The following is a 63,051-nucleotide window of genomic DNA, read 5'->3' on the forward strand; positions in this document are numbered from 1 at the left end:
ATTAATCTAAAATTGATTAAATTGTTTTTTTTATTTCTCACCGATCTACGCATACCTCATAATGACAAAGCAAAAACTATTATTTTTTTTTTGCTAATTTATTATAATCACTTAAATTTTTATTTGATTTTTTTATAATCACTTACATTTGCTTCCATCATAGTATTTTTGTCAGGCATCTTTGCTGAAGAAAGTCTCCAGCCTTGGGTCGCATAGTGTCAAATTCGGCATGGAAACCACTCGATATCATTAGTCATCGCCCAGCGGTCGCCACTGGTGATTTGCATAAAAGTTGGGGAAAGTTAATATTTTTCACCGCTTCCCACACCACCTTCACGCCTCCCGAAGGTCCCCCGCCCTCTCCTCTTCTCACCGCCTTCATTCCATTGAAAATGAATAGGATGCGGTGTTTCAGCACACGGGGCAAACACTGCGAGCTCCTGCTAGATGTGACTTCATCAGTCACTCATAAAGGGACAGGCTTTCTTACGTGTGACTAAAACTCAAATTAATGTAGAACTGTTTTGTAATTAATGTTGTTGTATTGTACTGGGACTAATGACAACAAATTATAATTTAATGGGTTCAATGAAAAAAATAGTTATAATAGGATTCTGATTGGGGTGACAAAATCCTACCTATAGGATTGCAAAAATCTCTACAAACAATGTCAATGTTCTGGCTGCAAGTTCTGGCCTGGTTTAGATCTTATCTGTTGGAAAGATATCAGTTTGTCTCTGTGGATGGTTTGTCCTCTGACAAATCAACTGTAAATTTCGGTGTTCCTCCAGGCTCCGTTTTAGGACCTCTATTGTTTTCACTATATATTTTACCTCTTGGTGATGTCATTCGGAAACATAATGTTAACTTTCACTGCTATGCTGATGACACACAGCTGTACATTTCGATGAAACATGGTGAAGCCCCAAAATTTCCCTCCCTGGAAGCCTGTGTTTCAGACATAAGGAAGTGGTTGGCGGCAAATCTTCTACTTTGAAACTTGGACAAAACAGAGATGCTAGTTCTAGGTCCCAAGAAACAAAGAGATCTTCTGTTCAATCTGACAATTAATCTTGATGGCTGTACAGTCGTCTCAAATAAAACTGTGAAGGACCTCAGCGTTTCTCTGGAACCTGATCTCTCTTTTGACGAACAAATCAAGATTGTTTCAAGGACAGCTTTTTTTCATCTACGTAACATTGCAAAATTCAGAAACTTTCTGTCCAAAAATGATGCAGAAAAATGTATCCATGCTTTTGTCACTTCTAGGTTAGACTACTGCAATGCTCTACTTTCTGGTTTCCAGGATAAAGCACTAAATAAACTTCAGTTAGTGCTAAACACGGCTGCTAGAATCTTGACGAGAACCAAAAAATGTGATCATATTTCTCCAGTGCTAGCCTCTCTACACTGGCTTCCTGTTAAGGCTATGGCTGATTTCAAGGTTTTACTGCTAACCTACAAAGCATTACATGTGCTTGCTCCTACCTATCTTTCCGATTTGGTCCTGCTGTACGTACCTACACGTACGCTACGGTCACAAGACGCAGGCCTCCTTACTGTCCCAATAATTTCTAAGCAAACAGCTGGAGGCAGGGCTTTCTCCTATAGAGCTCCATTTTTATGGAATGGTCTGCCTATCCATGTGAGTGACGCAGACTCGGTCTCGACCGTTAAGACTTTATTGAAGACTCATCTCTTCAGTAGGTCCTATGATTGAGTGTAGTCTGGCCGAGGAGTGTGAAGGTGAACGGATAGGCACTGGAGCAACGAACTGCCCTTGCTGTCTCTGCCTGGCCGGTTCCCCTCTCTCCACTGGGATTCTCTGCCTCTAACCCTATTACAGGGGCTGAGTCACTGGCTTACTGGTGCTCTTCCATGCCGTCCCTAGGAGGGGTGCGTCACTTGAGTGGGTTGAGTCACTGTCATGATCTTCCTGTCCGGGTTGGCACCCCCCTTGGGCTGTGCCGTGGGGGAGATCTTTATGGGCTATACTCGGCCTTGTCTCAGGATGGTAAGTTGGTGGTTGAAGATATCCCTCTAGTGGTGTGGGGGCTTGCTCTTTGGCAAAGTGGGTGGGTTTATATCCTGCCTGTTTTGCCCTGTCTGGGGGTATCGTCAGACGGGGCCACAGTGTCTCCCGACCCCTCCTGTCTCAGCCTCCGGTATTTATTCTGCAATAGTTTGTGTCAGGGGCTAGGGACAGTCTGTTATATCTGGAGTATTTATCCTGTCTATCCGGTGAATTTACAAATGCTTTCTTTCTTTCAGAGGACCTGAACCCTAGGACCATGCCTCAGGACAACCTGGCCTGATGACTCCTCACTGTCCCCAGTCCACCTGGTCGTGCTGCTGCTCCAGTTTCAACTGTTCTGCCTGCGGCTATGGAACCCGGACGTCCTACCTGTCCCAGACCTGCTGTTTTCAACTCTCTAGAGACATCAGGAGCGGTAGAGATACCGTGAATAATCGGCTATGAAAAGCCAACTGACATTTACTCCTGAGGTGCTGACCTGTTGCATGCTCTACAACCACTGTGATTATTATTATTTCACCCTGCTGGTCATCTATGAAGATTTGAACATCTTGGCCATGTTCTGTTATAATCTCCCCCTGGCACAGCCAGAAGAGGACTGGCCACCCCTCATAGCCTGGTTCCGCTCTAGGTTTCTTCCTAGGTTCCTGCCTTTCTAGGGAGTTTTTCCTAGCCACCGTGCTTCTACACCTGCATTGCTTGCTGTTTGGGGTTTTAGGCAGGATCAGCTGATGTAAGAAGGGCTTTATAAATACATTTGATTGAAATTTGATTGAATGTGCGGGGGCATGGGTGTCAAGGTAATTGAGGTAATATGTACATGTAGGTAGAGTTATTAAAGTGACTATGCTAGATAATAACAGAGAGTAGCAGCAACGTCCCAATCTATAACTAGGGTGGCTGGAATATTTGACCCTTTTTAAGGCCTTCCTCTGACACCGCCTGGTATAGAGGTCCTGGATGGCAGGAAGCTTGGCCCCAGTGGTGTACTGGGCCGTACACAGGGGCGTTGCCATGAAAAAAACACTCCTGGGCCCCTAACATAGAAATCAGAATGGTTCCGATTAAAATAACATACTGAACAATGTGTTATTAAATGTACTAACTATAAGCTTCTGCTGCTCTATACTACAATTGTGCAGAGTCTAGTTTCCACCTTCATTCTTTGCCTATATTAAGTCTTGAAAACATTTTTGGTTCCTAATGTTAACAAAAGCTGTCTATGTCATGAGATTTTCATTATGCTTTATTATAAATAACTACACAATTGTTGACTTGTTTTTTAATTGTAGTCAGTTTTAATGAAGAATTTACCAATGAGCCATGTTTCAGATTAAATAATTTATTACCAATTCTTATAAACAAGGCTAACCCTTTTCTGCCTTATGCATAATTCCTAAATATATGCCTACATACCCAAAATAAAATAAACAATTATTTAAGCTTTGACCAATCCTCGAGGTTTGTAAGACCCTGGGTTTAATAATAATTAGGCAAAGACTCAGCTTATGCAAAATGTTGGTTCTTTATTCACGAGAACGTTCTAAAAATCATATATAAAAGGCTGTGCGCATTATAACTCCTACAAGCGCCTACAAGTCTACAAGCGCATCTGTTCCTCCCTGGGTGGAGGAACTTTATCTCCTGTCCTTGGTCTCACAGTACCAAAACATGTCTGTTGTCAGTTCCTCTTTATCACACACAAACACAATGTTCCCACTGTCTCACAATATTCTAGTATGATGTCTAAACACATTGTCTAAGCTTCTGTAACTATTAGGGTGAAATACTTTAGTCATTACTCTTAATGTCATTCAGATTCTCTTATCATGAATTTAAACATGTAAATTCCCTTATCAGGGCATTCCTGAGTAAATTCAACAGGAGATAAACCATAGCAGGAAATACTCTGAAACAGTATTTTGCCCATCCCTGGGCAGGCTTGGGTAGAACAGGTTAAGGCATTTGTCCTTGTGTTTGTTCCCTGTAAACAAAACTCAGAGGTTACACTTGTCACGTCCTGACCAGTAAAGAGGTTATTTGTTATTGTAGTTTGGTCAGGATGTGGCAGGGGGTGTTTGTTTAATGTGTTTCGGGGTTTGTTGGGCAATGTTCTATGTTAGTCTATTTCTATGTCTGTGTCTAGTTTATCTATTTCTATGCTTAGTTTATTGGTTTGACCTTCAATTGGAGGCAGCTGTTACTCGTTGCCTCTAATTGAAGGTCTTATTTAGTAGGGGTGTTTTTTCATGGGTTTTTGTGGGTAGTTGTTCCTGGTATAGTGTTGTACCTTACAGGACTGTTAGCGTCTTCGTCATTGTTTGTTATTTTGTTTTTCTGTGTTCACGTATTCTTCACAATAAATAAGAAGATGAGTTTACACATTCCCGCTGCGCCTTGGTCCCATCTTTACGATGAACGTGACAGAACTACCCACCACCAATGGACCAAGCAGCGGAGGAAGGAGCAGCAGAGGGATTTGGAGTCGTGGACATGGGAGGACATTTTGGACGGGGCAGGACCATGGCACCAGGCTGGGGAATACCGACGCCCTAAGGAGGAGCTGGAGGCTGCCAAGGTGGAGCGGCGCCGTTACGAGGCATTATACGCGCCGATTGGCAAACCCGAGAGGCACCCCCAATATATTTTTTTTGGGGGGGTGGGCACACGGGGAGTGTGGCTAGGTCAGGCAATAGACCTGAGCCAACTCCCCGTGCTTATTATGGGGAGCAGCGGATCAGAAGAGCGCCGGTCTATGCGGAAGTGCGCACGATCTCGCCCATGCGCACACACAGTCCGGTGTGAGCGATTCCAGCCCCTCGCAAGTGCCGTGCTAGAGTGGGCGTACAGCCAGGTAGGAGTATGCCTGTGCAGTACATCTGGCCACCAGTACGTCTCCTAGGCCCAGGTTACCCTACGCCTGCTCTACGCACGGCAGCCATCAGGCCTCTGCACAGCCCAGTTCGCCCTGTGCCAGCACTCCGCCTGTACAGGGCTACTGTTACCACCCAGCCAGGACGGGTTGTGCAGGCTGTGCACTCCAGACCTCCAGTACTTATTCATGGCCCTGTGTATCCAGTTCCTGCTCCTCGCACTAGCCCTGAGGTGCGTGTCTCTAGTCTGGCATCTCCAAAGCCAGCACCACGCACCAGGCCTCCAGTGCGTCAGCCCAGTCCAGTTCGTCCTGCTCCTGCTCCTCGCACTGGCCTTGAGGTGCGTGTTACCAGTCTGGCGCCTCCAAAGCCAGCCCCACGCACTAGGCCTGTAGTGCGCCTCTCCAGTCCAGCGCCGCCAGATTCGCCCTCCAGTCCGAGGTCTCCAGCGACGCGCATCAGCCCGAGGTCTCCAGCGACGCGCCTGAGCCCTGAGCCTTCAGCGGGGGTGGACCGGTTAGGTTGGGGACTAAGGCCAGAGCCTGAGCCACCTCCATAGTAGGAGGATGGGGGAGGGGGGGTGTAGCACAAGAACCGTCGGTGATGGTGGCCACCCTCCCTTCCCTCCCTTTAGTTTGGGATTATTTTTGTTTTGGGGTTTATTTTTGTGTTTATTTTTGTGTTTTGTTTGAGGTGCATCCGGGGTCTGCACCTTTGGGGGGGTACTGTCACGTCCTGACCAGTAAAGAGGTTATTTGTTATTGTAGTTTAGGCAGGACGTGGCAGCGGGTGTTTGTTTAATGTGTTTCGGGGTTTGTTGGGCAATGTTCTATGTTAGTCTATTTCTATGTCTGTGTCTAGTTTATCTATTTCTATGCTTAGTTTATTGGTTTGACCTTCAATTGGAGGCAGCTGTTTCTCGTTGCCTCTAATTGAAGGTCCTATTTAGTAGGGGTGTTTTTTCATGGGTTTTTGTGGGTAGTTGTTCCTGGTATAGTGTTTTACCTTACAGGACTGTTAGCGTCTTCGTCATTGTTTGTTATTTTGTTTTTCTGTGTTCACGTTTTCTTCACAATAAATAAGATGAGTTTACACATTCCCGCTGCGCCTTGGTCCCATCTTTACGACGAACGTGACAACACTGCACCAAGAGCCCAGTGCCGAGCCTTCTTGTTTATAATGTCTTTAAAGTAACATTTTCTAGCTAACTGGTTTTCATTTGAAAGGATGGCAAGGCTGTTCAACCTGTCTTAGCACATTGTGGATCTTAGATAGTTCTTTATAAGTTTCAGCTTACTGAAGGCAGGTTGACCTCCAGCAACTGTTACAGGCATTGTACAGAAGATTCGCAGTGCAATGCACACCTCTCCAAAAATGCTCTGTAGCTGCATCTTGTGGATGGCATTTAGGAGCTCTACATGAGAAAAAACATCTGCCTTGTGAAAGTATTCACCCCCCTTGGCATCTTTCCTATTTTGTTGCCTTACAACCTGGAATGAAAATACATTTTTTGGGGGTTTGTATCATTTGATTTACACAACATTCCTACCACTTTGAAGATACAAAATATTTTTGATTGTGAAACAAACAAGAAATAAGACAAAAACTGAAAACTTGAGCGTGCATAACTAACTATTCACCCCCCCAAAGTAAATTCTTTGTAGAGCCACCTTTTTCAGCAATTACAGCTGCAAGTCTCTTGGGGCATGTCTCTATAAGCTTGGCACATCTAGCCACTGGGGTTTTTGCCCATTCTTCAAAGTAAAACTGCTCCAGCTCCTTCAAGTTGGATGGGTTCCTGCTGGTGTACAGCAATATTTAAGTCATACCACAGATTCTCAATTGGATTGAGGTCTGGGCTTTGACTAGGCCATTCCAAGACATTTAAATGTTTCCCTTTAAACCACTCGAGTGTTGCATTAGCAGTATGCTTAGGGTCATTGTCCTGCTAGAGGGGGACCTCCGTCCCAGTCTCAAATCTCTGAAAGTCTGAAACAGGTTTCCCTCAAGAATTTCCCTGTATTTAACGCCATCCATCATTCCTTCAATTCTGACCAGTTTCAATGTCCCTGCCGATGAAAAACATCCCCACAGCATGATGCTGCCACCACCATGCTTCACTGTGGGGGTGGTGTTCTCGGGGTGATGAGAGGTGTTGGGTTTCTGCCAGACATAGTGTTTACCTTGATGGCCAAAAAGCTCAATTTTAGTCTCATCTGACCAGAGTACCTTCTTCCATATGTTTGGGGCATCTCCCACATGCCTTTTGGCAAACACCAAATGTGTTTGCTTATTTTTTTCTTAAGCAACGTTTTTTTCAAGCCACTCTTCCGTAAAGCCCAGCTCTGTGGAATGTACGACTTAAAGTGGTCCTATGGACAGATACTCCAATCTCTGCTGTAGAGCTTTGCATCTCCTTCAGGGTTATCTTTGGTTTCTTTGTTGCCTCTCTGATTAATGCCCTCCTTGCCTGGTCCGTGAGTTTTGGTGGGCAGCCCTCTCTTGGGAGGTTTGTTGTGGTGCCCTATTCTTTACATTTTTTAATAATGGATTTAATGGTGCTCCGTGGGATGTTCAAAGTTTCTGATATTTTTTTAGAACCCAACCCTGATCTGTACTTCTCCACAACTTGGTCTTCATGGTCTTCATGGTTCTGCTTGCTTGGTGGTGCCCCTTGCTTAGTGGTTTTGCAGACTCTGTGGCCTTTCAGAACAGGTGTATATATACTGAGATCATGTGACACTTAGATTGCACACAGGTGGACATTATTTAATTAATTATGTGACTTCTGAAGGTAATTGGTTGCACCAGATCTTATTTAGGGGCTTCATAGCAAAAATCATAGCAAAATACATATGCACGCACCACTTTTCCATTTGTTATTATTTTTTGAAACAAGTTCTTTTTTTCATTTCGCTTCACCATTTTGGACTATTTTGTGTATGTCAATTGCATGAAATTCAAAAAAAAATCTATTTAAATGACATGTTGTATTGCAACAAAATAAGAAAAACACCAAGGGAGGGTTGAGTACTTTTGCAAGGCACTGTATATCGTCTTTAAATCTCGCACTTCATTTTCAAATCCATCTGTGAGATCTTTGGAGTACTTGTTTCTCAATTTGTGGCAAGATACACACATTTAGTTTTCAATCATTTCCATAAATATAAGTATTGGTGAAAACTCATCGTATATAGCTGCAATCGTGTGGAACCGATTGTCCAAATTACTGATTATACTATCCAGAGCCACATAAAACACTGTGTTGAGAAATCCTGTGTCTGACTTCTGTTCATTTGCTATGCCATCTTCAGTCTCATCAGGGAAACGTTTTCTTTTTTTCTGGCGGTTCCTTTGTTCACTGTGAAACTGAGTAGTTCCACCAATTTCATTTGCCACCATGGAGGCTTCTGCCGGAAGAGCGTCCCATTGATTACACAGAGCCTGCATTTCTTCCTGTAGTGTCTTTTAATGAGCTGCTTCAGTGTCCAGAGAAATATTTCCTGACTGAAGAATTAGGCTTCTATTCTCAATACACTGCAAAACCTTTACCCAGGAAGTGAGCAGGAAGATTGCCTTGAAAGACATGAAGTAGCTTTTCAGACCTTTTGCCTCAGATTTGGCTTCGTTTGTCAGGCTGCAGCTAGCAAAAAGCATGATGACTTAATGATGGGATTGGAGTTGTTCCTGACCATGCAGTCATGAGTGAACAGGGTGTACAGGAGAGAATATGTTGTTACCTACACTTACCACCTGGGGCGGCCTGTCAGGAAGTCCAGGATCCAGTTGCAGAGCTTTGAGGGCACTATGGTGTTGAATGCTGAGCTGTAGTCAATGAATAGGATTCTTACATAGGTGTTCCTTTTGTCCAGGTGGGAAAGGGCAATGTGGAGTGCAATAGAGATTGCGTCATCTGTGGATCTGTTGGGGGCGGTATTCAAATTGGAATGGGTATAGGGTTTCTGGGATAATGGTGTTGATGTGAGCCATGACCAGCCTTTCAAAGCACTTCAGGGATTCAGGCGTGAGTGCTACGGGTCGGTAGTCATTTAGGCAGGGTACCTTAGTGTTCTTGGGCACAGGGACTATGGTGGTTTGCTTGAAACATGTTGGTATTACAGACTCAGACAAGGAGAGGTTGAAAATGTCAGTGAAGACACATGCCAGTTGGTCAGCGCATGCTCGGAGCCTGGCCCTGGGCCGGGCCCTGCAACCTTGTGAATGTTGACCTGTTTAAAGGTCTTACTCACATTGGCTACGGAGAGCGTGATCACACAGTCGTCCGGAACAGCTGATGCTCTCATGCATGTTTCAGTGTTACTTGCTTCAAATCGAGCATAGAAGTAATTTAGCTCGTTTGGTAGGCTCGTGCCACTTGGTAGCTCTCGGCTGTGCTTCCCTTTGTAGTCTGTAATAGTTTGCAAAGCCCTGCCACATCCGATGAGCATCGGACTCGGTGTAGTATGATTCAATCTTAGTCTTGTATCGACGCTTTGCCTGTTTGATGGTTCGTTGGAGAGCATAGCGGTATTTCTTATAAGCTTCCGGGTTAGAGTCCTGCTCCTTGAAAGCGGCAGCTCTACCCTTTAGCTCAGTGTGGATGTTGCCTGTTATCCATGGCTTCTTATTGGGGTATGTACGTACAGTCACTGTGGGGACGACGTCATCGATGCACTTATTGATGAAGCCAGAGATTGATGTGGTGTACTCCTCAATGCCATCGAAATAATCCCGGAACATATCCCAGTCTGTGCTAGCAAAACAGTCCTGTAGCTTAGCATCTGCTTCACCTGACCACTTTTTTTATTGACCGAGTCACTGGTGCTTCCTGCTTTAGTTTTTGCTTGTAAGCAGGAATCAGGAGGATAGAATTGTGGTCAGATTTGCGAAATGAAGGGCGAGGGAGAGCTTTGTATGCATCTCTGTGATTGGAGAAAAGATGGGCTAGAGTTTTTTCCCCTCTGGTTGCACATTTAACATGCTGGTAGAAATTAGGTAAAACGGATTTAAGTTTCCCTGCATTAAAGTCCCCGGCCACTTGGAGTACCGCCTCTGGATGCGCGTTTTCCTGTTTGCTTATGAGTGTATACAGTTCATTGAGTGCGGTCTTAGTGCCAGCATCGGTTTGTGGTGGTAAATAGACATCTAAGCAGAATATAGTTGAAAACTCTCTTGGTAGATAGTGTGGTATACAGCTTATCATGAGAGACTCCACCTCAAGCGAGCAAAACCTCGAGACTTCCTTAGATATCGTGCACCAGCTGTTGTTTACAAATATACATAGACCGCCACCATTTGTCTCACCAGAGGCTGCTGTTCTATCCTGCCGATATAGTGTGTAACCCGCCAGCTGTATGTTATTCATGTCATTGTTCAGCCACGACTCGGTGAAACATAAGATTTTACAGTTTTTAATGTCCCGTCGGGAAGGATATACATGCTTGTAGTTTGTTCACATTATTATCCAGTGATTGTGTTGGCCAATAGTACCGATTGCAAAGGCAGATTTGCCTTTCGTCGCCGGATCCTTACAAGGCACCCCGATCCCCTTCCGCGATATCTGTCCTTTTGTCCTGCGAATGATGGGGATGAGGGCCTCGTCAGGTGTCTGGAGTAAATCCCTCTCATCCAACTCATTATAGAAAAATGGTTTGTCTAGTTCAAGGTGAGTAATCGTGTTCTGATGTCCAGAAGCTCTTTTTGGTTGTAAGAGCTGGTGGCAGAAACATTATGTACAAAATAAGATACAAACAATGTGAAAAAAACGAACAAAATAGCTTGGTTAGTTAAGAGCCCATGAAATGGCAGCCATCCCCTCCGGCGCCATTATCACATCTTCATAGTGGAGATCAAATGTATAAATTCTGGCTGGGCTGATGAGACAGTGGATTGCACAGTCAGATGGAACAGAGTAAAAAGGCATTTTTACGTCATAGATTTAGCCGGTGGTAATTTGTGGAATAGACACCGGGTGGAATGCGGTTTTAACCAATCAGCATTCAGGATTAGAACCACCAATTGCATAAAATCCTATAAACTCAGCAAAAAAAAGAAACGTCCTCTCACTGTCATCTGCGTTTATTTTCAGCCAACTTAACATGTGTAAATATTTGTATGAACATAACAAGATTCAACAACTGAGACATAAACTGAACAAGTTCAACAGACATGTGACTAACAGAAATTGAATTGAATAATGTGTCCCTGAACAAAGGGGGGGGTCAAAATCAAAAGTAACAGTCAGAATCTGGTGTGGCCACCAGCTGCATTAAGTACTGCAGTGCATCTCCTCATGGACTGCACCAGATTTGCCAGTTATTGCTGTGAGATGTTACCCCACTCTTCCACCAAGGCACCTGCAAGTTCCAGGACATTTCTGGGGGGGAATGGCCCTAGCCCTCACCCTCCGATCCAACAGGTCCCAGACATGCTCAATGGGATTGAGATCTGGGCTCTTCGCTGGCCATGGCAGAACACTGACATTCCTGTCTTGCAGGAAATCACGCACAGAACGAGCAGTATGGCTGGTGGCATTGTCATGCTTGAGGGTCATGTCAGGATGAGCCTGCAGGAAGGGTACCACATGAGGCATGCTGCAATGATGAGGGAGGAGGATGTCTTCCCTGTAACGCACAGTGTTGAGATTGCCTGCAATGACAACAAGCTCAGTTCGATGATGCTGTGACACACCGCCCCAGACCATGACGGACCCTCCACCTCCAAATCGATCCCGGTCCAGAGTGCAGGCCTCGGTGTAACGCTCATTCCTTCGATGATAAACACAAATCCGACCATCACTCCTGGTGAGACAAAACCGTGACTCGTCAGTGAAGAGCACTTTTTGCCAGTCCTGTCTGGTCCAGCGACGGTGGATTTGTGCCCACAGGCGTCATTGTTGCCGGTGATGTCTGGTGAGGACCTGCCTTACAACAGGCCTACAAGTCCAGCCTCTCTCAGCCTATTGCGGACAGTCTGAGCATTGATGGAGGGATTGTGCATTCCTGGTGTAACTCGGGCAGTTGTTGTTGCCATCTTGTACCTGTCTCGCAGGTGTGATGTTCGGATGTACCGATCCTGTGCAGGTGTTGTTACGTGTGGTCTGCCACTGCGAGGACGATCAGCTGTCCGTCCTGTCTCCCTGTAGCGCTTTCTTAGTCGTCTCACAGTACGAACATTGCAATTTATTGCCCTGGCCACATCTGCAGTCCTAATGCCTCCTTGCAGCATGCCTAAGGCACGTTCACGCAGATGAGCAGGGACCCTCGGCACCTTTCTTTTAGTGTTTTTCAGAGTCCCTCCATCAATGTTTTTCACAAGCCCTCCATCAATGCTCTTTAGTGTCCTAAGTTTTCATAAGTGTGACCTAAACTGTTAGTGTCTTAAAGACCGTTCCCCAGGTGCATGTTTATTAATTGTTTATGGTTCATTGAACAATCATGGGAAACAGTGTTTAAACCCTTTTCAATGAAGATCTGTGAAGTTATTTTGGATTTTTAAGAATTATCTTTGAATGATAGGGTCCTGTAATTGACGTTTCTTTTTTGCTGAGTTTACCTATAGGATAGTGAGAATCCGATACAAATCCCTAATCCTATAGAATCTTTTGACTAGGGATATGAGCAATTCCATTTTTTTGTTGACCAAATTCGACACTCTTGACATTACTTCGTGGATTTATTTTCGTGGACAGATTTTGGGCGGAGTAAACCATCTTGCTTCGCCTCTTACTCTCTGGTTGAGTTTATGTTTGGTTTACCTTGTCTCGCAGGTACTGCTACTGCTGTAGCAAGAATTTGGGAAACGAAACTATACCGCGTGTGTTTTGTAGGCAATTTAATTTAAGAAGAAAAGTAGAATACAAATGCTCTTGTTTTTTGAGGAATATAACTTTACGGAAGAAAACTCGGTGGAAAGACCGGCGATCACTCTTCCCATGCCGTGAGTAAAACGTAGCTTAAACACAAACGGAAACGCGTACTGCAAATTAATAAACCCAGGTGTAACTTTAGCAATACACTACAGATGGAACAAAATACGATACTTGATTGGATATGTATTTTGGAAATGTTACCTTGACAATTATTGTAACTTATTTTGACCTAAGGCTGTAGATCGACTGACAACGTCGTCGTCCAGTTCAACAATCTGTTTTGCTGCGTGTCTGCAAATGAGTAACCTTTTATTATATATAGTAGGCCCGGCCGGTTTTTCAAACCGGGGGATTGTTTTAATTAATATCAACTCCCTGTAAAGCCTTTTTTTTTTATTGACATTCACTTTATGACACATTTGTTTACATGTTGGCCTACTTCAGCAGCCTACATTGAATGGACTGTCACCGTCCTCATGCTGGCTTCCATAATGCCATTATTAATGGCGTGTTGTTTACTTTCTGTGAAAGAAGGTTTTGAACGTATAGGCCAGGGCGTTCTGGAGACCCAGGGCGCCATTTTCTGCCATATCACAGTAATTACACACCTGAATCAAGTTCTCATCTTATCACCAAGCCCTTGGATTTAGATGAATCAAGTGTGTTAATGTTGGGCTAGAACACAAACGGGCAGGGGTCATTGTAGTGTAGGCCAAACGCCAATAAGGCTGAAATTGAACCAAGTTGAAGTTTGTGTATTTAATTTTGTTGTTTCATTGCTTTTAAAACAACTAATTTGAGCCCTACATCCTGTGGGCTACATCCACACAACATCCACAGAATAGATTGGGTAGCTTGGCACTAAGGGATATGTGATGATTGATATAGTTTCTTGGTTTGGCAGGGGTTGCAGCCACATGTGACTTATGTTTAAAGTTTGGTTTGCCATGGAAAGGCCCTGCAGCATACATTTGACTTGTTATATAGCCAGGCATTGACCTAATGTCCATGTAGTATTGTTGTTGTCTATTGATTCAAGCCCACTTTACTTTGTCTGAAGCCGCTGATTATTATGACATGGCTAAGCAATGTTCTTTATAAATGTAACATACATATTTCATACTCCCTTTCCTTTTTCCCCCCCCCAGGCCCTGGCTCTAGTTAACCACCATGCCCAGCAGCAGCACAGGGAGCCCCAGACCCTGGTTCGAGCCAGGGGGTCAGGAAGGCCTCGTCCCTTTGGGACCCAAACATCACCTCTCCCGGGGCCACAGCACCAGCCTGGAGTCCTGCTATGAGGAGCGATGTGTGGACCCGGTGGAGGAGAGGCACCAGGGGCCAAAGGTGACATACCACAAGGCCAACCGCAGGGACGCGCAGAGCAGGGAGGCAGAGGAGACCATCAGCTTCATCCCCGGATCTGGAGACTCTCCTTCAGGGGGTCAGGGGTGTGGTCCCTGTGCCCACTCCTCCCCAGGCAGCTGTAAGAGCTGGGTGTGCAGTGTGCTGACCTGTGGACTCTACAGGGTGTGTCGGAGCACCATCCTGGCCCCTAGTCCCAGACAGAGCTCCCCAGATGACGATCGGGAGAAGGTCAGCCGGGGTCTCCAGGGCCACCTTGGGACCAACGACCCCCAAACCAGTAAGGAGAGTGGTGGTGACTCTGATTGGTCAGAGGACGTCTACATCAGAGGGGTCAAAGTGCACATTTCCACAATGGAGAAGGAGCCGGTGGTCGTTACCAGGCCTCCGTTACACAATGGAAGAGGTGGAGGGAGACGGTACAGCCCTCTCTCCTACTCCTGGAACGAGGGGGATATGGGTGATCTGAGTGTGGGTGATGTGGACTCTCTGATCACCCAAAAGCTTCTGGAGCTGTACTCTGAGTACCAGATCGAGGAGCTGGCCCACTGCACCTCAGACTCAGTGTTCCTGAAGAAGACCAGTGAAATCAGCCAGCTTATCAGTGATCTGGCCGAAGAGCATCAGCTTGATGAGCAGGATGCAGAGTGTCGACTGGTCAAGGGCATCATCAGGTAGCTACCATTCACTGGTAGGGATTAACTGCCTTGATCAAGGGCACAACGTGTTTGTGTGTGTGCACGCGCAGAAGCAGTTGTGTATCGCAACAGCGAATTAATACATTTACTTTGTAAAATGGACAGTAAAGTTGATTTACCATTTTCATCTATTCTATTTTATCAGGATCAGCACTAGGAAGAGCAAGAAGAGACCTCAGTGCAAAAAGTCACAGAGGAGAACCTCCGACAGCGGTAACGAAACCATGAGCAACTATCAAGCATCAACCATCAGCAATAACAGTAAGCAACACCTCTACAGATAAACATTTCCAACAGCTTTTCCCTTATTTTGCATACTTATTGAAGTGATACTTCATTTGTTATTCATTTGTAATTACACTGTTAGTTGACTGTCACTCGTTGTTTGTTGTTTTTTACGTTGAAGATGATTATTGTATCCAGATATCCAAGGAGACAGATTCTGATATGAATGCTAGGAACATGAGGATCAACAGTGGAGCAGGTAAGAGACTTGACGTGTGTGCTGTGCAGTGTTATTGTAGTCATCATTAAGTGCTTGTTACAAACTCCCTCACGACGCCAGGACAGCGGAGTCAATCACCACCTTCCGGAGACACCTAAAACCCCATCTCTTTAACGAATACCTGGGATAGGATAAAGTAATCCTTCTACCCCCCCCCCCCCCCAAAAAAAAAAGATATAGATGTACTATTGTAAAGTGGTTGTTCCACTGGATATCATAAGGTGAATGCACCAATTTGTAAGTCGCTCTGGATAAGAGCGTCTGCTAAATGACGTTAATGTAATGTAAATGTTATGATGGGGTTAGAGTCCTTCAAGACACTTTTACCGAAACCGCAGTATTTCCCTTGTATTCATTTAGCAGCAGAGTATTGCCGCTGATAAATTGTTGCCACCCACCCCGGAAAATTTGAGGGGATGGGAAAATGCTTTCAGTGTAAACTTAAATGACTAAAACCAGACAAAGTTTATAGAAAAGATAATTGATGTATATATTTTTAAAGATGCAGTAAGTCTTGTCAGAAGCTAGCAGAATCATTACTTACCAACAGCAGCTGTAAATTCCAATATAACTACATTACTTTTTCAAGTTCAATATCCTTGCTTTGTGGGTCAGAGTGCAGTATTTATTTAGTTTCATAGCACAAACGTTTGTTAGCACGTTTCTCATACTGGCTTAATGCTTCCAACACACCGACAGCGTCATTGCACAAAATGGTTACGCAGCATCATCTGGATATGTGTGCAACTAAAGTTCAACAATCACCTTCTGCTACTATTTCTGTCAAGCCGTCTACACATACAGTTTGACGCATACCTTTCATAAATCAACGTATGCACCAAATCAAATCAAATCAAATCAAATTTATTTTTATATAGCCCTTCGTACATCAGCTGATATTCTCAAAGTGCTGTACAGAAACCCAGCCTAAAACCCCAAACAGCAAGCAAAGCATGTGAAAGAAGCACGGTGGCTAGGAAAAACTCCCTAGGAAAAACTCCCTAGAAAGGCCAAAAACCTAGGAAGAAACCTAGAGAGGAACCAGGCTATGAGGGGTGGCCAGTCCTCTTCTGGCTGTGCAGGGTGGATATTAAAACAGAACATGGTCAAAATGTTAAAATGTTAAAATGTTCATAAATGACCAGCATGGTCAAATAATAATAATCATAGTAGTTGTCGAGGGTGCAACAAGCACGTCCGGTGAACAGGTCAGGGTTCCATAGCCGCAGGCAGAACAGTTGAAACTGGAGCGCAGACGGAGGTGGACTGGGGACAGCAAGGAGTCATCATAGCAGGTAGTCCTGAGGCATGGTCCAAGGGCTAAGGTCCTCCGAGAGAAAGACAGAGAAGAGAGAGAATTAGAGAGAGCATATTTAAATACACACAGGACACCGGATAAGACAAGAGAAATACTCCAGATGTAACAGACTGACCCTAGCCCCCCGACACATAAACTACTGCAGCATAAATACTGGAGGCTGAGACAGGAGGGATCAGAAGACACTGTGGCCCCATCCGATGATACCCCGGACAGGGCCAAACAGGCAGGATATAACCCCACCCACTTTGCCAAAGCACAGCCCCCACACCACTAGAGGGATGTCTCCAACCACCAACTTACCGTCCTAAGACAAGGCCGAGTATAGCCCACAACGATCTCCGCCATGGCACAACCCAAGGGGGGGGGCGCCAACCCAGACAGGAAGACCACGTCAGTGACTCAACCCACTCAAGTGACGCACCCCTCCCATGGACGGCATGGAAGAACACCAGTAGGCCAGTGACTCAGCCTCTGTAAAAGGGTTAGAGGCAGAGAATCCCAGTGGAAAGAGGGGAACCGGCAAGGCAGAGACAGCAAGGGCGGTTCGTTGCTCCAGCCTTTCCGTTCACCTTCACACTCCTGGGCCAGACTATACTTAATCATAGGACCTACTGAAGAGATAAGTCTTCAGTAAAGACTTAAAGGTTGAGACTGAGTCTCGTCTCTCACATTGGTAGGCAGACCATTCCATAAAAATGGAGCTCTATAGGAGAAAGCCCTACCTCCAGCCGTTTGCTTAGAAATTCTAGGGACAATTAGGAGGCCTGCGTCTTGTGACCGTAGCGTACGTGTAGGTATGTACGGCAGGACCAAATCGGAAAGATAGGTAGGAGCAAGCCCATGTAATGCTTTGTAGGTTAGCAGTAAAACCTTGAAATCAGCCCTTGCCTTAACAGGAAGCCAGTGTAGGGAGGCTAACACTGGAGTAATATGATCAAATTTTTTGGTTCTAGTCAGGATTCTAGCAGCCGTGTTTAGCACTAACTGAAGTTTATTTAGTGCTTTATCCGGGTAGCCGGAAAGTAGAGCATTGCAGTAGTCCAGCCTAGAAGTAACAAAAGCATGGATTAATTTTTCTGCGTCATTTTTGGACAGAAAATTTCTGATTTTTGCAATGTTACGTAGATGGAAAAAAGCTGTCCTTGAAACAGTCTTGATATGTTCTTCAAAAGAGAGATCAGGGTCCAGAGTAACGCCGAGGTCCTTCACAGTTTTATTTGAGACGACTGTACAACCATCCAGATTAATTGTCAGATTCAACAGAAGATCTCTTTGTTTCTTGGGACCTAGAACAAGCATCTCTGTTTTGTCCGAGTTTAAAAGTAGAAAGTTTGCAGCCATCCACTTCTTTATGTCTGAAACACAGGCTTCTAGCGAGGGCAATTTTGGGGCTTCACCATGTTTCATTGAAATGTACAGCTGTGTGTCGTCTGCATAGCAGTGAAATTTAACATTATGTTTTCGAATGACATCCCCAAGAGGTAAAATATATAGTGAAAACAATAGTGGTCCTAAAACGGAACCTTGAGGAACACCGAAATTTACAATTGATTTGTCAGAGGACAAACCATTCACAGAGACAAACTGATATCTTTCCGACAGATAAGATCTAAACCAGGCCAGAACTTGTCCATGTAGACCAATTTGGGTTTCCAATCTCTCCAAAAGAATGTGGTGATCGATGGTATCAAAAGCGGCACTAAGATCTAGGAGCACGAGGACAGATGCAGAGCCTCGGTCTGACGTCATTAAAAGGTCATTTACCACCTTCACAAGTGCAGTCTCAGTGCTATGATGGGGTCTAAAACCAGACTGAAGCGTTTCGTATACATTGTTTGTCTTCAGGAAGGCAGTCAGTTGCTGTGCAACAGCTTTTTCTAAAATTTTGGAGAGGAATGGAAGATTCGATATAGGCCACACCACGAACGTACTGCAACGCAATGCTGCAAGACAAACGCAGCGTTTCATTGGAAATGAATGTCATTCTGGTGTACCAAAATGCAACGACGCTGTCGGTGTGTTCAAAGCGCTAGACACGTACAGAGCGGCAAGTGCTCTGACATCGCTCGTCCATATGTATATAGTCTTAATTCATTAGATGTGTGTGTGTGTGGTGTAATTTGTTAGGTATTACTTGTTAGATATTACTGCACTGTCAGAGCTAGAAGCACAAGAATTTTGCTACAGCCGCAATAACATCTGCTAATCACGTGTATGTGACCAATAAAATTTGATGTGAATTGCAGGGGGGTTGCCTAGCAACATATTACTCAGAAGGAGTGAACTTCTGCATTGCGCCACAAATTCCCATTATTTGAACAGCTAGCATGACAGCCAAAATGGCTTTGGGAGAAAGAAAGAAATCAGCTAAGAGGGAGAAGTATCAAACACAATAACTACATTATGTAATTGATTGTGTGTGTGAGCATAAGAACACAGAATTAGCCATAGAGAAATGTGTACAATTGCAGACAATTTGCTTTAAAATGGCAAAATGTTGTCTCAGCTTCATGGAAATGTTTCTAGAAGGAAAGTAGCTCCCTTTTTGATACAGAAAAAAACCTTGCTTATTGCTAATAACACACCTGCCTGAAAATATTGTATGGTGCCATGTATAGGCTATGGTAAGAGTCGGTCCTAAAATATTGCTTTACCAATATGTTATTTAGCTAATTTCTGGGAGGGATTATAGATAGATGGTGTTGGCATCATTTGATTTTAATTATTTTTGGAGTAGCTTGTCCTTATAAAATGTCACCAGAAATTACACTACATGACCAAACGTATGTGGATACCTGCTCATCGAACATCTCATTCCCAAATCATGGGCATTGATATGGAGTTGGTCCCCCTTTTGCTGCAATAACACCATACACTCTTCTGGGAAGGCTTTCCACTAGATGTTGGAACATTGCTGCAGGGACTTGCTTCCATTCATCCACAAGAGCATTAGTGAGGTCGGGCACTGATGTTAGGCGATTAGGACTGGCTCGCAGTCGGCGTTCGAATTCATCCCAAAGGTGTTCGATGGGGTTGAGGTCAGGGCTCTGTGCAGGCCAGTCAAGTTGTTCCACACCGATCTCGACAAACCATCTCTGTATGGACCTCGCTATGTGCACAGGGGCATTGTCATGCTAAAACAAGAAAGGGCCTTCCCCAAACTGTTGCCACAAAGTTGGAAGCACAGAATCGTCTAGAATGTTATTGTATGGTGTAGCGTTAAGATTTCCCTTCACTGGAATGAAGGGGCCTAGCCCGAACCATGAAAAAAAGCCCCAGACCGTTATTCCTACTCCACCAAACTTTACAGTTAACACTATGCATTAGGTCAGCTAGTGTTCTCCTGGCATCCCCCCCCCTTGGGTTGTGCCATGGCGGAGATCTTTGTGGGCTATACTCAGCCTTGTCTCAGGATGGTAAGTTGGGGGTTGAAGATATCCCTCTAGTAGTGTGGGGGCTGTGCTTTGGCCAAGTGGGTGGGGTTATATCCTGCCTGTTTGGCCCTGTCCGGGGGTATCATCGGATGGGGCCACAGTGTCTTCTGATCCCTCCTGTCTCAGCCTCCAGTATTTATGCTGCAGTAGTTTATGTGTCGGGGGGCTAGGGTCAGTCTGTTATATCTGGAATATTTCTCCTGTCTTATCCGGTGTCCTTTGTGAATTTAAATATGCTCTCTCTAATTCTCTCTTTCTTTCTCTCTCGGAGGACCTGAGCCCTAGGACCATGCCTCAGGTCTACCTGGCATGATGACTCCTTGCTGTCCCCACCTGGCCGTGCTGCTGCTCCAGTTTCAACTGTTCTGCCTGCGGCTATAGAACCCTGACCTGTTCACCGGACGTGCTACCTGTCCCAGACTTGCTGTTTTTAACTCTCTAGAGACAGCAGGAGCGGTAGAGATACTCTCAATGATCGGCTATGAAAAGCCAACTGACATTTACTCTTGAGGTGCTGACTTGTTGCACCCTCAACAACTACTGTGATTATTATTATTTGACCATGCTGGTCATTTATGAACATTTTAACGTCTTGGCCATGTTCTGTTATAATCTCCACCCGGCACAGCCAGAAGAGGACTGGCCACCCCTCATAGCCTGGTTCCGCTCTAGGTTTCTTCCTAGGTTCCTGCCTTTTAGGCTGGGTTTCTGTACAGCACTTTGAGATATCAGCTGATGTAAGAAGGGCTATATAAATACATTTGATTTGATCCGCCAAACCCAGATTCATCCGTCGGACTACCAGATGGTGAAGCGTGATTCATCATTCCAGAGAACGCGTTTCCACTACTCCAGAGTCCAATGGCGGTGAACTTTACACCACTACTGCCGGCACTTGGCATTGTGCATGGTGATCTTAGGCTTGTGTGCGGCTGCTCGGCCATGGAAACTCATTTCATGAAGCTCCCGACGAACAATTATTGTGCTGCCAGAAGCAGTTTGGAACTCAGTAGGGAGTGTTGCAACTGAGGACAGATGATATTTATGAGCTTCAGCGGTCCAGTTCTGTGAGCTTGTGTGGCCTACCACTTCGCGGCTGAGCCATTGTTGCTCCTAGACATTTTCACTTCACAATAACAGCACTTACAGTTGACCGGGGCAGCTTTAGCAGGGCAGTAATTTCATGAACTGACTTGTTGGAAAGGTGGCATCCTATGACGGTGCCACATTGAAAGTCACTAAGCTCTTCAGTAAGGCCATTCTACTGCCAATGTTTGTCTATGGAGATTGCATGGCTGTGTGCTCCATGTTATACACCTTTCAGCAACGAGTGTGGCTGAAATAGCCGAGTCTACTAATTTGAAGGGGTATCCGCATACTTTATATATATATATAGTGTACCTTCTCACAGTCCTACATAAAAATTATCCCGACTGGAGTTCCCCAGTGATTCCCCCCTTCCACAAACTTTGCCACCGCTGCACAAAAACAATTGTCTCAGAAACACTGAAACGGGTTGGGTTAGTATCTGAGTGAGAGAGATCTAATAGAGGGAATGTTGTGGCATATATCCAACGTTATCTCTTCCCCTGATAGATACTTCCTTTACGTGACATTTTATTGTGAACATCCTATTTATTTAAGTCTATCCCAGAGGTGGATTGGTTGCCTTAAGGTTGTAGCTCCTTGGGCAGGTCAGACTAGTATTGTCTTTGACAGACACAAGTAAATAAGTTCTATAAACCAAACGCTGTAATATGAACCTAATTGAATCATGTAGATGACAAGTTGTTCTTGATGATGAAGGTCCTGAACCAATTATGTATATATTACTAAACCTGTGGACTTAACTTCATTTTGCACATAAGTTGATGACAAGGTACTCCTGATGTTTTTTGTTTTTTTTGTCATTTGCATTTTAGATGTGAACTTTGAAGCCAAATTTCCTCATTGCGTTGACAATGAAGTTAGTCTGTTCTGTTATATTCTACATCTCATACCTTTTATCATATTTTGATTTAAGCAGAAAGCTCTGAGCATCAGAATGACCCTGCCCTGGACCACGGTCAGAACATGATGACCCATCATCAACACTCCTGATGCATGAAGCTACTAACCAGTCCCCAAGCTGGAGAGGTTGGGACCTGTAGTTCCACATGTATTGTATGTTCTATTGAATTCTGTGTTGGGTCCTTGAAGGAGCCAGAGAATTGCACTCGGTTAAAATAGGTGGGAGGAGTATTACACGTATGCAAACTACTCCAAAGACCGTGACTTTGAAGACTATACTATGAATCGTGTCATCTGTATTTTGAAGGATTATAAATGTACTCAGGGTAGTGAATGTATTTTTGATTCTGACATATTGCGTCCGTGTTTGGGGGTTGGTCTGTCTCAGAGAGAAGTTACTGTAGACTTCAGACCCTTCCAGCCGCTCCTCCTGTTTGGATGTCCGTTCTTATCGCCCTCATATTACTTTAGTGCTGTATGTCCCTTTATCCTTGAATAACAAGTAGCTGTGTTAATATGAAACCCCACTCTCCACTGCTGTTTGATCTCTTTCTGCTTTATCAGGTCAACCCCCAACACTGACACAAGAACCAGTTTCAAGGTAGTGTACTCGCATCCAGTGACTTGCAGGGTAAAGTAAACTGACCCAAGAAATATAGATAACCGCACACTTGATTGCTCCATGGTTTTATTGTGCTACGTTTGGACCTGACGGTCTTAGTCTTCGTAAGGTTTAACCCATGTGAATAATGCAGTGGTTTAGACACCAAGAACCAACCTGGAATGTACTGGAGGCCAAAAACCACTCGCAACGTATGAAGAAAGAACATCTCAAAGACAATGGATGTTGTTATTGGCTTATTGGTGACTGTGAAATACAATTGTAGATGTATCTTTTGATGCCATGGGAATATCATACTACTATACATAACTTTAATCCTAATATGTTGAGATCACTTTAAAATTGGTTATGCTTCAAAATCTCTAGCGAGCATAGGGTCCAGCTGTTGTAACATTTATCATTGTAGACTCCAATGAGTATATATGTGAAATTAACTTTTATAATGTATGCAATTCTGTGATTTTATATAAAACTGTAAAAAAAAGTGACATACAAATGAAGTTGTGACAGCGTTAATGCCATGCTATTCTTGCACATTTTGTCTAATGTTTTATTGTGGTTGGTATAAAGGATATGAGTTGTTCTCTATGGGAAAATTCTAACTTCCACTTAAGTCTAATTTTAGTTCTGCACAATGGGAGACTAAGTGGGTTTATGTGGAATTTATGTTCCGCCACTCTAAGCGTGTGTAAATTAATGACTTACATTGTTAATTAAAAAAAAAAGTCAAACTGTGACTACCTCATCTTTCATTAGCTCACCAATAGAAGATTCAAGAGTCCTACGTTTTGTGTGTTGACGTTAAGCTCTGTGTATCTGGGTTTTCATTCTTTCTAAATAGCCTTTTCCCTTCGCATGACTGAACGTGAGTCACACAATACTCACACACAATACTCTTCCAGTCTATTTACACCTCAGTTCTATGTAGCTGATGCATCAGAATGGAAGAATGTCTGACAACATGCAGACTGTGAGCCAATGAGGGTTCTGTGAGGTGAAACTTTTAGAATGTCGTAGATTGAAAAGATCTGACACACTTATTTTTTCTACAATGGAAGGCAAGCATATTTTTGATTCTACTCAATACATTTTTGTCTGAATGTTCTGTAATGCTTTGCCATGTTGAACAGCCCACATTTAAGACTTGAGCTACACAGACATCTCTGGCAGGTGCACAGTGTTCGTTTGTACCCCCTGGGGATTACTTTTATCTTTGGCAAGGACAAAATAATACAGGCCACCAAATAACTGTAACAAGATAACTGACAACATGTTTTGTTGTTAATGTTAAACAGGTTATTCTGGTTCTGGCCATAGACAGGAAATTGCTAAGAGGTAGGTTTGCAGGAAATGGATAACTGTTCACACATTGTTGAGCTAGTTGGAGTATTAATACATGGCCTAATGCCACATTTTGCCAGTCTCCCTTATCATGCGTTGAAATGTTCAATCCCAGGTAATGTCACTCAAGGGATTTTTGGTACTTTCCATTCCGTACTGCCCTGTACAGTATACAGCACAACATGTTTGTAGTTACATGTAGGAAACCACTAGTAGGAGCCAGAGTACATATCATGCTAAGAGACAGTACAATTAGTCCATGATTTTTCTATCAATGGAAAATACAGTAGCTCTCACTTCATTTATTTTTATCACACCACTAATATATTGCCAGATGTATGCCAAAAACAAATGATAGAAGAGTGATTAAATATGTGTAAAGAAGAGAGAAACTGAAACATTTTGTTTATAAAACTTTTATTGCTTAGTTGCAATCTTCACATTCATATTTGCCAGTAGAAAATACCCTAAAATATAATTCACAAACATACACCATACACACGCACAAACTTTCAGCTGTACTCTTGTCTCATAAACAGCATCTCACTTAACAAGTCAAACAGATTCGCCTGACCAATAACAGGTCTGAAGAACAGTTCTGTGATGAGTGATTGGCTGACAGCCTGTAGGGCAAAAGTCGATAGTAGGATGCGGCTGAATCGACCCGAGTCTCCTGGGTGAAGGGTCAGGACAACCTCCTGTAGAGCTCTCTGGGCCTCCTGTTGGAGACTGTCGATGAATACAGTGGTGCTCAGTCCTGGGACGTCTGTTAAGAGGAATTGGGGTAAATGGAATGTCAATTCAACTGTACTCCACCATCAGCAGTTTAACACTAATGTGACAGAAGAGTGAAGCTGTATGCCATCATTTGTCATGTTAGATTATTAAATAATCATTGATTATGCCATTGATTGCTTCAAATATTTCAGTCGAATGAAATTAATAGAATGTCAGTTCAGGTAGATTTGGAGTTCCACAGAACACCATAGCATGCTGAGAAGAAGTAGAAGAAGAGTTTTACCTGGATTGAAGAGCATAGCACCCTTCAGATAGGCATATTCCTTTGGGCTGAGATTCAGAGTCCACAGTCTGTTCAGACAGCATCTGAGTTTATGCACCCCAGCCAGCATGGGCAGAGACCTCTTCCCCTCATCTTCTTCCTCTTGCTCTTCCTCACTATGTGGAGCCTGACTGTTAAGGAGAATCCTCCTCAGCATGCTAGCCTGTGGTACATCCATCACCTCGAACACAGTCCGTTCTTGGGCTAGGCCCAGAGAGAACAGGGGCACCCAGCAGTCCCTCAGCAGAGATAGCTGGTCCTCCACTGGAAGCTGACGGAAGGAGGGTAAACTCTTCATGAAGCGGATGGTTTTGACCAGAACATCAGATGCCACCTGACAGGTTCCCTCAGGGTTCTTCAGACACACCGCCCGTCGCCACTCGCAATGACAGTTGTGAGGCATTATCATGTTGTAGTTGTACTGGTTCACGTGCTTGTTGTGGATCAGGCTGTTGTTGTTGTACTTACTGTCCGCCCGGCTCAGGATATTGTACAGGATGGTGTGAGGCTGATGTTGTTGCTCCCGGTAACCTGAACAGTGACAGGTGGTCTTCATCTCTTCAAGAGGAAACATCATGATGAATTTTCCTTTGAGGATCAATAAAGTATCAATCAATCAATAGATGATAAGATGTCTCCAGTGCAGAGGCTTTGCAGAGCTATGCTACAGAGGTGAGAATAGCCACATTCTCTCTTTGAAATATTGTTCTGCAGTATGATCAGCAGCTCTGACTTTCTGACAACTCCAGTAGCCCGAGTCCTATTTATAGGAAGATAGGACATGCTCCTCTGATCTGTGAGTGACAAGTCAGCCTTGACCCCTCCCCCTCAGAGCACACGCACACACACCCCCGAGAACAACAGAGTGACCCTGGACTGCTCTGCTCGCTGCGTTAGGTTCTCTCCACGTGGAGCGAGGTAATAGGGCGTATTCATAACAACTGTGACATTTGCCCTGCAGGGAGGGAGAGACGTGAGGAAGCCAGCTGCGCTACGGGGTCAATGACATTTATCATTTATCATGTTTACCTCCAGTTATTAACTCAGCCTGTACCAGGCTACCAAGGACGGGGTCAATGCTCCCATACAGACTGGTACCCCAACACACAGCCTTGGTTCAGTCTTCGATTACGTGCTAGTTAAGGGGTAAATGCAGACTTAGAATCATAGGATAGCAGCATTAATTTTGGTATTGACAAAGAGTAATATAATTTTAGGAAAACAACACAAGTAGCCTAGATTCTAATCACATAGATAGATATCATTTTATTATCATGATCAATAGCCTACTTTCTTTTTGGCCTTACATGTGTTTTTGAAAATAGGCTATGCAACATAGAAAACATTAATCTTTCCACTCATGTTGCATATCACTCAACATAACTATGTGATGGTCATTGTGACCCTTATTTCAGTTTATTTGAATAGTTCAGTCATGGCTCCACAGATATGTTATCTGGGTCAAAGAATGGAACAGTGAGCTGTTGGTCATTGACATCTATCCATCAGCGATATCTCCTGCTAAATCACAATCATTGACAATAAATGAGGGTTAGAATTAGAAAGATGTTCTACAACTATTACATGTAACATTTTCAATAGGATAATTGCCGATTCAGAGGTGGGGAAATTAGCTATAATGGAATCAGAATCAGAATGTTATCCTTGAGCATACAAATCATGTGTTTGCATGTAAAAATGTCTTTCCATAAATACATTTTAATTAATTAAAATGCACAGTTATAACAGATTAACGAAGAAATAATGTGTAATCGTGAAAGGAAATGAATATACGATAATTCTGGAATAATTCATTACCAATATTTTTGCCATCAATCAAACACTTATTTGTAATCTAGAATATTCGTATTTTCCCCCCGTCAAAATTTGAATGTGCCCATATCCGTTCATGTAACACGATCTAATTGGCTGTTTGGTTGTCATTTAAAAGATTGGCCTCCCATTGCATCAAACTTTCCATTCGCTTAGAAACAAGGCGGTGCTTGTTTCTAGGAAGTAGCACAGCAACGTGACTTTACATTGCTCCCTGTTGTTGCTAGCCTGTCCGTTTCAAATTATATTGTCAAACAAGTTTATTTATATAAGGGTATATATATTAGGACAGAAAATGGGTGACGATGAAAAGTATGACGGGATGTTGCTTGTTATGGCACAACAGCACGAAGGAGGTGTGCAAGAGGTAAATTACAGTTTGATAGCATGCTAGCATTAGTTAGCAAATTGTTCAACAACTGGCTAGCCGGCTAATTAAGTTAGCTATATGGGGGATGGGAAAGTGTCCTGCGTTTGCACCATACATATAGCACCACAAACATGAAACTAATGTTAGTCGCATTTATTAAATATCACACCAGTAGCGTAATCGTTAGCCATAGGCTAGCTATCTGTGTTTAGGCATGTTGTTGTGGTACCGTTAGTAAGCCATAACAAATAGGCTTGTAAATCGTATAAGGCGCAGGTTGGCTATGTATCATCTCTAATGTAATATTTGTTCTTCCAACAGTTAGTAAACACGTTTTTCAGCTTCCTCCGGCGTAAAACAGACTTCTTTACGGGTGGCGAGGCAGGTGCACCAGAGAAGGTGAGTCCAAAATTGGATACCTAACAGAACAAAAATGCATACATCAAGAGATGCAGATTACCTAGTAATAATACCTCTGTCCCCAGCTGGTGAAGGAGTCGTTTGCCCACCACAGCGGTCTTGCCCTGAAGGCCCATAGAGAGAAGGAGAAGAGACAGGAGAAGGAGAAGAGAGAGAAGGCAGAGAGGGCTGCTAAGCTAGCTGAAGAAGAGGAGAAAAAGAAGATTAAGAAAGCAGACGATGAGCCCAAAATCAAAGAACTGACAGACGAAGAGGCAGAGCGACTTCAGTCCGAAATCGACAAGGTAAGAAAAACGTGTGGTCAGTTATGAGTGTTTGATGTGCTATACACATTAGATGTAATGGTTTGTCTTTGTTAGGGCTGACCCCATTTTTAGTCGACTGGTCAATTGTTTGGTCCATAGGCTGTTGGTGGACCGAGATTTCTTTAGTCGAGCAGTAGCAAAAAATATCACCTGTCTGATTCGTGCTCAACTGATCCATTGTGGAGGCCTTGGAGATGGCACAGTCCATCAGTCTAAAACATGTTAAACTGAAATTGTATATGGTTATATTACATAAGAACAATGGTGCAACGCTAATAAAAATGTACAAAATGTACCCCTTTTTCTCCCCAATTTCGTGGTATCCATTTGGTAGTAGTTACTGTCTTGTCTCATCGCTGCAACTCCCGTACGGACTCGGGAGAGGTGAAGGTCGAGAACCATGCGTCCTCCGAAACACAGCTCAACCAAGCCGCACTACTTCTTGACACAGTGAACATCCAACCCGGAAGCCAGCCACACCAATGTGTCGGAGGAAACACTGTACACCTAGCGACCTGGTCAGCGTGCACTGCGCCCGGCCCGCCACAGGAGTCGCTAGTGCGCGATGAGACAAGGATATCCCTGCCGGCCAAACCCTCCCTAACCCGGACGACGCTGGGCCAATTGTGCGTCGCCCTTAAAATAATATTATTTTATAACAAATGCGCGTTTTACCGGTCGCTGTCCACGGTACTGAAACACAGCACTGCGCTGTTGAATTGGTGCCTTTTCCTAGACCATGTTGCTAGGTGCGTAATAGCAAAGTTAACCAGCATATTGGTGTTGAGAACAATGCTGTGGAGAACAGCAGCAGAATGAGGAGAGGAGAAAACAGCCCTTGACTTATTGTCTAAGAAAAGTAAGGTGAGAGGAAACCCCAACTTAATTAGGTCTATAATCAATAGCCTAACTGTTAAATGTGCCTGTTTTTTTTTAAATCATCAATATATCTACAGAAATAAGACAGATCTTGCTTCTGTTGCCTGTTTGAGTGTTTGTTTAATAGCCTACTGATTCCGTGAGCACCAAGCCTCACGCAATTAAACAATTTCACAAATTAGACTGTTTTTAATCTTTGCTTTGCTGTAATTTGAGTTAGAACAGCCTTTCTAGTATTATTTATAATTTTAGTGTTAACACTGTTCTAAATTGTTGGTGAAATTATATTTATAATAATAACCCTCCTTTTTCTTGATCTCATTGTTATTATTATGATAATAAGTAATGTCATTATCATTAGTAGGCTTAATATAACAGCTTTGTATAACCACCATGGAGCTGTAGGCCTAAGAGCACATCCTGTTTAGTCTTAATAGTGTAATTAATTTAGGCCTACTGTATCAATCAATCATTCATTCATGTCATCACACAGCATATGAGTCATTCATGATTTGAAACGCAATCAAGCATTACATTTTTTTAAATACACTGAAGCGAGCATTTAATAATTAGCTTATGCAATAAATAAACTGTTCCATTTCGGAAATTGCATTCATGAATGAATGCAACTGTTTTTAGTCTTTACTGTAATATAGGCTTAACATAAAAATGTTACAGCAGACTCTATGGTACGCTTACTTTATTTAGTGTTTACGTTGTTCCAAATGGTCAGAAAAATGATATTGTAATCTATACAGCACCTGTTTGGCACACATAATATGCATGCAGCACTTGCTCCTTACTGTATTTTTCTTGATCTCTGGGATTTTACACAACTAGTCACATTTATTCCACACATCTGACTTTCCCTTTACCTCGAGCAACCAGTAAACATTCCCCCGTTTCAATTTGATTCGTCACGTCCTCTGCATCCATTTTGCTGTCACGTGTTAGTGTTCAGAGTTTGTTATAACCTATAGCATTATGATATGCTATAGGTCAGGCTCTATTGTACCCTATTCAGACGGGGTTAGTTTTACTGGGGAAGGTCGGGTAATGTAATTATGTGCATGAGCACAAAACACAGACAACTCTTGGTAAAGAACAGACAACTCTTGGTAAACCAATATTTTTTTTAATTGGGGACCGCCCTAGTCTTTGTCTTGATGAAGCTTAATGTCTGTCTTTGTCTTGTCTTCGTTTTTAGCAAAAGAAACAAGAGGAGAAGAAAGAGGCCACAAACACACATGCAGAAACTCCACCCGAGAAAGCTGAGAAGGAAGGGAGAGAGAAGGGAGACAAGGAGGTAAGAGATTCGTTTGGGATGCCTCAGTAGATAAATGAGCTGTAGAGAGACATCACTTTTTCCCCCGCTATCATATAGGTGGGGCATCTCACTTGGGAAATAAACTAGGGGGGGGAAACGTATGCACATAGTTAACAGCACAAGGGTATTTTATGCATGTTGAAGGCAATTGAAGCTAATAACTAACTTTAATTTCTGCTAGACTGATTCCGATGGAGAAGAAGATGAGAAAGACAAGGACAAGATTAAACCTAACGCAGGCAATGGAGCTGACCTGGCCAACTATCGTTGGACACAATCCCTGTCTGAAGTGGACGTGAGTTTATTTCCCTTTTGCCTTTGGTTTTAGTATTTCCTAGTGCATGGATATTAAAGTTGTTTAACTGTAGCATGATTGTTTAACTATGAAGAGGTATTTTGTGCTCTCTGTTCATTTTGCACATTATGCATGGGCAGCTCCTCTATTTCAGAGCGGGTGGTGATTTATCTTTTTGCCCCCAGTCGCTAAGGATTGGTTTAGTATTGGGCTAGATGTAATCTGGGCAGACAAGGTATTCAGGCATTCTGTGTGTTCCCCTTTATCTTGCCACCTAGCTAGTGGTGCCTTCATTCTAATTGGGTGTTCCCCTTTATCCCGCCCCCCAGCTGGTGGTACCTTCATTCTAATTGGGTGTTCCCCTTTATCTTGCCAGCTTGCTGGTGGAGCCTTCATTCTAATTGGGTGTTCCCCTTTATCCCGCCCCCCCAGCTGGTGGTACCTTCATTCTAATTGGGTGTTCCCCTTTATCCTGCCCCCCAGCTGGTGGTGCCTTCATTCTAATTGGGTGTTCCCCTTTATCTTGCCAGCTTGCTGGTAGTGCCTTCATTCTAATTGGGTGTTCCCCTTTATCCCGCCCTCCAGCTGGTGGTGCCTTTTGATGTGAAGTTCCGCATGAAGGGGAAGGATGTGGTGGTGGACATCCAGCGTGGTATGCTGAAGGTGGGTCTGAAGGGCCATCCTCCTGTGATCGATGGACAGCTCTACAGCCACGTCAAGGTGGAGGAGAGCTCCTGGCTCATTGAGGACGGCAAGGTGGTCACCATTCACCTGGAGAAGGTACTGCTTTTATTTCTCTTGTATTACAAGGGGTTTCATTGAGATTAAACATCTCTTTCACTCTGAAACCTTTTAAGTCACTAAATCATGCCTTGCATCTGTTTCAGATCAACAAGATGGAGTGGTGGAATAAGATGGTCACCACGGATCCAGAACTCAATACAAAGAAGATCTGTCCGGAGAACTCTAAGGTAACCAACGCCAAGCTACTGATGCAAGGCTCACTGCAAGAGAACATGTGATTATTCTCCTTTATTTAAAGATAAAAGGGTAATTTATCTCCCATTTACTAAAGCTCTTTCCCTTACTCTCCCTCTCTCTCTCCATCTCTATATTCCTCCCTCTCTCTCCATCTCTATATTCCTCCCTCTCTCTCCATTTCTCTATATTCCTCCCTCTCTCTCCATTTCTCTATATTCCTCCCTCTCTCTACATTTCTCTATATTCCTCCCTCTCTCTACATTTCTCTATATTCCTCCCTCTCTCTACATTTCTCTATATTCCTCCCTCTCTCTACATTTCTCTATATTCCTCCCTCTCTCTACATTTCTCTATATTCCTCCCTCTCTCTCTACATTTCTCTATATTCCTCCCTCTCTCTCTACATTTCTCTATATTCCTCCCTCTCTCTACATTTCTCTATATTCCTCCCTCTCACTACATTTCTCTATATTCCTCCCTCTCTCTACATTTCTCTATATTCCTCCCTCTCTCTACATTTCTCTATATTCCTCCCTCTCACTACATTTCTCTATATTCCTCCCTCTCTCTCTCCATCTCTATATTCCTCCCTCTCTCTACATTTCTCTATATTCCTCCCTCTCTCTACATTTCTCTATATTCCTATCGCTCATCTTCCATCTCTCTATATTCCTATCGCTCATCTTCCATCTCTCTATATTCCTCCCTCTCACCCTCTATCTCTCCCTCTCCCTCTTCCTGCTGTCTCAGCTGTCAGATCTGGATGGGGAGACCCGTGGTATGGTGGAGAAGATGATGTACGACCAGAGACAGAAGTCCATGGGTCTACCCACCTCCGAAGAGCAGAAGAAACAAGACATCCTCAAAAAGTAGCTTTCAGCACATTGCTTATAGCACCATTGGCATGTCCATCATGACATAGTTTAAGTAGTGCAGTACCTTTCTTCACATTGAGCTCCCGAGTGGGGCAGCGGTCTAAGGCACTGCATCTCGGTGCAAGAGGCATCACTACAGTCCCTGGTTCGAATCCAGGCTGAATCACATCCGGCTGTGATTGGGAGTTCCCCTTTATCCCGCCCAGTGTCGTCCGGGTTTGGCCGGGGTAGGCCATCATTGTAAATAAGGAATTTGTTCTTAACTGACTTGCCTAGTTATATAAAGGTTAAATAAAAACATAGACAGTGAAACGTTTGACCCCATCCCAATAATCACTGGGACTTAACTACTGACAGAATTGAACATTAGAAAAGTACTTCATATTACATACCTACTGACAAGAAAATGTTCTGTTTGCTTTCTATAGGTTTACTTGGTGCTTTTCTTTTTATTGTCAAACATGTTCCAATATACTGGATAGTTTAACAGAGCCATAGAAACGAGGAAACAGGAAAAGGTGAATGTAAAAGCGGCTGCCTCCTACTGTTTTCTGTCAAGGTCAGGTCACACGATCATTGCAGCCATAAACAGATAGTGAGATGTCTGTACCAGCTTCCCAACTGAGTCCGGGACTAGAGCTGACCTCACTTCTTGTTCCTCGACCATCATAATGCCCCATGTCACCCACTGCACTCCTCTTCAGCAGGTGGATTATGCAGTGTGTTTTTTGAGAAGTGCATATGTTATCCCTATTCAAAGTCAGGACCCACGCTGACCTTGGCCGGTCAGTCAGTCTCAATGTGCATGTCTCCCGCGGTTGAGCTTTTTGTTATGAGCAGGTGGATTGCATAGTTTGTGCCCTGTTTTTTACATTTTTATTGAAGAACAAAGTTATATGCATTTTACATACTGCGTGGTCTTGTGAATATGCTCTGTATTTGACAGATTGCATGACCAGACAATGACCATGTCCTTATTTCCTAGTGACGTGACTTGGGCAATGTGAGGTGCATTAGTGATAGTTGGCAAATACTGCCTGAATGATCTCTGTATGACTCACTAGACTAGTATAGGTAGAAGGACCATTACACAGTGATAAGGGGTGTGTACGGGATAGAGGGAAGGAGCCGTAACCATTGGAGATGGATGCACAGGACGTTCTCTTATCACTGGAGGTTATTAACCCCTTCTAGTCCCAGTCACGAGCAAGGCCAGCGGTAGGTTACCCTTGTTCACCTGTGGCTTACTAGAAACCCTATTTAAGGGAAGGAGCCGTCGGAAATGGCTGTAGAGGACAGTCTCTTATCAGAGTTCATGTTATTAAGCCCTTCTACCCCCTGTCCTGGTCATGACGAGGCGAGGCCAATGATAGGTTGGCTGGTTATATGTGTGATGTCATTCTGCCACGCCTCACACTTCCTCTATAGTTTATGAAAGTGTCCTATTCAAAAGATCTAGTACACTTACTATGGTTAGACTTCTGTTCATTACTGTGTGACACAATAGAGGGAATCCAAATCCTTTATAAATGGGTGTTAGTCTGTGGTTACTTTGTAGGTGTTTTTGGCCATATCGGTATCGGGCGATTAAAAGCCTTAAAATATATCTGCATCGGCCTGTTGTGGAGGTGAGAAAACGAAGGAAAAGGTCAATATTGCAAAGAAAATACTGACCTATCGGTATCACACAAAATGTCCACATCGGTGCATCTGTAACCGGCTTCACTGTGCTGCTACCAGCTTGGTTTCCTCCACTGTCCCTTTACTGGGTTCAATGCTGGGATGAGTTTATCCAGTGTAATCTGACTATTAAACATGGCTAGTCTTGCAGACGCCTATGGTCGTTGTCATTGCCAAACCCTTGTAGCCTGGGACCAGGCTACTCTCTCACTGTTCTGACTCTATGTGACACCCCCCCCCCCCCCCCTCTGTCATTGTGTTCCAGGTTCATGTCGCAGCACCCAGAGATGGACTTCTCTAAAGCCAAGTTCAGCTAAGACTCACTGTGGTTCCCCAGCCAACCCTCCATACCCCTCTGCACTCTTACTCTGCCCAGGAAAACGATGGCTAGGAATCCTCATCAAAACAAACCTCCAGCGCCTCTGTCTTCATCACCCTTTCTCTTTCTTTCTTCATCACTTTCTCTCTATTTCTGTCTCTTCCCATTTCTGTAGTCCTAAAGTGCTGGGTTCTTGTTAGTCTCATTCCTGTGACTGACAGAAACTTGACGACTGTAGTAACTCCCATCTTTGTTGTGTTGCATGTGTTACTGTGTTCTGAATGTTTTAAAGAAATGTTTGGAGTTTTTTCTTTTAAAATAAATTAATTCAAACCACATTCATTGAAATCTGGCATCATCGGTACTTTATTGTAAGAGAAAAATAACTGAAATACCATGTGAGATTAGCTACCATGCAGATTAGTCATTTAGTTCATTGTGAAATGTAACGAGCTTTCAGAGACGCTGCGAGAGGCAGCAAATGTCAATAAAAAAAAAATAGTTCTCATGTTTTTATTACCCATGAATTGAAAGTGTTCAATCGTAAAACGTAGTTGAAGGCCAGGTTAACAGGTAGTCGTATTGAATTTGGAGGACATCCAAGCCTCAGGTCCAAGGGCTCCCAACTGACTGATATATTCAGTGTGTTTGAAATGAAACTTGTAGGTGTTGAGTGACCATGTGTTGCTATTATGTTACGTGTCCTGCCTTTGAGACTAGAGGTTTGTATGGATCTCTTATGAATTGCTTTAAATATGATCTGATATAGAAAAAGGTATATAGAGTAAGGAGCATGTGCTAGAGCAAGCAGACAACGTCCGTTTGTACAGAGTAGATGACATCGATATTTGTAGTTCATAGGTTGGGAATGGTTGAGTCAATATTACCAGGTTACTAGATGAGGTTGTCATGGTAGATCAAGAACCTGACATCGTGAAGCGATTTTTCAAATAAATGTCAAGGGTATACTAAATGCACAAATATGATTAAAAGTCCTGGTTTTGAAATTATTTTAGATATTCCATTAAAAATCTGCTGTTTCCAGCTACAATAGTCATTTACAACATTAACAATGTCTACACTGTATTTCTGATCAATTTGATATTATTTTAATGGACAAAAAATGTGCTTTTCTTTCAAAAACAAGGACATTTCTAAGTGACCCCAAACTTTTGAACAGTAGTGTATATAGGTAGTATGTCAAACCAAAAATGATGGATTTGTAAAGGAATATAGTATCATTAAGAGGAGTCAGTAACCTATAAAGGGTCACCTGGAATGAGATCATCACCACAGCAAAAACAGACACTGTGCAATAAGGAGGCCTGCTGGGGCGGAGGCAAAGCGTCTCAGTAGGATTGCAGATCTTGGATCTGTTATGCCTTTTAGATCATAAGGATTAGATCAGCACTCCTACTCTGAGACATTTTGAATACATACTCTGGACCTCAACCAGCCTCCAGCCTCTCTGGCTCCCCCTGCAACAATAGGTCAGATGATGATTCCAGCCTGGCTCTATTGTCAGGGTCTGCATGGGGCCGTGGGTAAAACAGCCCAACTCACTGAGGGGGTCTGTTGCCGGCCGCTCTCCCCTTCTCAGACTGGAGGAACAACAACCAGCCTTTACTGCATTCCCACGCCAGCAGCAGCAGCACTTCTCAGAGAGAGACAGAGAGATAGAATCATAGAGGTATTATAGCTGGAATTATAACCACCCTGGATGGTATAATGACAGACTGTTTCACCTCATGTTGACAAGTGACATTCAATAGTGAGGGGGAACCACCTACTCCTGTAAATGGAGTGGCAGGGCAGGACAGGACAGGGCTACTGTTGGGCTGAAAACAGAATCTGGCGCATTTAACCATGCAAACACTCCTAAACACATGTAATTCTGTGATCCAGACATGTCATGCATTATATCTGTGGGTAATACTAAGGTCGTTCACAGGTTTACAGGATTGAGGGCTGCCACAGGAGACTCAGGTGTATTTGCCCACCCAGTGGGATATATGGGGATCCTGGGGGATCCGACCAGGTGTGAGCGAGAGAGGACATGTTTGATTGGTGTTTGCATGTGTCCCAGGATGTGTCCATGCATCAGGTTTGATGGGATTAACTGGAGAGGTTACACATCCTTCTCTCCAAATAGATTCATTCTGCTCTCGCTGCATTTCTCCCCTTCTCACTTCAGAAGTTCAAAGTGTGGGATAAGGGGCAGGGGAAGGGGATGGTGGGGTGGAGTATGGGGTGAGTTGTGTGTGTGAGGGGGGGTGGGGGTGTTTTTCCTTCATGTGCTTTGCCACAGCTGGGATTCACTATATAGTCAACTTTTCTGGTTTTGAACACCATCCATGCCTTATAATGTGGATGACCAATATATCTATATTTTCTTGAAAGTATCTTTCCTTCTCTCTCTCAGTGAAACACTATGAACTCTCTCCATAATGGTCTCTGTAACTCTGCTGGTAGACCTCTCTACACTAGCCTTCTCTCCATCCAGGTCAGAGGACAGACTGGTCAGAGGTCAGAGTGATCGGTCACAGTGTCCCTTCAGTCAGTCAGGATTTGAAACTGTTCTCTGTGTACAGCTCAGTTACGCTAAACTCCTCAGAAGACATCAAGTCTTACATAATGAACTCTAACCCCTCTTTCATCAATAGACAGACCTGACTTTCTCAGGTCAATGTGCTTTACAAGTTAGTCCTACTTCTCATCCCAAAACAGACAAATGCTTGTACATTATACAGTTTGATTTATTTATAATCTTTAATAACTGGTCTCCATGATTTTGAAATGCTTTAAAGATTACATAACCAACCCTTAGATTTCCAACCGATAAACGGACGAGAGAAGGAAAAAGTGAGAAAAGAGAGAGAGAGCTGCACTCCACCAAGATGAAGGGAGACCAGAAGAAAAGGGTAAATTACTGTTCCTTTCTTATGGAAATAGTAATGAAGTGGTGAGGGGCCCTGGAACAATAGGGGCCACAGGCAGCTTGAGCGTCACCGTGTAAACTGCTTCCTGTTAGGGACCATTTAAGCCCTTTAACTTTTACTGACTAACACGCCGACTACAAAGAGAGGGCCTCCCCATCAAAGACACACAGGAGCTGGTAGGGGCCTCTGAGGTCCGTTCAGTCCAGACAGACAGACCTTTCCCAGGCCTGACCTGACTGACTCACTGACATCTATCAATAAACTTTCTGAATCTAAATCAAATGATGTGGCAGTGCCTCTTTCTTTTGTGTTCTGATTGTATTTTTTATGACACACAAATCCTTAAGGATGATTCTGCTATGAAGCATCTACCCTCTTGTGAATATTTATCATTGCTATATAAAGCTGTTGTAATACCCAGCACATCTGGGTAATAGTGACACAGCATCTGGTTGATTGTATTTTTCCATTTGTTTATTTTATTATAAGAGGCCTATACAGATTCACTGCTCACTCACGAGTGTGGGTGAGTACATGGATAGGCCCCAATCCACTGTTGCCAAGTACCAGTTAGCATTTTCTGTCCAGAATTGCTGGATAGAGTGAATAATCGTTCTGGACAATCTATTTAGCTCAGTACTGCTGTGTGTCTTTATTTGTGTGTATACAATGCAACACGTAAAGTCCTGGGTGATAGTAACGTAGAGTTGTATGGCCGTTATATACAAGCAAACCACCTATAATCTCAGCAAAACTGAGTAACTGGCCAATAGGGGCAGTGTTGCAATCCTGATCGATTCCCTGATTCGAAGTGACTGTCTTGCCCCTGCATTGACCAGACAGTAGGGGGAGCTCTAGCAGGTGTAGCCTAAGGAAGGGGATTGATTTAGAGAAGACTCCTGCTGTGGTACAAACCTGAAGGGGGGGGGTCTATCTATTATCCTTTAATGAGACCCTTTGATCTGGGTCTGCGTTAAGTGTTTGTACACCTGGGCTGCAGCACTCGCCTTGGATTGGTTGTCTATTCCTGCAGCTGGTTGTAGAGAATGGGGGAGATGGGTGTAGACTGGGAGGGGAGATGGGTGTAGACTGGGAGGGGAGGGGGGGCCCTGCCTGCCTGCGTGCCTGCGTGCCTGCCTGCCTGCCTGCGTGCCTGCCTGCCTGCCTGCCTGCCTGCCTGCCTGCGTGCCTGCCTGCCTGCGTGCCTGCCTGCCTGCGTGCCTGCGTTCTCCAGGTAGCACTTCTCAGTGAGTTGCTGCTGTTGCTGGCGTGGGAATGCAGTAAAATGCCCCCAGCTCCGGCCCAACCCCTTTGTTTACCCCATTTTATAGTCTGCTGGCCTACAGCTTCTGGTAAACCCCCTCAGACTGGCCAGACAGACAAGACGCTGGGCTGGTGCCCTGGCTGGCTCGTGTCCTGGCTTTGGTTCTGGCTACCCAGAGAGGGGCTCCTTCCTACGTGGAAAACCTTGGACACATATAGGGAAGCTGATCAGTCAAAAAAGGAGCACTTCTGCAGGGCATTGCCTGTTCCAGCACTTTCTCTTTTAACAAAGATTAGTTAAAGATTCCATTCAACTACTCAGCAACAGACTATCTTAAACCATCTCCCCTATGTGTCCCAGGATGAACACCAGAAAACCATACAAATAAATGGTGTTGTTAGTCGGTTGTATGCCAGTGGTGACAAGGGCGTCTTAATAGATTAACAAGAAATCCCAATAGCTCATAGAACATTCATCAGTAGCTGACACTGTATCGTGTGAACATGTCATTTTGCATTTATGAAGAGGAAGTGATGCAACAGGAAGAGAGTGCTCAGTGATGTGTCTGCTCTGTGGGCTCACGTCCCATCACTCTTCTGGGTAAATAACGTCTTCAGGGGTCCTGATATCTGCTACCATTAATACATGCATGGTGGTGGTTACCACATTTTAATGTTTGTCAGAACTGTCTGTCTGTGTGTCTGTGCTTCTGTCCTTTTGATCTCTCTGCATCAACTCTCTCTCTACTCCCATACCTAACCCTGCCAGCTCATATCCTTCCTTCCTTACCGACAGTATGTAACCCAGCCACCTCATATCAAGAGTGGAAAGGGTTTTGGGTTCTTAGAAAATGCAGTCAGGAAATACAAACTATGACTTTCCCACACATGACCAATAATTGTGTGTGTGTGTGTGTGTGTGTGTGTGTGTGTGTGTGTGTGTGTGTGTGTGTGTGTGTGTGTGTGTGTGTGTGTGTGTGTGTGTGTGTGTGTGTGTGTGTGTGTGTGTGTGTGTGTGTGTGTGTGTGAGAGAGAGAGAGAGATGGCACAGCTAGGGGCTTGACTGAGCAGGTTTAACTGTGTTTTCTCACACGCTAGTGTCTGCTGACCTCAGCTGCTCATACAGTGCATTCGGGAAGTATTCAGACCCCTTAACTTTTCCCACATTTTGTTATGTTATAGCCTTACAAAGTAAAAATAACAACGTTAAAACTGGTTTTTACACATATGTAAATATCACATTTATTTAAGTATTCAGACCCTTTACTCAGTACTTTGTTGAAGCACCTTGGGCAGTGATTACAGTCTTGAGTCTTCTTGGGTATGACACTACAAGCTTGGCACACCTGTATTCGGGTGGCAGGTAGGCTAGTGGTTAGAGTGTTGGGCCAGTAACCAAAAGGTTGCTAGATCAAATCCCCAAGCTGACAAGGTAAAAATGAACAAGGCAGTTAACCTACTGTTCCTAGGCTGTCATTGTAAATAAGAATTTGTTCTTAACTCACTTCCCTAGTTAAATAAATATAACATTTGGAGAGTTTTCCCCATTCTTCTCTGCAGATCCTCTTATGCACAGCTATTTTCAGGTCTCTCCATAGATGTTCGATCGGGCTCTGGCTTGGCCACTCAAGGACATTCAGAAACTTGTCCCGAAGCCACTCCTGCGTTGTCTTGGCTGTATGCTTAGGGTCGCTGTCCTGTTGGAAGGTGAATCTTTGCCCCAGTCTGAGGTCCTGAGCGATCTAGAGCAGGTTTTCATCAAGGATCTCTCTGTACATTGCTCCGTTCATCTTTCCCTCGATCCTGACTAGTCTCCCAGTCTTTGCCGTTGAAAAACATCATGCTTAACCGTAAGGATGCTGCCAGGTTTCCTCCAGACATGACGCTTAGCATTCAGGCCAAAGAGTTTAATCTTGGTTTCATCAGATCAGAGAATCTTGGTTCTCATGGTCAGAGTCCTTTAGGTGCCTTTTGGCAAACTCCAAGCAGGTTGTCATGGGCCTTTTACTGAGGAGTGGCTTCTGTCCTGCACTCTGGAGGAACAATTCCGGACAATTCCTTCAACCTCATGGCTTGGTTTTTGCTCTGACATCCACTGTGTAGGACCTTAAATAGACAGGTGTGTGCCTTTCTAAATCATGTCCAATCAATTTAATATACCACAGGTGGACTCCAATCAAGTTGTAGAAACATCTCAAGGATGATCAATGGAAACAGGATGCACCTGAACTCAGTTTTGAGTGTCATTGCAAAGGTTCTGAATACTTATGTAAATAAGGTATTTCTGTTTTTTATTTTTTGTAAATTTGCAAAAAATTCTAAAAACCTTTTTTTGATTTGTTATTATGAGGTATTGTGTGTAGAAAATGTTTTATTTGCTTCCATTTTAGAATAAGGCTGTAACGTAACAAAATGTGGAAAAAGGGAAGGGATCTGAATACTTTCCGAATGCACTGTATTTACACCAGGCAACACCAAACCCACTGAAACAGACTGAAAACAGGTGCTCGTATTTACACCAGGCAACACCAAACCAACAGACTGAAAACAGACGCTCGTATTTACACCAGTCAACACCAAACCCACTGAAACAGACTGAAAACAAATGCTCGTATTCACACCAGGCAACACCAGAGAGAGAGAGAGAGAGAGAGAGAGAGAGAGCGAGAAAGAGAGAGAGAGAGACAGACAGACAGACAGACAGACAGACAGACAGACAGACAGACAGACAGACAGACAGACAGACAGACAGACAGACAGACAGACAGACAGACAGACAGACAGACAGACAGACAGACAGACAGACAGACAGACAGACAGACAGACAGACAGACAGACAGACAGGTTTGAGGGGACTAAATGGCTTGATGATATAGCCTCAGTAGAACAAGGATTTTCCTTAATCATATACCTGTAATTATTGTACTTTTTCCATCTGAGCTAGTATACAGGCCTGTGAGAATATAGAAGCTATCAAAATATCATGAGACGTTCACTCTCACATTCCAGCAGTGAACTACTTTAATGGTATTCAGGTCCCAAACTAGTTCCAGTGGCACCGGAGGAAAAAGTTTGTCTGGAGCCCTACTATACTTAAAAAACATTAGTCTATTTATATATCAAACACTTCTTGGTTAAACATGAGATGAAAACATCTAATGAAACAGCAGTGTATTGCTAGGCTACCTGACATTACAACAAGTAGTAAATCAGGCATATTGTCACCCTGGGTACCTGACCTGCTGATCCGGACACCTTCTAGGTTAGAGGAACCAGAGATACACTAAGACTGTGCCCCTGGCGGTATCCACTTCATAAGTCAACATCTAAATCATCAATCCAAAGCCACAATCTGTGAAACTGTGTTTCAGCACAATGGACAGAAGGGATGGACAGTAGTCCTAGAAAGGTCATTGTTACTGTAAATATTGTATAAAGACACATCAATGTATCTGTAAGTGCCATAATACTACAGAGTTGTGGGTACATTGTGTTGCATAAGAGACATCTCAAACACATTTCTGTGTGTGTCAACTCTGTAATATTATGACACTTACCTTCAGATTTCAGACTCAGTGGTCCTCTTATCTCATTTCATATAGTATATCTGCTGTGACCACAGACTTTATTTTCCCATTTTTGTGTTTCATCCTCCTCTCTTTGTCTGTTTCAGGATATAAGGTAACAGATATAACAGTACTGTAATAACATGAAAGAACATGAAACGTCTACTACAGTATCCTACTACAGTATCCTACTACAGTATCCTACTACAGTATCCCCAGTCAGAAGCAGCCACTATACAGAGAAAGTTCATCATCTGCCGTGTCAAAGCTGAACCTGACTTGAGCTGGTATTAGCTGAGCTGGTATTAGTTGAGCTGGTATTAGTTGAGCTGGTATTAGTTGAGCTGGTATTAGCTGAGCTGGTATTAGTTGAGCTGGTATTAGTTGAGCTGGTATTAGTTGAGCTGGTATTAGTTGAGCTGGCATTAGCTGAGCTGGTATTAGCTGAGCTGGTATTAGCTGAGCTGGTATTAGTTGAGCTGGTATTAGCTGAGCTGTATTAGTTGAGCTGGTATTAGCTGAGCTGGTATTACTTGAGCTGGTATTAGCTGAGCTGGTATTAGCTGAGCTGGCATTAGCTGAGCTGATATTAGTTGAGCTGGCATTAGTTGAGCTGGTATTAGCTGAGCTGGTATTAGCTGAGCTGGTATTAGCTGAGCTGGCATTAGTTGAGCTGGCATTAGTTGAGCTGGCATTAGTTGAGCTGGTATTAGTTGAGCTGGTATTAGTTGAGCTGGTATTAGCTGAGCTGGCATTAGTTGAGCTGGTATTAGTTGAGCTGGCATTAGTTGAGCTGGCAATAGTTGAGCTGGCATTAGTTAAGCTGCCATTAGTTGAGCTGGCATTAGTTGAGCTGGCATTAGCTGAGCTGGCATTAGTTGAGCTGGCATTAGTTGAGCTGGCATTAGCTGAGCTGGTATTAGTTGAACTGGTATTAGTTGAGCTGGCATTAGTTGAGCTGGCATTAGTTGAGCTGGCATTAGTTGAGCTGGTATTAGTTGAGCTGGTATTAGTTGAGCTGGTATTAGCTGAGCTGGCATTAGCTGAGCTGGCATTAGTTGAGCTGGCATTAGTTGAGCTGGCATTAACTGAGCTGGTATTAGCTGAGCTGGCATTAGTTGAGCTGGCATTAGTTGAGCTGGCATTAGTTGAGCTGGCATTAGTTGAGCTGGCATTAGCTGAGCTGGCATTAGTTGAGCTGGCATTAGTTGAGCTGGCATTAGCTGAGCTGGTATTAGCTGAGCTGGTATTAGTTGAGCTGGCATTAGTTGAGCTGGCATTAGTTGAGCTGGCATTAGTTGAGCTGGCATTAGTTGAGCTGGCATTAGCTGAGCTGGCATTAGTTGAGCTGGCATTAGTTGAGCTGGCATTAGTTGAGCTGGTATTAGCATCCCAAAGGTCCCAGGGTCTCCTCTATGGCGCCTCCACCTCCACAAGGATTCTAGAGGGTTTGGGGGGGGGGCTTGGAATAAGGGGGGCAGAGGGGGCAATTACTGTCCCGACTAATTATTTTTTATCCCTTTCAAAGGCCTTAGTGATTAGAAAAGGAAAGTGTACATTTCCTGAACTTGTAACGGAACCGCAAAAGTGACAGACGCATCTTTGGGCTCAATCCACATCAGAGAGGGGAGGGGGGAGGGGGTAAGGGACAGGGACAGGGGTAGGAGGAGGGTTACGCTTTGGGTTTGGGTTTGGGTTTGGGAAGTAGCTATTGGTGTGTTTCACTCAGGTACTATCTGTCCCTATGGACAACAACACCTTTGCTTATTCACACAGAGCCACAGTTACGCCAGCCACTAATAAAGTACCATTAAAATACAGTACAACGACCGCAATAGAAACCCAACACTCGCTCCACTCAAACCCACCTTGAATTATCGGTGATAAACAAAATAGGAAAACACAGACAGATAGTTTTATGGTGGAGCTTGAAGAGGCTGGTGAAATGACAGGGGCATGGGAAGTAGCATGTTCTTTCATGTTATTACAGTACTGTTATATCTGTTACCTTATATCCTGAAACAGACAAAGAGAGGAGGATGAAACACAAAAATGGGAAAATAAAGTCTGTGGTCACAGCAGATATACTATATGAGATGCGATAAGCAGACCACTGAGTCTGAAATCTGTGATAAAGGATAGATGGATTCAATGGTGTTTACACTAACTTATAGTGAAGTGTGTTCAAATAGAAAATAATGCTGAGGATATTAGACGTTAATGTGCATAGGACACAAGAGACTCAAATTTAAGGGTGTGCGTGTGTGTGTGCGTGAGTGTGCGCACGCGTGTGTGTGTGTGTGTGTGTGTGTGTGTGTGTGTGTGTGTGTGTGTGTGTGTGTGTGTGTGTGTGTGTGTGTGTGTGTGTGTGTGTGTGTGCATGTGTCTAGTGAGTTGTTTCTTCTTTCTCAGGGCTGACTCATCCTCGTCTCTGTATTTACTTATTTAGGCCAGCGAAGACGAAGACGAAGTCCACTGGAAAATATGCTTGGCCTTATAACTGTCCCTTTGTGAAGCACCAGGCCTCTGTAATATTTCTCACCTAGGTGAGAGTGTGTTGATGTCTGAGGAGACTGGATGGTTTAACCCTCACGTCACCAACAGACCAGGCCAAAGAGATTATGGGAAACGAAATTTGACAAATAACATTGAGGTACACATAACAAATTAAGGAATTACATTAATCTTATTTTCAGATGTATTATTGGTTGAGTAGAACAGCACTCATACAGTATAACTCAACACCAAGTTGTTATTTAAATACATAGGCCTAGAACCAAAAATAAGTAAAAACGTGTTTTCAAAATCTTTGCTAATGTATTGAAAATGAAATACAGAAATATATCATTTATATAAGTATTCACACCACTGAGTTAATACTTTGTTTTGACACCTGGATTGTGCAACATTTGCCCATTATTCTTTTCAAAATTCTTCAAGTTCTGTCAAATTGGTTGTTGATCATTGCAAGACAACCATTTTCAGGTCTTGCCATAGATTTTCAAGCAGATTTAAGTCAAAACTGTAAGCAACTCCAGTGTAGATTTGGCCTAGTGTTTCAGGTTATTGTCCTACTGAAAGGTGAAATCATCCCCCAGTGTCTGGTGGAAAGCATACTGAACCAGGTTTTCTTCTAGGATTGTGCCTGTGCTTAGCTCCATTCCATGTATTTTTTTATCCTGAAAAACTCCCCGGTTCTTAACGATTACAAGCATACCCATAACATGCTACAGCCAACAATATTTTTGAAAATATTACTTTTGTGTCTTGTTGCAAACAGGGTGCAGGTTTTGGAATATTTTCTATTCTGTAGAGGCTTCCTTATTTTACCTAAAATAAAAATAATAAAAAATGATTTATCTGTCAATTAGGTTAGTATTGTGGAGTAGCTACAATGTTGCTGATCCATCATAAGTTTTCTCCTATCACACCCATTGAACTCTGTAATTGTTTTAAAGTCACCATTGGCCTCATGGTGATATCCCTGAGTGGTTTCCTTCCTCCCTGCCAACTAAATTAGAAAGGATGCCTGTATCTTTGTAGTAACTGGGTGTAATGATACACCAACCAAAGTGCAATTAATAACTACACCATGCTCAATGGGATATTCAACGTCTGCTTTAAAAAAAATAAACTTCTACCCATCTACCAATAGGTGCCCTTCTTTGCGAGGCATTGGAAAACATCCCTGGTCTTTGTGGTTGAAACTGTGCACTGCTGGACTGAGGGACCTTACAGATAATTCTATGTGTTGGGTACAGAGATGATTTAGTCATTCAGAAATCATGTTAACACTATTATTGCACAAATGCAACGTATTGTGACTTGTTAAGCACAGTTTTACTCCTGAACTTATTTAGGCTTGCCATAACAAAGGGCTTGAATACATTTCAGCTTTTCCTTTTTGATTCATTTGTAAATAAAATGATCTAAAAACATAATTCCACTTTGACATTATGGGTTATTGTGTGTAGGCCAGGGACCAAAAATCTAAATGTAATACATTTTAAATTCAGGCTGAGACAGAGGGACTGGTCAGGATAGAGAACAGTCCTGTATTTTGTAGCTGGTGGTGAAATTCTCTCTCTCTCTTCTCAGGCCTCAAAATAAAGAGGGGAAAAGGAAGAGGCAGTTGAATGATATGGGATGGAAAGGTGTGAGAGAACCCCTTTACATTTATGACCTCTGTAGAGCTGCAGGAAGTGGAGTAGTAAACTGGAGTCACGCTCCACAGAACCCACTCAATTCCAAGTACATCACAGAGCCTGAGACAGAGCAGACAGGAACACAAGAACACACAGACCCACTGTATTCTACCTCCCTCAGGATCAATGGTAACTGTTAGACCTAATATAACCTTCATACATCAGGAAAGACTTTAGCCACACAAGTTCCCTCCTAAATCTTCTGACATTATAGGGAGGGACACAGGTTCAAGGCCTCACCTGTCTTGAAATGAACATGTAACATTTGGAGTAATCTTCAGGAAACCACATGTAAAAAAAATACATTTTATGAAATGGATAAGAAGATAATAAACTCGAACAAAATATGAAATGATGATAATTAATATAGAATTTCTAAGTAGGCCTATATATACAACAAGACATTAGGCTACAGACATTGCTCAAGAGCTTGGTATCAGAATGAGAAGAAAAAAAAGGTCCATAAGCAGATAATTTGGTATAGGATACAATTATTAATCCCCTATAAACTCAATCCCCGATCTTAATGATAAAGAAGTCTAATACGTTTACAATGAAGTGTGAATAAATGTTTCCTCGATGTTAGTGAGAGTGGATGTGAGATCAGAAACAGACAGGCGGCTCCATTATGCAGATCTCCGATGTCACCTCGGGGCTAACCACACTTCGCCAAGTACAGGAACAGAGGAACAGCCTAATGGCCCGGCCACAGTCAACACTACATTTCTCACGTGTGTATTTGGGACAACAAAAGATTAGCATTATTCGCAAATATACAACTTAGTTCAAAGGCAGCCGGTTGCCCTGTCTCTTCCTTTCTTTCTTCTATTTAAATATTCAAAAAATTACTTTGGCCTAATCATCCAACGATGTTTTTTCCTATCTGACAGATAGATGATATAGACTAGGATACGAATAAACTATTTTTAATTCCATTTAATATTGTATGTTTTTGGAAATAAGGCCTAATAAAATGTTTACGTGTATTTTTTTCGTTAGAGGGTCATTTAAGATAAATAACGAATGTATGAAATATGAACAGCTCCGAAAATGTATTAGGCTATGCAAAAGTAAACGAATATCCAAACAATTTTAGAAAATGCATAGGCCTAGGTCATGAAGGCTATACACCTAAAGGAAAGGGCAATGAAGACGTTGTTCTTATTCGAACATGACCGTGTTTAAAGTAGGCCTAGAGGCCTATAGGTACATTTATTAATTTTGCATTGACGCAATTATGATGGGCAATTTTGCATTGGGGACATCGAAGAGACGCTCGAAACCAGACCGTAAGGCCATCAGGGCGTGGTCTAGAACGCAACGCCACGCCCTTGTCCCCATGTGGTCCCTGGGGGGCCTTATATGATCAGGCCTTGGGCTCCGAAGCCAGTAGTACTTATCTCACTGTCAAAACTAATCTTCAAACAGTGAATCCTATTCTAACGGTGCATTTCGCGGAACTCCACACGAACTCATCCTATAGGAAATATGACTTCAAACTCCGACCAGAGGCTGGACCACCTTCTGAGCGTGGTGGAGAGCGAGTTTCAGAAGGGCAGCGAGAAAGGAGACGCCTCAGAGAGGGATATTAAACTGGGACTAGAAGATGCAGAATTATGGACCAAGTTTAAAGAACTAACCAACGAAATGATTGTCACCAAGACTGGCAGGTAGGCTATGGTTATTTTTTGCTGTTAGCTACAGATCAAAATGAGGCCTTCGGGGCCTACTGGCCTGCCTAGCTAAAAGCAAAGTTTATCTGGAGAGATCGTAGCCCGCATTTACGCACGACTACGAAGCTAAACGTAACTGATGCGCACAGGTTAGATCAGGCAACAGGCATGTTCAGTCTAGAGGGTATTGGTACAGGCTATAGGCCATATATGCTTTACTGTTACAACTTGAATACCATGTCAAGAATTAGGCATAAAGCGCAATGGTCGTCAAATCGTATAAACCCTATGATTAGGATAAAGTAACGGCCTAGAAATGGCACCCTTTTTAATGCAAATATATATATGTCAAATAATTCATTTATAAAGATCAACGGCTGAGCCAACATAACATAATATTTGGGCTTGCTTAGGCTATATGTATATTTAACAACTTTATTTTAACCTACAGGCGGATGTTTCCAGTGCTCAGAGCGAATGTGAGTGGCTTGGACCCCAACGCTATGTACTCAGTTCTCTTGGACTTCGTGGCTGCAGACAACAACCGGTGGAAGTACGTGAACGGCGAGTGGGTTCCCGGTGGCAAGCCCGAGCCACAGAGCCCTAGCTGCGTCTACATCCACCCAGACTCGCCTAACTTTGGAGCGCACTGGATGAAAGCGCCTGTCTCATTTAGCAAAGTCAAATTGTCCAATAAACTCAACGGGGGAGGACAGGTAAGTCCCCGATTTGTTTTTGTCGTCTTCTGTGTTCGTATTTGTAGTATGCATATTCATTATTATGTAAATCATTTTAAAGTCAACTTGGAAGGCTATGTCATATTGCCCTGCACTCTCAGAGCTAATGATGCTCTACTCTGCTGTGCTGAATTACAAGAGTAGGCTTTTTCTGGGGGAAAACGTTATTAATTTCATGGCAAATCAACTTCACAATTTTGTGTTAGGGCTCTGTAGGCTCATATTTCTCTCTTATTCAGTTTGAGTGTGTGTTTTTTGATTATTCTTTACTGTGATATTATTAAAATAATGTATAATTTCTATCTAGATTATGCTGAACTCTCTGCACAAGTATGAGCCCAGGATACACATTGTGAAGGTTGGAGGGCTCCAGAAGATGATCAGTAGCCAGTCTTTCCCCGAGACTCAGTTCATTGCTGTCACTGCTTACCAGAACGAAGAGGTCAGTGGCCATAGTTACACAGTCACAGAGATAATCCTTGTTCACAATAATAAACATTATATTGTGTTCTGCTTACAATGAAGGAAGAACAGAATATCAGTTGTCATGTTTATGTAACTTGTAGATAACTGCGTTGAAGATCAAACACAATCCATTCGCTAAAGCTTTCCTCGATGCCAAAGAAAGGTAAGAGAAAGAGACTGATATTGTGTCAGCAATATGACAATGCTTTTCCTGTATTTATTTTATTTTGTGTGCGAATTCTGGTATTATGTTTTCAATTTTAGGAGCGACCATAAAGACATGCCAGACCATGGTGGAGACAGCCAACAGTCTGGTTATTCCCAGCGTAAGTCTTCTCTTCAGTTTTGCAACACCAACCAAATTAGAAAAGCTCTTTTTGTACCTCTCCGTTTCAATTCCAACAATCAAACCAAGTCATTATATGTGACATCATTTTCCAACACACTTTTATTAAACGTTCATAAAATCATTATCATCATCATCATACATTTTATTTTCAAGGCCTTCCATGTCCCAGGGAAACTGTACATAGAGAACAGTATGAAAAAGGAAGTGTATTAACCAAACCATTTTGTCTCTTCTCCCTCCAGTTGGTGGTTGGTTTCTACCTGGTAACGGTCCTATGTGCCCTAGCAGCAGCCCCCCTCCGTTCAGCGGGGCCCCTGGCCACTCCTCAGGGTCCTACTGTGAAAGGTACTCCAGCCTGAGGGGCCACAGGGCCGCTCCCTACCCTAGCCACTACCCACACCGCTCCACCAGCTCAAGTAAGAACCTCCTCTACCCAACCCAGCACTCTGGGAATGCACTGATTACTGTTTATTCTGATCACTAGTCAGACTCATAGGTATAGATTACAGCATGGGGGTTTCATGGATTTTAAGATGTTGGTTAAAACATGTTTGAGAAATTACCCCTGAAGGAAATGCATTGTTTTGATCAGAGAAATGTATACTGTTGTTAGTAATTTCTCTATGTACTTTATTGTTTAGACAACTACATGGACAACTCGTCGGGAGCCCTGCCCACCCATGACAGCTGGTCAGCCCTGCAGATCCCTAACTCCACTGGGATGGGAACCCTGGCCCATACCAGCAACTCCACATCCAACTCCAGGTATGGCAACACATGGTCATAGTTGATCATATATATGTTTCTGATATCACTGTTTATTTTTCGGTATGTTCCTGACTACATGATTTTATCAGGAACAATTCTGGGCCCTAGGCCTAGACCTTTACTAGGCCCAGATTTCTTCCTGGTTAGAAAAAACTCGTAACCTAACCTCTCCCTCTCCCTCTCCCTCTCCCGCTCCCTCTCTCTCTCTCTCCCTCTCTCTCTCTCTCTCTCTCTCTCTCTCGCACGCTCTTCCTAACAGCCAGTATCCCAGCCTGTGGTCTGTTGCCGGGACGGCCCTAACTCCTTCCGGCTCCTCCTCTGGTTCTATCGCTGGTGGCCTGACCAGCCAGTTCCTGCGAGGCTCCTCCTACACAGGCCTGACCTCCTCCCTGCCCGTATCCTCACCATCCTCCATGTACGACCCCAGCCTTAGCGAGGTGGGTGTAGGCGTGGGCGAGGCCCAGTTCGAAAGCTCCATCGCCAGGCTCACCGCCTCCTGGGCACCCGTGGCTCAGAGCTACTGAGCACAATGCTTCCATAGCCATTGACTCTCCTCAATCCCCATCCTGTTCCACATCACCACCATCTCCACTCTACTGCCTGACCCTAGGAAACTTTTGGGTTGAAGCAGCAACGCCTTTGAAATGCAGAGAGTCAACTCAGAAGAAGATCTATCTGAAGCAGAGAGATGTAGGGTCCTCTCAGGCCTTGTGTTTTACCAACATGACATGGCTGGTCTTCCATTCCAAACACCCTAGACATTCTAAGCTTAAGTCCATAGGTTGCCATTCTTAAGTTACACACTTGCTGTCTGAGTGGAAGAGGCATCTGTGTTTCCACTGGGAGTTTCCTTCATTCTCTCCAAGGTGCAGTTACAAGCCTAAGACAATCTGAATATACTTCCTCTACAATTGTTCCAGTTGTTGGTGTGTTATTGTAGTTGTGTCCTTCAGTACAGACAGAGTACTCCAAGACAATCGTACGCTGGCGTAAGACAATCAGGATCACTAGCTACACAAAGATAAGTTTATGAAGTAACCCCCTCAACTTTACTAAAGGGGCCAATCCTTATGTTTAACTGTTTATTGTTAAAATTAGTTTTGTTATTATTATAATAGATAAATAAGACGAAATAATCTGTTGATCTAACATAAAAAATGTATATGTGTGTATATAAAATAAATTAACATCCATTTTTGTTGTTAGCCGTTTACATGTAACTGTTTTGGATCCAGTGTTAGTGTGTTGCTTTTCGTGGCCTGAAGGAAAAGAAAGAAGGAAAGAATGAAAGCAAGAGGTGCCTTGTATCCTCCCACTGCAGCCCAGGAGAAAGCACAATGTCTCTCCTCCTTCGCTCTGTGTACATTCCCTCCCTGGCAATCATATGTACATATCTTTTCTATTTGTATTTGTTGGACTCATTGGGAGTTTATGTTTATTTATGTCATTTTAATAATAAATTAAAAGTTCCTTTGTTTTCTCAAATATGACTTCAGTGTGTCAATTACAGTCGCATTCAGTGTCAATGAAATTAGCATAACCTGAGGAACTTAGGCATGCATTACGTTAACTACCACATTACAGTGTCTACAATCATATCATTTCCATTTCCTAAAAGGTGAAGAGGGATTGAATCTATACATTTCAGCCTATGTCATATTAAATTTTATAATATAAAACTGCAAGCCAAAGACTGAGGCCCATGTCTGGATGAAAGAATAAATCATATTTTTTCAGGGCTAAGGTGAATACATAGCCTATTTCAACTGGCACAGATAAGTCTTGTTGAATAACCTTTGTCATCACAACTCAAAAAGAACTCACACACAGTCCACACAAACAAACGAGAAGCCAGTTTTTTGTAAAGAGCCAAATTGTGAGGAAATAACTGTTGAAAATAAAGTCCCTGCCAAAGTACAATGGTTATCACACATAACCTACACAGTACCTATCACACAATGCTTTCATTGATGTTGTGGTCTCCTGCACCCAAATTCAATCATCTTTTGGGGCTGCTGTACAGAGTGTTGTATAAATACCAGTGCCAACACAGCTATGCTAAGTGAATCTTCTTGTGTAATTGATATGACACGTAGAGATGGAACGATTCAGGTTGAGGAATCCTTCTGAGGGGTTTCCATCGCTGACGTATCTTTGTGACAATCTTCATGAAGGTGTGACACACGGCTAACACGTTTAGAATTCCCTGTCTGTCATTAAACAAAAAAAGTAGATGAACCCCAAATGCAGTATGCCAAGAGGACAGACCGCCTCACACCAGGGAGAGAATTCAAATGGAAAGCAACAACGCTTTATTTTGAACTTTAACTCTCCATTTTCAGGGTTGTTTTGCTTTATGTGTCCCTGAAATGTACATTTCTCATATCGTGTCTTCTAGTGTATTGGGTGAAGAGGGTAAATCTAATTTGGACCATATCATCCTCTCATTTCCCCAACAATAAACCATCTGTACTATACTGTAGCTAATGGCAGAGCAGGGAAGCGAACCTGGGTCGCAAGCGTGAAAGGCAAATACCCTACGCAGATTTGCCAATAGGGTTAACCCACATGGTGGGAATTGTAATGTGGCTCATACAGTGCATTCGGAAAGTATTCAGACACCTTGACTTTTTCCACATTTTGTTACGTTACCGCCTTATTCTAAAATTGATTGAATACATTTTTTTCTCTCATCATTCTACACTTAATACCCCATAATGACAAAGCAAAAAACTAATTTCTATTTTTTATTTTTTTTACAGATTTATTACAAATAAGAAACAGAAATACCTTATTTACGTAAGTATACAGACCCTTTGCTATGAGACTCGAAATTGAGCTCAGGTGCTTCCTGTTTCCATTGATCATCCTTGAGATGTTTCTACAACTTGACTGGAGTCCACCTGTGGTAAATTCAATCTATTGGACATGATTTGGAAAGGCACACACCTGTCTATATAAGGTCCCACAGTTGACAGTACATATCAGAGCAAAAACCAAGCCATGAGGGCGTTGTCTGTAGAGCTCCGAGACAGGATTGTGTGGAGGCACAGATCTGGGGAATGGTACCAAAAAAAAATGCTGCAGCATTGAAGGTCCTCCATCATTCTTAAATGGAAGAACTTTGGAACCACCAAGACTCTTCCTAGAGCTGGTCGCCCAACCAAACTGAACAATCGGAGGATAAGAGCCTTGGTCAGGGAGGTGACCAAGAACCCGACGGTCAATCTGACATAGCTCCAGAGTTCCTCTGTGGAGATGGGAGAACCTTCCAGAAGGACAACCATCTCTGTGGATCACGCCACAAATCAGGCATTTATGGTAGAGTGGCCAGACAGAAGCCACTTCTCAGTAAAAGGCAGCCTGCTTTCATGTGCATTTTCAACAAAGTACTGAGTTAAGGGTCTGAATACTTATGTAAATATTATATTTCAGTTTTAGATTTTTTTTTGCTTTGTCATTATGGGGCATTGTGTGTAGATTGATGAAGGAAAAAACAATTTAATCAATTTTAGAATAAGGCTGTAACGTAATAAAATGTGGAAAAAGTCAAGGGGTCTGAATACTTTCCGAATGCACAGTATAGCGAGGATCACTACTATACCATGAACACTAATCATAGGTATACACATACACTTTCAACTCTCATATTCCATCTTTGTCATGATAGGCATCAGGTTAGGTTGATATGTACTGAATGATGACCGTTCTCTCTCTGAGTTCTTTCTCTGAAAGGCTCAGAGAGCAGGGCGGGCGACCTGTCCCAGGACTGGAAAGTGATGGAGGGTTCCACACCAGGGTGTAAATGAAAACTGCAGGGTCACAGGGCCACCAGCAAACAGTAATGAAGCAGCAATGTGACATCCAGCTGGCAGGGCCTGGCCAGGTTAGGGTTGGACTGCAGCAGGCTGGAGGACTGCAACCCTGTGTGCTGGAGCAAGGAGCAAAGGTTCCCCTCAGTCAAAATACCTCCATACCTTTATTTTACAACTTCATACTCTATACCTCTGTCCGCTTTATGGCAGCTTCAAGTAGCATTGGCTTTGACATTGGATCATCTTATGATTGAAAGGACTGGGATGTCCAAGTTTTTTTGTGTTGAATATATACACTGCTCCAAAAAATAAAGGGAACACTTAAACAACACAATGTAACTCCAAGTCAATCACACTTCTGTGAAATCAAACTGTCCACTTAGGAAGCAACACTGATTGACAATAAAATTCACATGCTGTTGTGCAAATGGAATAGACAACAGGTGGAAATTATAGGCAATTAGCAAGACACCCCCAATAAAGGAGTGGTTCTGCAGGGGGTGACCACAGACCACTTCTCAGTTCCTATGCTTCCTGGCTGATGTTTTGGTCACTTTTGAATGCTGGCGGTGCTTTAAAATCTAGTGGTAGCATGAGACGGAGTCTACAACCCACACAAGTGGCTCAGGTAGTGCAGCTCATCCAGGATGGCACATCAATGCGAGCTGTGGCAAGAAGGTTTGCTGTGTCTGTCAGCGTAGTGTCCAGAGCATGGAGGCGCTACCAGGAGACAGGCCAGTACATCAGGAGACGTGGAGGAGGCCGTAGGAGGGCAACAACCCAGCAGCAGGACCGCTACCTCCGCCTTTGTGCAAGCAGGAGCAGGAGAAGCACTGCCAGAGCCCTGCAAAATGACCTCCAGCAGGCCACAAATGTGCATGTGTCTGCTCAGACGGTCAGAAACAGACTCCATGAGGGTGGTATGAGGGCCCGACGTCCACAGGTGGGGGTTGTGCTTACAGCCCAACACCGTGCAGGACGTTTGGCATTTGCCAAAGAACACCAAGATTGGCAAATTCGCCACTGGCGCCCTGTGCTCTTCACAGATGAAAGCAGGTTCACACTGAGCACGTGACAGACGTGACAGAGTCTGGAGACGCCGTGGAGAACGTTCTACTGCCTGCAACATCCTCCAGCATGACCGGTTTGGCGGTGGGTCAGTCATGGTGTGGGGTGGCATTTCTTTGGGGGGCCGCACAGCCCCCCATGTGCTCGCCAGTGGTAGCCTGACTGCCATTAGGTACCAAGATGAGATCCTCAGACCCCTTGTGAGACAATATGCTGGTGCGGTTGGCCCTGGGTTCCTCCTAATGCAAGACAATGCTAGACCTCATGTGGCTGGAGTGTGTCAGCAGTTCCTGCAAGAGGAAGGCATTGATGCTATGGACCGGCCCGCCCGTTCCCCAGACCTGAATCCAATTGAGCACATCTGGGACATCATGTCTCGCTCCATCCACCAACGCCACGTTGCACCACAGACTGTCCAGGAGTTGGCGGATGCTTTAGTCCAGGTCTGGGAGGAGATCCCTCAGGAGACCATCCGCCACCTCATCAGGAGCATGCCCAGGCATTGTAGGGAGGTCATACAGGCACGTGGAGGCCACACACACTACTGAGCCTCATTTTGACTTGTTTTAAGGACATTACATCAAAGTTGGATCAGCCTGTAGTGTGGTTTTCCACTTTAATTTTGAGTGTGACTCCAAATCCAGACCTCCATGGGTTGATAAATTGGATTTCCATGGATTATTTTTGTGTGATTTTGTTGTCAGCACATTCAACTATGTAAAGAAAAAAGTATTTAATAAGATTATTTCTTTCATTCAGATCTAGGATGTTATTTTAGTGTTCCCTTAATTTTTTTGAGCAGTATATATATATATATATATATATATATATATATATATATATATATGTGTGTGTGTGTGTCTGTGTGTGTGTGTGTGTCTGTGTGTGCACACGTGTGTGCATGAGTGCGTGCCTGTGTCTGTGCATTTGTTTGTGTGTGAGTGTTTCTGGATACTCAGTGAGGATGTTTGCTGTTTGGGCAGCACATACTGGTCTTTGCTCAGTCTTCCAGTGGTAAATAAGTCCTGCTGAGTTAGGCCATCTGTCTGCTATGTTATGGGAAGTGTGTGTATCTGCAAACAGACAGACAGACAGACAGACAGACAGACAGACAGACAGACAGACAGACAGACAGACAGACAGACAGACAGACAGACAGACAGACAGACAGACAGACAGACAGACAGACAGACAGACAGACAGACAGACAGACAGACAGACAGACAATAGTTCAGTGACTGAAGTCTTTGTCCGTCCAGAGAGCTGAGTACACAGCATGTTAGCCTCTCCGCTTGCCCAATCGCTATGACCTGCAGTCTCGGTTGGTCCTCGTTAATTGTGTGTGTGTGTGTGTGAATACACTCTACAGAGTGTGCCCGGCATTAGGGTGTGGAGGGCTGGTCTGTGTATCCCAAACAGAAGAGGTCAATTGAGTTTTGATAAGCTCAATGGTGTTCTAAGGGGTCAGGAAACCCCAATCAGACAGTAGAAAGTCCTCTTGTTTACTTATTTCTATATGGTTAGTCATAGTGGTGCTCAAGGTCCCTCTCTTGTATACTGAAAACACATAGAGAACTGAATAGATAGATAGATAGATAGATAGATAGATAGATAGATAGATAGATAGATAGATAGATAGATAGATAGATAGATAGATAGATAGATAGATAGATAGATAGATAGATAGATAGATAGATAGATAGATAGATAGATAGATAGATAGATAGATAGATAGATAGATAGATAGATAGATAGAACAGTATAATACATTCTGATTGGGAATTGATTGAGCAACCTTTATCAATCTCTACATTTAGTACACAAGCTTCTGGGGATGAGGCCTACTCTCCTATCCTGTAATTGGCTAGGAGTTCTCTCATGTATTCCTTCGTTTCCAGGAATATTTTGCAGTGCAAACACGCCGGTTGTGATGGTGAGTCAGAGAGCAAAGCATTCTGGGTGATTTATGAGGTTCCACCGCCAAAAAACAAGTTGTCGAATCTGGAACAGCTAGTCAGCGCAGCGGAGGGGGTGGTGTGTTTGCAGACCTCCCCCTCTCCCCCTTCACCCCTCCTCTCACCCCTCCTCTCCTCTCCCCCTCCCATCCCACCTCATCTTCTGGTGTCTGTGTGTCTTCGCTAATGAAGAAATTGTCGTACCTGGGTGAGACATTGCTCTCAGCTGAATTCTCTACCTCCTCCTCTGCCCCTTTCCTCCCTCTCTTCCTGCCCTCAACCTCTACCCGTCAGCCCTGAGCCCAACCAACCCCACCCAACACCACCCAACGACAGTCCAGGCAGAGTGGTAGAAAGTGAATAGTTTCATTCCAAAATGCTATATATCCATTTTCAGAAATGTTTGTAAATGAGATTATATTGTTTAATTAAAGAAAATATGAAAGATATTGGTGTGTTTTAATCATGTTCAATGCCAGTCATGTATTTGTTTAAAATCTATCACTTGATGGATTCATTTCAGAGAGACAAATAATCATGTTTTTTTTCTAAATGCTATATATTTTATTTATTTATTTCACCTTTATTTAACCAGGTAGGCAAGTTGAGAACAAGTTCTCATTTACAATTGCGACCTGGCCAAGATAAAGCAAGCAGTTTGACACATACAACAACACAGAGTTACACATGGAGTAAAACAAACATACAGTCGATAATATAGTAGAAAAATAAGTCTATATAGAAAGTGAGTAAATGAGGTGAGATAAGGGAGGTAAAGGCAAAAAAGGTCATGGTGGCGAAGTAAATACAATATAGCAAGTACAACACTGGAATGGTAGATTTGCAGTGGAAGAAAGTGCAAAGTAGAAATTATGGGGTGCAAAGGAGCAAAATAAATGAATAAATACAGTAAGGGAAGAGGTAGTTGTTTGGGCTAAAATATAGATGGGCTATGTACAGGTGCAATAATCTGTGAGCTGCTCTAACAGCTGGTGCTTAAAGCTAATGAGGGAGATAAGTGTTTCCAGTTTTAAATATTTTTGTAGTTCGTTCCAGTCATTGGCAGCAGAGAACTGGAAGGACAGGCGGCCGAAGGAGGAATTGGCTTTGGGGTTGACCAGAGAGATATACCTGCTGGAGCGCGTGCTACCGGTGGGTGCTGCTATGGTGACCAGCGAGCTGAGATAAGGGGGAACTTTACCTAGCAGGGTCTTGTAGATGACCTGGAGCCAGTGGGATTGGTGACGAGTATGAAGCGAGGGCCAACCAACGAGAGCATACAGGTCGCAGTGGTGGGTAGTATATGGGACTTTGGTGACAAAACGGATGGCACTGTGATAGACTGCATCCAATTTATTGAGTAGGGTATTGGAGGCTATTTTGTAAATGACATCGCCGAAGTCGAGCACATTCAGCACATTCAACTATGTAAAGAAAAAAGTATTTAATAAGATTATTTCATTCATTCAGATCTAGGATGTGTTATTTTAGTGTTCCCTTTATTTTTTTGAGCAGTGTATATACACGGGACATGACAAGACGAGGACAAGGACGTCTGACTGCTATGCCATCTTGGATCTCATATCCGCCACACTCTCAGAGAAATAAGTAGTATTGATAGGTTTTACACTATTTTTTATAAAGAACTATATAAATTATACATTTGTGGCATCTGGGTTGGAGAGCAGAGAGTGACGGAGGTGCGTGAAAGCTTAGCAGAGGAGGGGTGGAGAGAGGGAGAGAAGGGGAGCGAGAGAGGGGAGAGAGCGAGATGGAGAGAGAGAGAGGGGGAGAGGGAGGGAGAGCTAGAGAGAGGGAGAAAGAGAGACAAATGGAGAGAGAGAGGGGTGAGAGAGGGGAGAGCGAGAGAATGAGAGAGAGAGAAAGATGGAGAGAGAGAGAAAGAGAGAGGGGGGAGAGGGAAAGAGAGAGAGTGCTGAAACACTTTATGAGTTAGACTGAGTAGGTGATAATGATATTGTGATATGCTGCTACTGCAGAACAGTCAATTAGGCTTAATTGGATTTTAAATGGTTAAAGGGGAGGTGTGTGTGTGTGTTCCTGTGTGCATGCATTTCTGTATTTCTGTAAGTGAATTTGTGTGTGTGACTGTGTGCGTGTGTTTGTGTGTCCATGTGGCGAGGGAGGGAGAGAGAGAGAGAGAGAGAGAGAGAGAGAGAGAGAGAGAGAGATGCTAATTTGATATAGAGAAGACCTAACTCACTCTATTAAATCAATCAAAACAGGAACATTTTACATTTGGCTAGAAATTCAAAAGGAAATTATAACAGAGAAAAATGGCCTCCTGTGTGCTACCTATATCCCCCCACTAGAATCCCCATACTTTAATGAAGACAGCTTCTCCATCCTGGAGAGGGAAATCAATTATTTCCAGGCCCAGGGACACTAGTCTGTGGTGACCTAAATGCCAGAACTGAACAAGAACCTGACACCCTCAGCACACAGGGGGACAAACACCTACTTGGATGTGACAACATTCCCTCCCCCATATAGACCCCCCTAGGCACAACTACGACAACATAACAAACAAAAACGGGTCAGAACTCCTGCAGCTCTGTCACACGCTGGGTATGTACATAGTCAATGGTAGGCTTAGATGGAACTCCTATGGTAGGTACACTTATAGCTCATCTCTTGGCAGTAGTACTGTACACTACTTTATCACTAACCTCAACCCAGAGTCTCTCAGAGCATTCACAGTCAGCCCACTGACACCCCTATCAGATCACAGCAAAATCACAGTCTACTTGAACAGAGCAATAAAGCAGTTATCAAAACCAACGGAACGGAATAATATTAAGAAATGCTATAGATGGAAGGAAAGTAGTGTAGAAAACTACCAAAAAACAATTAGGCAACAATAAATTCAATCCCTTTTAGACAACTTCCTGAACAAAACGTTCCACTGTAACAGTGAAGGTGTAAACTTGGCATTAGAAAATCTAAACAGTATATTTGACCTCTCAGCTTCCCTATCAAATCTAAAAATGTCAAACAGAAAACCGAAGAAAATGAACATCAATGACAAATGGTTTGATGAAGAATGCAAAACCTGAGAAAGAATTTGAGAAAGAAACCTATCCAACCAAAAACATAGAGACCCAGAAAACTTGAGCTTTCACTATGGTGAATCACTAAAACAATACGGAAATACTATGGAAAAAGAAGGAACAGCACGTCATAAATCAGCTCAATGTAATTGAAGAATCCAGAGACTCTAACCACTTCTGGGAAAATTGGAAAACAAACAACACGAAGAGTTATCTATGCAAAATGGAGATGTATGGGTAAACCACTCCTCTATTCTTTTTGGCCCTATAACAAAGAACTAACAGCAAAAACAAAAGCAAAAACATGATCAAATACAAATCTTATAATCAACTATTAAAGACTACCAGAACCCACTGGATTCTCCAATTACCTTGAATGAACTACAGGACAAAGTACAATTCGTCCAACCCAAAAAGGCCTGTTGTAACGGTCGTCTGAAGGAGAAGTGGACCAAAGCGCAGCGTGGTAAGTGCTCATGATTCTTTATCATCACAACACACTCAAACAAAACAACAAAAGGCGAAAAACGAAAACGTACAGTTCTGTCAGGCAAGAGGCTAAACAGAAAACAACCTCCCACAAACACAGGAAGAAAACAGGCTGCCTAAGTATGATTCCCAATCGGAGACAATGATAGACAGCTGCCTCTGATTGGGAACCACACTGGCCCAAAAACAAAGAAACAGAAAACATAGATTTTCCCACCCGAGTCACACCCTGACCTAACCAAACATAGAGAATAATAAGGATCTCTACGGTCAGGGCGTGACACCTGTGGTGTTGATGGTATCGAAGTATCAAAGAAATTATAACATTTACAGACCACAAATTCCAATTGGCTATACTAAAACTCTTTAACATCATCCTTAGCTCTCGCTTCTTCCCCAATATTTGGAACCAAGGACTGATCACCCCAATCCACAAAAGTAGGGACTGGGGAGCGTCGCTGGAGGCTCCGGACTGGGGAGCGTCGCTGGAGGCTCTGGACTGGGGACCGTTGCTGCAGGTTCCGCGCCATGGATCATCACTGGAGGCTTTGTGCCATGGATCATCACTGGAGGCTTCGTGCCATGGATCATCTCTACAGGCTCCGGGCCATGGATCATCACTACAGGCTCTGGGCCATGGATCATCACTACAGGCTTCTTGCCATGGATTATCCCTACAGGCTCCGGGCAATGGATTATCACTGGAGGCTTCGTGCCATGGATCATCCCTACAGGCTCCGGGCCATGGATCATCACTGGAGGCTTCGTGCCATGGATTATCACAACAGGCTCCGGGCCATGGATCATCACTGGAGGCTTCGTGCCATGGATCATCACTGGAGGCTTCGGACCATAGATCATCCCTGAAGGTGTCCTACGTGGAGCTGGCACCGGTCTCACCGGACTGGGGAGACGCACAGGAGACTGGGTGCGCAGAGCAGGCACAGGGTATACTGGGCCGTGGAGGCGCACTGGAGGTCTGGAGCTTAGGGCTGGCACACCCCGTCCTGGCTGGATGTTTATTTTAGCCCAGCAAGGGCGGAGCGCTGGCACAGGATGAACTGTTTGTGCTGGTGAACGAGGGGTACCGTGCGTAGAGCTGGCGCAGGATAACCTGGGCCGAAGAGACGCACTGGAGACCAGGAACGCTGAGCCAGCACACTTCTTCCTGGCTGACTGCCAACTCTACCACGGCAACTGTGAGGATCTTGCACCGAGCGCACCGGGCTGTGAGTGTGCACTGGCGACACAGTGCGCGTCACTGCATAACACGGTGCTTGCTCGGTCACTCGCTCCCCACGGTAAGCACGGGGAGGTGGCTCAGGTCTCAACCCCGACTTCGCCAATCTCCCCGTGTGCCCCCCCAAAAAATGTTTTGCCGCTGCCTCCCGGGCTTCCGTTGTTGCCGTGCTTGTTCCTCAAAGTATCGCCATTCCGCTTTTGATGCCTCTATCTCCTCTTGCGGACGGCGATACTCCCCAGGCCTTGTCCAGGGTCCTACCCCATCCAGGATTTCCTCCCAGGTCCAGTCCTCCTGACCATGCTGCTTGGTCCTTTGGTGGTGGGTAGTTCTGTTATGGCTGTCGTTAGAAGGAGTGGACCAAAGCGCAGCGTGGTAAGTGTTCATTATGGTTTATTAAACAATGAAACACTAGAACAAAGAAACAAAACGAAAAGCTAAACAGTTCCGTCAGGTAACGAAATACAAAACAGAAAATAACTACCCACAAAACACAGGTGGGATAAGGCTGCCTAAGTATGATTCCTAATCAGAGACAACGATAGACAGCTGCCTCTGATTAGGAACCATACTCGGCCCAACACAAAGAAACACAAAACATAGAATGCCCACCCCACACCCTGACCTAACAAAATAGAGAAATAAACCGTCTCTCTCAGGTCAGGGCGTGACAACAATGTACTGAGAAAATGTCAAATTCTCTTTTTAACAAATTACCGTACGACAGACATATTCACCCTGCACACCCTAATTGACAAACAAACAAACAAACCAAAACAAAGGCAAAGTCTTCTCATGCTTTGTTGATTTCAAAAAAGCTTTTGACTCAATTTGGCATGAGGGTCTGCTATACAACTTGATGGAAAGTGGTGTTGGGGGAAAACATACAACATTATAAAATCCATGTACACAAACAACAAGTGTGCAGTTAAAATTGGCAAAAAACACACATTTCTTTCCATAGGGCCGTGGGGTGAGACAGGGATGCAGCTTAAGCCCCACCCTCTTCAACATAATTTATATATCAACGAAT

The 63,051-nt window shown here is 43.6% G+C and overlaps 4 protein-coding genes across 5 annotated transcripts; 3 read left to right on the forward strand and 1 right to left on the reverse strand.

The window, feature by feature from the left end:
* Positions 1 to 12,587: 12,587 nt before the first annotated feature.
* Positions 12,588 to 20,486, forward strand: LOC106570243 (keratinocyte differentiation factor 1). 2 transcript variants are annotated; one of them, XM_014142348.2, is made up of 5 exons: positions 12,588 to 12,846; positions 13,927 to 14,814; positions 14,984 to 15,099; positions 15,245 to 15,322; positions 20,370 to 20,486. In XM_014142348.2, the coding sequence occupies exons 2-5, from the start codon at positions 13,949 to 13,951 to the stop codon at positions 20,381 to 20,383; spliced, it is 1,074 nt and encodes a 357-aa protein (XP_013997823.1). In that variant the 5' UTR covers positions 12,588 to 12,846; positions 13,927 to 13,948; the 3' UTR covers positions 20,384 to 20,486. The 2 variants fall into 2 exon arrangements, with proteins under 2 accessions (XP_013997823.1, XP_013997821.2); XM_014142346.2 differs by lacking the exon at positions 20,370 to 20,486 and having other exon boundaries at positions 15,245 to 15,493.
* A 3,985-nt stretch (positions 20,487 to 24,471) lies between these two features.
* On the reverse strand, positions 24,472 to 25,878 carry LOC106570251 (nuclear receptor subfamily 0 group B member 2). Its single transcript, XM_014142362.2, has 2 exons — positions 25,093 to 25,878; positions 24,472 to 24,837 (listed from the first exon to the last, which is right to left on the reverse strand). The coding sequence occupies exons 1-2, from the start codon at positions 25,706 to 25,708 to the stop codon at positions 24,584 to 24,586; spliced, it is 870 nt and encodes a 289-aa protein (XP_013997837.1). The 5' UTR covers positions 25,709 to 25,878; the 3' UTR covers positions 24,472 to 24,583.
* A 1,275-nt stretch (positions 25,879 to 27,153) lies between these two features.
* On the forward strand, positions 27,154 to 34,923 carry nudc (nuclear distribution gene C homolog). The gene is given in 9 exon segments (NM_001146614.2): positions 27,154 to 27,331; positions 27,656 to 27,733; positions 27,820 to 28,038; positions 30,146 to 30,244; positions 30,447 to 30,560; positions 31,146 to 31,340; positions 31,448 to 31,531; positions 32,292 to 32,410; positions 34,362 to 34,923. Coding segments are annotated over 9 exon segments (1,032 nt in total). The 5' UTR covers positions 27,154 to 27,259; the 3' UTR covers positions 34,414 to 34,923.
* A 12,840-nt stretch (positions 34,924 to 47,763) lies between these two features.
* On the forward strand, positions 47,764 to 51,865 carry LOC106570244 (T-box transcription factor T-A). The gene is made up of 8 exons (XM_014142351.2): positions 47,764 to 48,058; positions 48,513 to 48,777; positions 49,106 to 49,240; positions 49,365 to 49,426; positions 49,528 to 49,589; positions 49,855 to 50,028; positions 50,254 to 50,377; positions 50,640 to 51,865. Exons 1-8 carry the CDS (start codon positions 47,877 to 47,879, stop codon positions 50,902 to 50,904), a joined length of 1,269 nt encoding a protein of 422 aa, XP_013997826.1. The 5' UTR covers positions 47,764 to 47,876; the 3' UTR covers positions 50,905 to 51,865.
* The last annotated feature ends 11,186 nt before the right edge of the window (positions 51,866 to 63,051 follow it).

The sequence above is a fragment of the Salmo salar genome, chromosome ssa14, assembly GCF_905237065.1.
Source record: "Salmo salar chromosome ssa14, Ssal_v3.1, whole genome shotgun sequence".
In the NCBI taxonomy this organism is placed as follows: Eukaryota; Metazoa; Chordata; class Actinopteri; order Salmoniformes; family Salmonidae; genus Salmo; species Salmo salar.

What these genes read in the sequence shown, in the direction of transcription:
- LOC106570251 (XM_014142362.2), bottom strand. Translation starts at nt 25,708, where the DNA reads ATGATGTTTCCTCTTGAAGAGATGAAGACCACCTGTCACTGTTCAGGT. An exon ending in TGCTATGCTCTTCAATCCAG is followed by an intron (nt 24,838 to 25,092) that starts GTAAAACTCTTC and finishes TCCTCTTAACAG; the next exon opens with ACGTCCCAGGACTGAGCACC.
- LOC106570244 (XM_014142351.2), top strand. Translation starts at nt 47,877, where the DNA reads ATGACTTCAAACTCCGACCAGAGGCTGGACCACCTTCTGAGCGTGGTG. An exon ending in ATTGTCACCAAGACTGGCAG is followed by an intron (nt 48,059 to 48,512) that starts GTAGGCTATGGT and finishes TTTAACCTACAG; the next exon opens with GCGGATGTTTCCAGTGCTCA. An exon ending in TTCCTCGATGCCAAAGAAAG is followed by an intron (nt 49,427 to 49,527) that starts GTAAGAGAAAGA and finishes TTTCAATTTTAG; the next exon opens with GAGCGACCATAAAGACATGC.
- LOC106570243 (XM_014142346.2), top strand. Translation starts at nt 13,949, where the DNA reads ATGCCCAGCAGCAGCACAGGGAGCCCCAGACCCTGGTTCGAGCCAGGG. An exon ending in CTGGTCAAGGGCATCATCAG is followed by an intron (nt 14,815 to 14,983) that starts GTAGCTACCATT and finishes CTATTTTATCAG; the next exon opens with GATCAGCACTAGGAAGAGCA. An exon ending in ATCAACCATCAGCAATAACA is followed by an intron (nt 15,100 to 15,244) that starts GTAAGCAACACC and finishes TTTACGTTGAAG; the next exon opens with ATGATTATTGTATCCAGATA.